The 72,089-nt window shown below is 47.4% G+C and overlaps 1 long non-coding RNA gene across 4 annotated transcripts; it reads left to right on the top strand.

Annotated features, from left to right (window-relative positions):
• Nucleotides 1-425: 425 nt before the first annotated feature.
• Nucleotides 426-37,614, top strand: LOC139049556 (uncharacterized). 4 transcript variants are annotated; one of them, XR_011508393.1, is made up of 10 exons: nucleotides 426-828; nucleotides 5,509-5,717; nucleotides 5,797-5,892; nucleotides 9,721-9,931; nucleotides 19,484-19,694; nucleotides 22,566-23,615; nucleotides 24,448-24,490; nucleotides 25,322-25,427; nucleotides 27,141-27,209; nucleotides 34,392-37,614. It is a non-coding gene; the product is annotated as an uncharacterized lncRNA (long non-coding RNA). The 4 variants fall into 4 exon arrangements; XR_011508394.1 differs by lacking the exons at nucleotides 5,509-5,717; nucleotides 5,797-5,892; XR_011508396.1 differs by lacking the exons at nucleotides 5,509-5,717; nucleotides 5,797-5,892 and having other exon boundaries at nucleotides 9,761-9,931.
• The last annotated feature ends 34,475 nt before the right edge of the window (nucleotides 37,615-72,089 follow it).

Raw genomic sequence — 72,089 nt, forward strand, 5'->3', positions numbered from 1 at the left:
ATTTCGGTGGCGGTGAAAAGAAATTTGTAAGGTCTTTGTAGTATTTAGGGACATTAGCCACCTTGTGCACCACTGCTGTATGTTATCCAGGTCATTTTGGAGGATGTAAGCATCCTCGGCGTTAGTTATGGGGCGGTAGAGTACGCAATCACCCGCGAAAAGGCGGATACTAGATGTTACTGTGGAAGGCAAGTCGTTAATGTATATTAGAAACAGCAACGGTCCAAGAACAGTGCCTTGAGGTACTCCTGAAAGAACGTGTGAGTAGGATGATGAGAAGCCATTAGCGGAAAAAAATTGCATGCGGTCAGTTAAAAAGCTTCGAATCCAGTTCAAGACATGTTTGACAAAGAAGCAGGGGGAGGGGAGTTATCTTGTGCGAGGTATACCGATGAGGTAGGCGGTGTCCGTGGTGCTGTGTGGTGCTTGTCCGAAACGACGTGACTACAACGAAGACGACGAAGAGGCAATGATGCTTGCGTGATTCTGGCAGCAGCGGCGACGGCGTACGGACTGGACCTAACTAGCTTCCGGCAATTTTTCAGGTTTGAGGCTTGTGCTTCTGAAGTGAGCGGCAAGTACCAAGACCGTGTTGCTGCCTGCTCGAGGATCGGGCGTTTATCATCAACGCATCGCAGACTTGCTTTCTGCAAGATGACCTCAACGTGACCGAATCGACGCGCCTGCAATCTACGCAAGTTTAAAGCAATCAGCGAACTGTTATCGCTTCCTCTGGGGGCGGTGTATTCGCCGGAGCATTTTGGTCATTCTGGCAGCAGCGGCGACGGCGTACGGACTGGACCTAACTAGCTTCCTGCAATTTTTCAGGTTGGTCGAAATCTTTCTTATAAAGCTTCCTGGATACAACTCTGACAGTCTCGTCGCTGCTGCTCCCACAGCTGTCCACTTTGATGTCGTAGAATTTTCTTCAGTGTGCTCTTTTAGCTGTTGGTTTTCGCCATTTGGCAATGTCGGAAACTGAGCAGGGTGCCCTGGGGGATGTTGCAAAGGCTCTGGAAAAGCAACCTAGCACTATCAAAGAAGTTGTCAATGTACTCACCGAGCTCGTAGTCAGGCTATATGCATTCGCCACAGAAATAAAAAAAAAGATGTAGCGAAGGTTGATGCTTCAAGTACTGAAATCCACAATGAACTTGGTGGCATTCGTAGTTCCGTTGGGTTCATGAATGATGGTTTTGAAGAATTTAAGAGGGATATTGAACGTTGCAGGGAGGAACTTGCTGAAATGAAGGCTGAAGCTGCGGAATGCCGCGCGGCGAACGAAGAGCTGAGGGAGGAGCTTAAACAGGCAAGGAAGGAGATAAGAGGGTTGAAACAATATAGTAGAAGCATGAATCTTGAAATTCAAGGACTTCCGGTTGCAGCTAATGAGGACCTAGGCAAGGCTGTTGCGGACATTGCAAAATGTCTGGGCACAAGTGTTACTGACGGTGACATTGATGTAGTTCATCGTGTGCCTTGGAAAGATAAGAAGAAACCTAATGTTATGTTAAAGTTCGTCTCAAGCATTGCTCGTGAAAAGTTGCTGTCAGCTGCACGGAAGAAAACTCTCAAAGCAGATAGACTGGGATTTGACACAAGTGACCTCGTGTACATAAATGAGCATTTGTGTGTCGAGAACAAGATGCTGCTGGGTAAAGCTCGAAAGCTCAAAAAGGAGAAAAATTGGAAATACGTGTGGGTATCGCAAGGAAATATTTTAATGCGCAAAAGTGAGAACTCTTCAATCCTGCATGTTACCTGTGAGGATGGCCTGGCGAAGGTCGCTTAAGCGTTTTTCTTATCAGCACATGGACCACCAATATAGAATGTTACTTGACCAGTATAACAACTGGAAACATATGAATATGACTTCTCTTGTTTGTGTACTTCGGTATAAATACTTTGACATTTTGCCATTTAAAACAGCTATTTACTGCTTCGTCATCTTAACCCTTGTTTCTGCCAGCGATGCTAGACTAACCAATAATGAGGTTTGTAAATACCTGTGTGATGGCTGTACTAAAATAGTCTGTAGTGCCTTCTTCCTCGATGTAGATTTAAAATTTACTAACTCTTATGCCGTGCCCTATAAAGTGTACAACTTGTGCACAGACGTGGTGAAAAAATTGTCTCTGTTACATGCTATAAGTATGCCCATTGCAGTTTACATTGGCATTTCTTTTTCAAAGCGTCATTCTTTAAACTCTTTTGGCTTCTTCGTGTGGCCATCGTTAATAGACTGCAACATACCGCTTCTCCGAGATCATGGCTTCAGTGAACGCTTCAAGTTATGATCTCTTGACACGTTACGAGTTGAGCACACGTTATCACACAAAAAGCGGTAACATTTCGTTTCTGCATCTGAATGCTCGATCAGCGCGAAACAAAAGCGATGATATATGTGCCCTTCTTTCCAGCTTTAGCTTTACGTTTGACGTTGTCATGATCTCTGAGACAGGGTACGAAAGCCACTCTGCTGTCCTTAATCTGCCTGAATACTCCACATTTTTCCTTAACCGGAGCTCTAAGAGAGGTGGGGGGGTTGCGATGCTGTCGAAAAAGTTCTTAAAATGCGAATTACTTGACAATTTCTGTGTTGTAACCGACGACTACGAGGTACTTACCCGAAAATCTAATTCCTTGCTTTTTACTGTCATCTACCGCCCACCCAGGGGAAGCAGTAACAAATTTCTTCATTTTTCGGACGAGTACTTCAGCTGGGTAAATGATGATAAATACACACTCATGTTAGGTGGCGACTTGAACATAAACTTGCTTGGAAAGTCAACACTTCAACAAGAGTTTTATACTATACTAGAGACCAACGCATTTTTCAATATCATAAATCAACGAACACGCATTACGCCCGAAATATCAACGTTACTAGACACCTTCATTACTAATTCATGTGATGAATTGTCAATATCCGGTGCACTGCCAGCTGATCTTAGTGATCACTTACCAATTTATTCAATTACAAATCACACAGTTCCCCCTAACAAACCTACAAGGTTTGCTATGCGTATTCAAGACATAAACCAGACTACTTTACAAACGTTCTATGATAAACTGTCGCAAGTAAACTGGAGCAACGTCTATGAGGAAACCAATGTTGATGTAGCTTATGGTACTTTTATTTCCACCTATAAGCAGCTGTATTGTGAGACGTTTCCATACAAAACAAGAGTGCGAGCTTTGAAGGCGCGTAAGCCGTGGATAACCAAGGAATGCCTAAAGGCAGTACGAATTAAAAACATACTTTTTAAGCGCTTTCTAAAAACAAAAGATATTGACGATTTGAAGAAGTTTAAGGCTGCGAGAAATAAAGCTAACAGTATTAATCGGTAAGCCAAAAGGAACTATATGAGTAACCAATTTAACGACGAAGTAATAAGGCACTCCGATATTGTTTGGGGGAGGCTCAACAATTTGCTCAACTTAAAAAAGAAGACTGTAGTAGATGAAATAGTCACACATGGCACTCACTTATCCGGTTCTCAACTAGTAGATGCTTTCAATGATTTCTTCGTGTCCATCGCAGACGGCACGCAGCCCAACCAATACCTAAGCAGCATGAGTCAAAAGGTTAGCGAAACCGCGTTTTTAACGCCTGTTACAACTAACGAAGTTCTGTCGGTCCTACAATCGCTGAAAAACAGTAAAAGTAAAGATATTGACGACCTCCAAATATTGCCAGCGAAGTTCACATCGCACATACTTGCACCGATATTATAATACATAATAAACTTGGCATTTTCCTCAGGAACATTCCCGAAAAAGCTTCAGGTTGCCAAGATTACCATAATTTTTAAAGGAGGAGACGAAAATAATTTCTCCAACTACCGACCTATACGATCCTACCAGTTTTTTCGAAATGTTTTGAAAAGCTTTTACTAGTGCGCATTACAAGCTTTATTAACAAACACAGTCATATCAGCTTCCCAGTTTGGTTTTGTCGCAGGAAAATCAACAGAAACAGCATTATTAACCATGAAGGAAATTATATTAGAGTCATTTGAAGGAAAAGAATTAACTCTCGGGGTTTTCGTGGATTTTTCCAAAGCATTCGACTCCATAAATCACAACGTATAATTCCTGAAACTTGAACACTATGGATTTCGCGGCACATTCCTTCAGCTTTTAATAACATATTTAGAGCACCGCCAGCAACGGGTTGTAATTAACAATTCTTCATCGCACTTTAGATCCATTCATTCTGGGGTGCCGCAAGGCAGTATTCTCGGACCTACACTCTTTAACATCTATATTAACGACATTGTGAATATTGACAACAGCGCTAAATGTATAATGTATGCAGATGATGTCAGCATACTTTTTAGGGCTAAAACACTTCATGACTTGACATTAAACGCTAATGAAACTCTGCGCAAATTGGTCAAATGGAGTACTAAATCTTTATTGAAAGTTAACGCTACCAAAACTAAAGCTGTAATTTTAAACCTAAGAACAAACCACTAGAACACTTACCTACACTAACGCTTGGTTTTCAAAGCTTTGAAATAGCGGAGTCAGTAAAGTGTCTAGGTGTGACACTGCAGTGCAATCTTTCATGGGACATACACATCGACAATCTGGTTAAAAAACTTGCAAAATGCACAGGCATGTTATACAGAGTCCGCTCTCTACTACCTCTGAGTGTTGGACTTTTAGTTTATAATGCACTATTTTTATTTAACCTTTCATATTGTCATCTGGTGTGGGGTACAACAACATGGTCAAATACATAGAAGTTACAGAAAATACAAAAAAGGTCATTCGTATCATTGCGAATGCCCCGTTTACTGCTCACACTCAACCTCTTTTCGCATCATTAAAAGTAACACCAATTAATTACCTATATAATTTATTGCTAAGTAAACGATATGAAAGAAAACGGAAAAATAATGACACATTCTTTGATGACACAGCTAACTTACGGCCCAAAGCTAATTACTACACAACACGTAACAACGACGTCTGGCATGTGCCACCCTTTCGTACTAATTACGGTCGTCAAATGCTCCGACCTATGATTCCAACTCTTCTTAATCGGCGCAATGAGCACTGAAAACCTAACGATACGGGTGTTTTTTACTGCAAGTTTGCACCTCCTCCCTCTTTTTTTCTTCTCTTATGGTTATTCTTCGTTTTGCATTCTTTAGTGTTCCTGAGCGTTTCGTGTTAATTCTGCCGCCTTCATTTATTTGTTATTGCAAGAAGATGTTCACTAATATTTATTGAATATGATATTTATATATGCACTGTAGTCTTTTTTATTACTATTGTTCTGTCCGTGTTCTGTTGCTGCCGGTTTTCATGTACGGGGGTGCGCCCCTCTGTCATGCCAGTCATAGGCTTTTTGGGTGCACCCCTAACATCCCTGATGTCGAAATAAAGGTATTTGTATTGTATTTGTATTGTATTTGTATGGTATTTGTGTGGCGAATGGAAGGTAAAGAAAAAGAAGAAGATCGAAAATGACGAACGAACAAATTTGACCAATAGCAATTCAACACGCGAGGAATGAGAAAAAGAAAAAAGAAGTGCCGAGGAGAGCTCAAGGGACAGCACAGAATTAAAGCTTCATCATCAGAAGCGAGCAGTGCCAGGCAGCAAGAGGTCGTCGGGCTCCCGTCCCGGAGCCCAGCTGCTACCTGGTTACTCCATTTACCTGGCGGTTCCTCAGCACGCCACGCTACCCTGCACTTGGACCGGTACGATTTCCAGCCCTGGGCCTTCCGTTGGTTATGTGGAACCAGACTGTGACAGGCCTTCTATGCTGTTCGTTCCTAGGCCTTCCATGACCCGTCCGACCACATCGTGCTCATCCTTGGCGCCATCGTGAAGCGGAATATACCGACCCGCCGACAATACATTGACGTCCACAAGGTGAACATTCACAAACATTATTTATCGCGGCGTGGGACATAATTCTTTGAGACCTTACTAGTTGATCCTATGGGACTTTCGCTCTATTATTCAGGTGTGTAGTGGTTACATGTTTTACTAGTTTTTCTCTTCGCTTCACCTCGCTCATTCTTTTATTAAAAGTCACTCAAAATGCAAATTACCTTGTTTCTCTCGGTAACGAAAGTTTCACATCCTTCAGTCATTTTTCGAACCATCTCTCACAGGGAGGGCGTATACCTCATTCGTGATTTTGTTCAGGCTATGCTAACCAACGCAGAAATGCAGAATTCTATCCTTCTTCTTCGCCAAGAATACAAGAGACGCCCACAAGCTTTTCGACAGCTGGATAATGTCGTCGTGGAGCTTTTCGTCAATTTGTTGTTTTATATATATTCATGTTTGTGCACAAAACAGGGTAAAGGCACTGGCGGAGGGGTGGAGCGCATTTTTCGGTTATTATGCGATGCTTAGCAACTGATTTTTCTCGGATCCTTTATGACGACGAAAAGCAGTCATTGTAAAGCAGGAAGATACCATTGAGCTGTTCTTGCTTATTACAGGGAAAAGATGGATCAATATCAAAGCGGTTCAAGACCAGGCGCCGTCGTTATATCTTCGGCAAAATTCAAAAGGGAACAAACGCATCGCTGACTGCTGCAACTTCTTCCACGTATGCCATATTCGCGCCATTGTTCAGGTGTTTATGTTCGTGGCTGAAGTTCGTCATCAATAGTTGTGCTTTTCCTCGGCCGAACTGTGCGACACCGTTTGCAACACCGATTTGACAATCGACCAGCAGCTGTTGGTTGTTCTCGACGATGGCTTTGATGCCTGCGGCTGCTTCTGTGGCGACGAAAATAATGATGCAGGCGCGACGTGGTTTACTGACTCGGTCTTCGGGTACACTTAGGGCGCGATTACTGTGAGAACCCTCCGGTGGTATCGCATGATTTCTCGACAGAGTTATCAAATTTAAGCCGATAAATGCGCTGTGTTGACTCAGGATGTACATGCCGAGGATTACGGCCCGTGAGCATTGTTGGAGAACAACAGTGGTCGCAGGGTAAGTCCGGTCATAAACTGTAATCCTTGCCATGCAGATTCCGGTCAGCGTTATTAGGTGTCCTCCAGCTGCCGGGGTTTGAGGGCCTTCTTAGGCACTCATGACTTTCCTCAACTTGGCCAAGGAAGGGGCCAACGCCGACAGAGCAGTCGGATCTATACAGACTAAAGTAGTGACGTTGTGGCCATCAACCAATACATCAAGGTTAAAAAACGAATTATGGCGTTTTACGTGCCAAAACCACTTTCTCATTATGAGGCACATCGTAGTGGGGGACTCCGGAAATTTGGACGACCTGGAGTTCTTTAACGTGCGCCTAAATCTAAGTACACGGGTGTTTTCGCATTTCGCCCCCATCGAAATGCGGCCGCCGTGGCCAGGATTCGATCCCGCGACATCGGGCTCAGCAGCCCAACACCATAGCTACTGAGCAACCATGGCGGGTAACATCAAGGTTGGTAGTTCTTAGGCTTACATTGCAATGAATGTCTGGTACTTCGCGTCATCAGGTCTTTTTGCGTATTCTTAGCTTCGAGCAGCCACGTACCCAGCATTTTTTTTTCATAGACAGGAGCAGGGGGGGTGTACTTTTACTTGCATAAACGTTAATAATTTCCACCGTTCGCTATAAAGGCGCGTACACTCGTTAAAGGGAAATAAAATGAGGTGTGTTTCACAAGTAAGCCTGGGATGTACACCTATCCTTTACATGACAAACCAGGAACTACATCAAGTTGGCTCGCGCGGGAAAGAAACGCCGCGAGGAAACAACCAAGAACAAGCAAACAAGCGAAAGTGCAAAATGAAGATTTCTGGTACTGTTTTCATAATTAGCTCTGGAATAATCATCGACAACGATATATTTATGCAGCAATCACAGTTCTTTCGTACACCTCGTTTACTTCTCTACCAAGTTGAGTGCCAAAACCGACTCGTATCCTTTTTCTTGAAGTCGTGTAATGAGGCGTGGCCACAAGTCCCGTACAACCGTTTAGAGCGCTGGACGCTGTGGTTCTAGACGCACTACGCCCTCGCGGAAGCTTAGAAAAACATCTACATAGGCACAGCAGAGAAGTGGCCACGTCAGTGGGCTTGAGAGATAACTGTACAATTGTAATTCAAAACACAGGGCAGCATTTTAGCATCCAGCGGCATTTTCTCTATTTCCTTTTTTAAATACAATGACTTTCGTGCAGAACTATTTTCACGAACAACGGCTAAATTTGTTAATTTTTGCTTTTCCTTCCTGTTTGGCTGTTATCTCGGCTCACTCTCTCCATATAGAGCTTATTTTTCAATTTTTAGCGACTCTTTTCTTCCGTTGCCAATTTTGCACGAAAAGTGCTCTACCATTAAGGATAAAAACCGACGAGGTAAAGGGTCACATTATTATTTCTTACGGATTGAACTGTTATTGCACGGCTTGATTGAAATTTCGATTCTTGGGGGGATGGCTGTGAAACGTGGATCGTTGAAAAGATACCAGTACGACCTTTCCAGCGGCAGCACGTTGAGATTTCGAAACAAGCATCGAAATAACGAGAAAGGCAAAAATATTCCGCCATCTCTTAGCGGGGAGAATATCACGCTCTTTCATGCCATCAGTTCAGCGGCCTTTTCCTAGACCCGGTGAGCGATCGCTTTGACGCCTCGGCCATGATATTGCAACAGCAGTCTAGTTTTTCACCGCCGAATAGCTGTCAAGTCTCAGGACTGGTTTGGCGTCGCTTTAGGAACATGATTGAGGAGTGGCGGCGTGGGCGGGGGAGAAGGAGAAGGGGGGGTTATGCGGCTTACTTTCGGAGAACTATACATGACGCAACTTGTCGTCATAGTTCGAGTTCTTGAACGCGCTGACCTTTTCGTAAGTTTCCACCCACCTTTCCGCGTATCGAATGAAGATCCGCGGGAGGTCGGTAGTTCACTGGGCTGCTGCAACACGTTCGGTGTAAGTGTCACTGAAGCTGCCATTGTGGCTTCTGTCGTGGCACTTATCTCTCATCTGACGAACAAGTTCTTGCTCGGGGGACAGATATTGTAGCCTGCAGCTGGCTCGATGATGTGGGGCGGCGCTGGCGTTCTCATAAAGATTCTCGCCGGTCCCAAAGCTTTGCGGGGGCGTCCGGTACATGAACGCAAAGCGCCTCTACCAGATGCGACGTTCTAGTGACGATGAACTCAGGAGCTAAAACTGTGAATCTCTGTGAAACTCTTTATTGGACGGATCTGACCCCACAACAGAAAGTGACATTGAAAGTAAAACCGTAGCGGTGAGCACAGTCGGTGATGGTCGAAATCTGATCAGCGTGCTAAGCGTACCAGCATAATCGCAGGGGCCTGTGTAACTTGTACAACGCACTGCACAATTCTGGTCGCGCGTACAATCTGGTCACAGAACGTGCCATGACAACAGACAACGAATAGAACCGCTGATACCATTCGAGAAACTTACGACATATGGAGGCGCGTCCTGCGCCGAGCGATAAGGTTCAACGTTTGGTAGCGGCTGAAAAGCGGTCACCGGAAAAAGATGAACAAGTGCATGTGTCGATATGCCGTCAATATGTAAGTGCCATTTCGTTCGGAACGCCACATGTACAGTTTCAACCATGGCTAAATCGCGTATTCTTATTTTCTCGTGTGGAAAACATTTGAAAGTAAGTGAATCAGATCATGCAGTGGTTGAACGTTTACGTTTTTTTTTCATCTATGTTCAAAAGCAATGACTTTTTCACGTCGCGCAGACGCTGCTACAGTCTTCGTCGCAAACTCTTCACCCAGCAGCAGACGGCAGACTCCACTTCAAGCCGGTAGCCATCGACTTCCCCAAGACGTGTCCAGAGAGGATCACAGCCCGACCCCTACAGCCGAACTATTTCGCCGATAGCGACGTTCTGCATCGACAACCCTGCATCGGTTGTAAGATGTCGACCTACTGAACCTATCAAAACGCAGGTACGCCAATTTTTTTTTTCTAGAACAGGTGCCTCAATTTTTGAAATTTGCAGTTTCAGCTAAAATACTACGCAGTTAGACATAACTATACCATTCATATGACACGCAACGCACACGCAGCCGGTGTTCCCAAAACTACTACCGCCCGGCTTTTTCAGTAATGCAGCCGTGAAATAATTTCCTCGTAAGCCCAGCATAACGAAAGCCCGCACAGCGCTTCCACCCGAGTTGTCGAGGCGTATCAGATCGGAAACTGATTCTCGATACTTGCACTGGCCTTGGATATCAGCGCACAAAGCGATCTGTCATGCCGAGGGCTTGCGTTTAATAGATGGCGGCGAAATGCGAAAACACTCATCTACGCAGACTTGGGTGCACGTTAAAAAAGCCCAGGTGGTCCGAATTTCCGGAGTCCTTGCACTACTTAATTCGTGCCACATAACTAGATCGTGGTTTTGGCACCTAGAACACCCTAACATTTTTGCGTGAAATAGACCAGTAGGCCTCTTGGTCTGTGGACTTGTATAAGGGGCAAACACATGTAACACAAAACTGGCTTGTGAAGACCGATGCGTAAGTTATGCGTATACCAAAGGGTTTACAAAAATAAGAGCGAGTTTGCGCAGGCACTTACCGAGGAAACACAAAACTCAAATAGGTTTCGGGCTTAACATCTCCCAAAGCTCTACTTTCTGTCACAGCGGACTCCGTCGTAGAGAACTCCGGCTTGTGCATTATCGCCTGTGGTTCGTTACTACGCGCTAGAAGCATGGTGTGCAAGCTTCACTGCCCTAATTCAATGCAGCACATGGTTTCGGAACTCACTCTTCTTGAGGCTGGTAGTCGACATGGCGGTCATAAATCCACACCTTTATGGTAATACACAGGCGGCTCTCCACGTCGCTGGCGTGGACTGTGGTCGCTTCAGAAAGCGTGTTCCTAGAATTCTGGTATATCCTAAAGCGGGACAAATTCTACACCTGCATACGCACACGGTGTGCATATTTAGCCTCAAAAAGCATTAGAACTTTCAACAAGGCACAAAAAACCAGCGCAGTAGCCGGCGCTATAACAGCGACAACAGTGGTCCACACTGCACTGCTCGTGTGTCCACATACGTCAATCCTGGAGCACTGTTTCTTTTTCTCTCACTGTGTGCATTTTGTGCGCTGCTGCGGTTGTACGCAACGAATTGGCTTTTCCAAAAGGCTTTAAAGCTACTGGACATGCTTTTGCGACAAATGCGTTGCTGGTATGTAACAAATGAGCTACCGTACCTCGTAGCCAGAAAAAATGCTTTCTAGCAACTGTGGTAAGCCAGTTGCGCTGGGCTCCCGTATATATACATAGCGCAAGGCATGCAAAAGAAGGAGGCAAGAGACAAGCTTCCAACGGAAGCGGCCTGCATCCTAAACTTTTTTTTTTACTTCAGAACATCATTCTTAACGAGATAAGCGTCTGTGCAAGCGCTGGTGAGAAAATTACTCAGACAAACACTTATCCGGTTCCGACGCACTGTGGGTAATCGTAAGCTAAGCGTTCTGTGCTGTTTACATTGACTGACAATAAATAGCGGTGAAATTCACGGCGAAAATGTTTCATTTATTCAGTGTTTAGCAAAATATAAGTGTGGTGAGTTGCTGGTACCTGTTACCTTGCGTCTGCAACTGCTGTTTCTCGTCATAGTACGCAGAACACACAGTGAGACGTGTTTGCTTGAGGCGTTGTTATGCACCATTCTTCAAGATTTCCAAGTACGTTATTGTCATTGCCTGACACGGCACATTGCGCTTCACCGGCAGATCAAATTTTCGACGATAACCAGCTGCGTTTGCAGCTATCGTTGTGCTTTGAGTGTAACTTGCTTTTATTAGCACAGGTTCGCTCAATTAAAATTTAGACAGACTATTGAGGGTTTTCCAGCCGTGTTTCACCATCTGGTGGAAGTGCCCGTGCATTCATGTAACGAACGCCACCTTGAAGCCGCGATCCAACCCGACACCCGAGGAAAACTGCAACGTTACAAAGTGCCAGAGAAATGGCCGAAGGCAGCAAGTTTCGCTACCATTCTACGGACTTCTACTTCAAATGACGAGGAAGTGCACGGCCACGGAAGCAGCTACAATGGAAGCCCCAGTTTCGCCAGCATCAATCGTGCTGCAGCAGCCCAGGGAACCACCAACGTTCCACGGATAAATATATGAGGACTCGGAGAGCTGGCTACACTGGAATGAAATTTACCAATTAAAAGAGCAACAACAAGCTGCGCCATGTCTTTTTTGCAGTGTACGAAACCGACAGAACGTGGCTCCAGAATCGAGAAACCATCTTAACAAAGTGGCACCTGTTCTTTAGCGGCTTCCTGCAGACATTCACAAGCGTCGTGGGCCAAGAGCGAGCCCAAACTGCACTATAAAACCGAGTCCAGTTGCTCAAGAAGACCATCGCGATCTTCACGGAAGAGATGACCAGTCTTTTCCGGCAGGCGGACCCAGAAATGTCGCGGGAGAAAAACAGTGCGCTTCTTAATGCGGGGCGTCAAGCAAAAGAAGTCGCCGAACTCATCCGCAACCCGCCGAAAGCCATAGCTGAGTTCTTGCGAAAGGCAACGACGACTGAGAAAACTTTGTAAATGCATACAACATAATATAACCGCCATAGCAACCACAGGTGCCCTCGGTCATTGAAGGGGTCCAGAGGATGCTACAGCGACCACTTAAGCTCCTCAGTTGCAGTCGCAATCGGCGAAACTCCAGCCAGCCGCGATGACATAATCCCCCATCGGCCCCCGCCATGGTGCCCCTTCGCCTCCACGCCGCTGCCACAAAGCCGTACTGTGGCACAGCGTAGCCTTCCAAGGAAGGCCGGCTCTTGGCGCGCAAGCCGACCACCATCCGCTCTGCTATCACTGCGCAGAAGCGGATCACGTTTATCGCTGGTGCCTATACCGTGAAATGGGACTACGACGGTCGCTGGTACCCATGCAGTGAAATTCGACTTCGAGGGTTCGCCGTGAACACTCCAAGCCCTCAGCAAAACGAATGCCCTCACAATAATCCCCCACTACCTTGCCGCCACTCAGTGAAGCCCTCGACGACCATCCAGTTCGCCGTCACCCGGCCGCTACCTGTCGCCGTCGCCTGTCGACTACCGTCAGCACTTACCCCGAAAAGTAAGAGCAACAAGCGATGGAGGTGCGGTTGCCGATTTAGTTTTGAAATACGACGCCTTTTTGGAGCTGTAACGACGGCTGTAGTCACCACCAGTGCTTTCACACTTCGACAAAGACGCCGAGATGGAAATCAACACCGACGCAAGTAGCGTAGGCCTCGGTGACGTGTTAGTTCATAGAAATGACGGAGTTGAAAGCATAATAACTTACACTAGCCGGCCACAGTGAAAAGCGGAAGCGAATTATTCTACGACGGAAAGAGTGTCTTGCGATCATTTGGGCTCCGGCGAAATTTCGGCCTTCCATATCAGGCAGGCGCTTCAACATGGTAAGCGACCAACACGCTTGCGTTGGCTGGCAAAATTAAATGATCCATGAGGTCAACTAGCGCGATGGAGTCTCAGACTCCAGAAATTTGACATCACCCTGGTGGGTAAGTCTGGGAGAAAGCGTACTGACGCCGACTGCCTGTCACGCACCCCTATTGGCCCGCAACCGCAAGGCGAACTCGACAACAACGCCTTCCTAGAAACAGTAACTGCAGTTCACACCACTGAACAGCAACGAGCAGATGCGGCGATATGAAGCCGTGTGGACCACTTAGAAGGCAATACCGACGTTGTCTTAAGGGTATCTCGCCGTGGGTTGTTTTCGTTTTGCTTGCGCAACGACGGTCCTCGTAAAAAGAACCTCCCCCCAATCCGCGTAAACTACCTTCTCATTGGGCCCCCAACACGCCAGCCAGAAGTGGGCACCTTCGTTTTTCCTGTACGCTCACAAGAATACAAGAGAAGTACTATTGCGCACTCGTGACCACTGACGTCGACCGCAACGTCACGACAGCCAATGATTGCCAGCAGCGCAAGACACTACCGTCAAAGCCATCACGTTTTAACGTTTACTGCAGCCGATCAAGCGCCCTGGCGCACAGGTTTAGCAGATTATGGTGAATTTGTTGGGACCCTTTGCCACATCAATATATGTAAACAAGTCGATCTTCGTGGCCGCCAACTACATTACGAGCTACGCCAAAACGAAAGCCCTGCCCAAAAGTAGTGCAGCGGAAGTAGCGGAAATTTTCTTCGAGAACATCCTGCAACGACATGGCGCCCCAGAAGTCCTCATCACCGACAGAGGAACGGCCTTTACAACGGAGCTCATCCAAGCCATTCTGCAGTACAGTCAGACAAGGCACAGGAGGACAACTGCTTACCACACACAGACGAATGGCCTAAAGAACGTCTGAACAAGACGCTCACCGACATGTTAGCGATGAATGTCGACGTCGAACACAATACGTGGGGTGCCATCCTCCCGTACGTAACCTTCGCTCACAACATGGCGGTGCAAGAAACAACGCCGATCGCGCCGTACGTACAAGCTGGTTTACGGCAGGAACTCGACCACGACTTTCGACGCCATGCTGCCGCACGTCACCGACGAAGTGTATCTGGAAGGCGCCGCCTGTCTTCACCGTGTCGAAGAATCTCGACAGCTAGCCCGCCTGCGGATCAAGAGCCAGTGGAGGGTCGAAAGCCTACACAACCACCTTCGACGACGTTACGTCGAGTACCAGTCCTGCTCAAAAAAATAACGTACAGCGCAAAGGACAAGGACAGCGATAGACGACATACACAGCGCTGACTTCCAACGATTTTATTGCGTTGCCCATCGTGTGTATATATACAGGAAGAGGCATGCGCAGAAAATGTACGACAGTCACAGGGGGTGTCCTAACAGCAAGTCATTGAACTAAGCACATGGTCACCTGAAAAAATAAAAGTTAAGCATAACGATTACTATCTGTTTAGAAACGCGACTTCACCAGGGGTCAGCGCGATTGAGGACGCACTAACGCACATACTGCCAAGTTTTCTGATGAAATCAGCTTCCACAATTTCCCTGGTGAGCTGTGAGCAGTGTCTCGCTAAAACTTGCGTATCTTCAAAGAAAGGCACGCAGCCGCAGTCCCGGCAATGAATGCCCAAGTGGCCTTGTACAGTGCTGCGGACGTTGTTACAGTGCTCTCTTAGTCGATCGTTTAAGCACCTGCCCGTTTGTCCTACATATTTACTGCCGCAAGATAGGGGAATTTGGTAGACTACATTAGTTGTGCATGTCACAAACCGTTTTCTGTGCCCGACAGAACAACAACTCTGATGCGATTTAGGCGCGTTTACACGCTTACAGAGCTTTGCCAATTTTTCCGGGGCTGAGAAAACGACTGTGATCCCTGCACGCTGCCCAATTTTCTTCAGTCTATGGGATACATCATGCACATATGGCAGCACTGCAAACCTGCGTCTTTCAGCCTGCTGGTTCCCTGATTGAGCGGGATCGTCATGTTTTGTGCGCCTCAGAAGCTGTTCCGCTAAGGCTGAAATTAAGGTCGAAGGGTAACCAGCCCAAGAAAGACGATCAACCTGAGCAGCAAGACTATGTTGCATCTAGTGTATCCCTCCTCAAGCCCGTTTAGGACACGTCTTTTTAACTTTCACAAAGAGGAGAGAGGGGAAGGGCTTTTCATATCGTTCACGGTATTCAAATGTGGTAAGCGGTGTCCGTGGTGCTGTGCGGGGCTTCGAACGACGACAGCACGAAGAAGACGAAGAGGCAATAATGCTGGCATGTGGCGAACGGAGGATGCAGAAAAAAGACCAGAAATGACAAACGAACAAATTTGACCAATAGCGATTTAACATGCGAAGAACGGGAAAAAGAATAAAGAAGTGCCGGGAGAAGCTCATGGAACAGCACAGAATTGAGGCTCCATCATCATCGTCATCATCAGAAGCGAGCAGTGCCAGGCAGCAAGAGCTGGTTGGCTTCTCGCCCCGACGCCAGCTGGCTAGTCCAGTTACCTGGCGATTCTTCAGCCGTCCATGGTCCGCTGCGCTTGTACCGGTACAAATTCCAGCCAGGGGTCGTTGATTGTCCGGGACCAGACTGTGCCAAACCTACCCTGCTGCTAGTTCCTACGCCTCCTATGCGCTGTCCGACCATACAACGCTCATCCCTGGCGTCATCGTGAAGCGGAACCTACCGACCCGCCGACAGCACATCGACGTCCACAGGGTGAACATTTACAAACATTATTTATCACGACGTGCGACTGTATAGTTCTGTGATACTTTAGTGCTTGATTCCCCGGGATTATAGTTCTATTCGTCAAGTGTGTAGTAATTAAATGTTCTCGTGTTTCTCTGACGCGGTCACTTTAACCTCGCTCAGTCTTTTTTAAAAGTCACTGAAAATACCAATGCCTTCGTTCCTCTCGGTAACGAAAGTTCCGCATCCGTTAGTAATTTTTTCGAGCCATCCCCCAAAGGGAGGGTGTATACGCCCTTCGTGATTTTGTTCAGGGTGCGCCAATCGATGCAGAATTCTATCCTCCTTCGCGATGACTACACGATACGCCCATAGACTTTTCGACAGCTGGATGATGTCGTCGTGCAGAATTTCGCCGATTTGATACTTATATAGCTTCATATTTGCGCGTGGAAACTGGGTAAGGGCAGTGGCGGAGTGGTGGACGACATTTTCCGGTCATTATGCGATGCTTAGCAACTGATGTTTGTCGGATCCTTGATGACCACGAGAAGCAGTCCTTTCATAGCTGGAAGATTCAGTTGAGCTGTTCTTGCTTATAGCAGGGAAGAGATTTATCAATATTAAAGAGTGGTTCAGGACCACGCGCTCTCGTTATATCTTCAGCGAAATTCAAAGGAGAACAAGCGCATCACTGACTGTTGTAACTTCTTCCAGGTATGCGATCTTCGTGCCATTGTTCAGGTGCTTATGTTCGTGGCTGAAATTCGTCACAATACCTGCACTTTTCCTCGGCGTAACTGTGCTTTACCATTTGCAATTACCAATCGTCCAGCAGCTGTTCGTCGTTCTCGACGATGGCTTTCATGCCTCCGGCTGCTTCTTCGGCGACGGAAATCATGCTGGCGCGGCGCGATACTGATTCGGTCTCCAACTACAGAGTCCCCTTCAGAAGTATCGCTTGGTTTGTCGACAGAGTTATCAATTTTAGGTCGATGACTGCACCCTGTTGACTCGGGACGTATACATGCCGAGAATTACGTCCCGTCACCATTGTTGCCACACAACGACGGTCGCAGGGTAGGTCCGGTCATGAACTGTAACTGTTTCCCTGCAGATTCCGGTCATCCTTATTACGGGTCCTCCAGAAGCCTGCAGGCACTCATGACTTTCATAATCTTGTCGGCCAAGAAAGGGTGCACTGACGACAGAGCAGTCGGCTGCTGTACAGCCTAATATAGTGACGCCGTGATCCTCTACCAGAACATCAAGGTCGGTAGCTCTTGGCATTACATTGCAGTGAATGTCTGGTACGTCACGTCATCGGGTATTCCTTTGTTCGCGTATTCTAGGCTTCGAAGCTTCGTCGGGATGGCGGCACGTCGATGCTACGTTGTCGACGTTGGCGTATTGTCTTCGGCATTTCAACGTACAGCAACTCCACCTCCTTAGGTTGATGCTTTTCATTTTCCGGGAAGGGGCTACGGGCCCGCCCACGGGTTGCGCAAGTGTACTTTTGGCCGCGGCGGCAACAAGTAGCGGCTTGGTGACGGCGAACGGAACGGTCGCCGAGGGCACCACTAAGATGCGGCGAGGTAGTCGGCAATATCACGAGGCCGCTGACATTGCTGTGGGCGCGGCACATACACGACGAACCCTCGTAAAGCCACGTCGCTGTACGCGCATCGATGGTATACATGGCCGGCTTCTCCGCAGTGATAACAAACAGCACGGCGTTCTAGAGCACAATACATCGATCTTTCTTGGGTAGCTGCAGTGGGTGGGGGACAGGAAGGCCACCTCGTGGGTGCGGCGGCAGACTACGAAACTGCGCCGTTATTGGGCCCTGGCGTGTGTGCGGAAGAAGTGGGTGACGCTTGGCTATGACGGTCTACTGCGGCTTAGGTCATTGTTTCCTGCTGAGTCTACGTTGAAGGGAGCATACTGTGCAGTTCTTCATGTACAACGGATCTGATTATCTCTTGGAGTTCGTAGCAGACTAGTGGTTGTATTTCGCTCTTCAGCGAAAGCACTTGACGGTTATACTGCCCAGTGCGCATTTCTAGCGTCTTCACCATGGCCGTGGCTTCCCTTAAACATTCTGTGATGGTCTTGGGAGAATGCGAATTATTCCGGGAAAAGCTCTTGCTTCACGCCACGCATGAGGAAGCGCGCTTTCTTGTCCTCTGGCCATGTCCAGGTCCGCGTGGCGGCACAGGAAGACCATCCCTTTCGTATATATAGCAATGTTCTTGTTTGGGAGCGACATGCAAGATCCCAGTTAACGCTTCAACCCTCTCATTGTGTGCTACGTTCGTCAAGGTGTTCAAGAGGGTCCTGCGCAAGAGGTCCCACGGTCCAGGGTTGACTTTCGGTTCTCGAACCACGTCATGGCGCCGTCTTCCAAGAAGAACTCTACATGACGCAGCCTGTCGCCATGGTTGGAGTTCTTGAAGGCGGTGACCCTTTCGTATGTCTCCAGCCAGCTTTCCAGGATTTGAATGAAGATCCGAGGAATGTCGGTGGCCCACTGAGCTGCTGCAACACGTTCGGTGTAAGTGCCACCGAAGCCGCCATCGTGGCTACTGTCATGGCACTTATCGGTTATCCAAGGAACAAGTTCTTGCTCCGGGGACCAATATGGTCTCGGGCAAAGCTGGTATTCTCTTCGGTGTTCGGGCCTGTTCCAGGACCTTGCGGGGGTGTCCGGTACGTACATTAACGCAAAGCGCCTGTACCACATGCGACGTTCCGGTAACGGTGGAGAACATCGGAGCGAAAAATGTGAATCATGAAACTAACTCTTTATTGGACGGGTCTGACCCCACAACAGAAAGTGACATTCAAAGCACAACGATTGTGGTGAGCACAGTCGGCGATCGTCGAAATCTGATCAGCGTGCTAAGCGTGCCAGCATACTCGCTGATGCCTGGGTACCTTGTCTAACGCACTGCAGAATTCGGGTCGCACGTACAATCTGGTCGCACAACGTGCCATGACAACAGACAACGAATGGAACCACAGATGCCATTCAAGAAACGTCCGATATATGAAGGCGCGTCCTCCGCCGAACGATAACGTTTAACGTTTCGCAGCGACTGAAAAGCGGTCACCTGAAAAAGACGAACAAGTACACGTATCAATATGCCGTCAATGTGTAAGTGCCATTTCATTCGGAACGCCACATGTACAGTTTCAACCATGGCTAAATCGCATATTATTTTATTGTGTGGAAAACATTTGAAAGTAAGTGAATCAGATCATGCGGTGGTTGAATGTTTACATTTTTTTTCATCTATATTCAAAAGGAATGATTTTTTCACGTTGCGCAGGCGCTGCTACAGTCTTCGTCGCAAATTCTTCACCCAGCAGCAGACGGCAGACCCTACTTCAAGCCGGTAGCCATCGACTTCCCTAAGACGTGGCCAGAGAGGATCACAGCCCGACCCCTACAGCCGAACTATTTCGCCAATAGCGACGTTCCGCATCAACAACCCTGCATCAGTCGTAAGACGTCGACTTGCTGAACCTATCAAAACGCAGGTACGCTAATTTCTTTTTCTTTCTACAACAAGTGCCCCAAATTTTGAAATTTGCTGTTTCAGCTAAAATACTACGCAGTCAGACATAGCTACAACATTCGAGCCGCAACACACACGCAGCCGGTGTTCCCAAAACTACTACCGCCCGGGTTTTTCTGTGACGCAGCCATGAAATAATTACCTCGTAATCACAGCACAACGAAAACCCTAACAGCGCTTTTTCCCGAGTTGTCGAAGCGTATCAGATCGGAAACTGATTCTCGATACTTGCACGGGCCTTGGATATCAGCGCACAAAGCCATCTGTCATGGCGAGGGCTTGCGTTTATTAGATGGGGGCGAAATACGAAAACATTCGTCTACGCAGACTTGGGTGCACGTTAAAAAATCCCAGGAGGTCCAAATTTCCGGAGTCCCCCACTACTGTGCGCCTCATAATAAGATCGTGGTTTTGGCACGTAAAACACCATAATAATTTTGCGTGAAATACACCAGTAGGCATCTTGGGCTGTGGACTTGTACAAGGGGCAAGCACATGTAGCACGAAACTGGCTTGTGAAGAACCGACGCGTAAGTTATGTGTATACGAACAAGTTTACAGAATTAGGAGCGCGTTTGCGCAGGCACTTACCGAGGGACAAACAAACTCAAATAGGTTTCGGGCTTAAGAGGAAGCTTTAGCTCGGGTGCTCCTATCTAAATACATGTAAAAAAAATTCGTTTTTCTCAGGAACCACTGCACCAAATTTGACGAGGTTTGTTGCATTTAAAGAAGAACTTAAAATCTAGTGACTGTTGGCTTCGAATGTTTTATTTTATTCGTCAATTGTTTATTAAAAACTGGCAAAATTAAAAAAAAATTCAATAAACGAAACTACCAAGTTTACAGCTATGTAACTCAACAACCAAAATTATAATACAATTCTGTGAGTTGCATCTAATAGCACATCTAAAGCGGACAAAATTGATATGTTACGCATGAATCCCGAAAAATTTAGTAATATCGAAATACAGCTTTTGCAGTACCCCTGTAAACAACGTAACGAATTCACGGTAGATATAATTGATATAATTATTGATATAATATATAAATATAATATTGATATAATGGATGACGTTTAGAGAACTGCGATATCTGTTCTTGATGCAGAGATATCAGTTTGTAAACACCGTGCTTCTATATTTTTCTAACTGTCGCATATTTGAAAATCTTTTTAACAAAATTCATGCCCTAAATCGAAATTCTGCTTCCAACAGTCACTACAATTTAACTTTCTCTTTCAAATGCTACAAATTTCATTAAAATCTGTGCAGGCGTTATCTCAGAAAAACGTTTTTGCGTTTGAATAGGCAGCATCGAAGTTGGGCCAGAGCTAAAGCTTCCTCTTAACATCTCCCAAAGCTCTACTTTCTGTCACAGCGGACTCTGTCGTAGGGATCTCAGGCTTGTGCATGATCGCCTGTGGTTCGTTACAACGCGCTAGAAGCATGGTGTACAAGATAAAATGCCCTAATTCAATGCAGCATATGGTTTCGGAACTCACTCTTCTTGAGGCTGGTTTTCGATATCCCTGTCATAAAACCTCACCTTTATGGTAATACACATGCAGCTCTCCACGTCGCTGGCGTCGACTATCGTCGCTTCATATAGCTTGTTCCTATAATTCTCGTATATCCTACAGAGGGACACCTTGTACGCCTGCCTACGCACACAGTGTACATATTGCGCCTGAAGAAGCATTAAAACGTACAACCAGGCATGAGGTACGAGCGTAGCAACCAGCGCTATAACGGCGACAAGAGTGATCCACACTGCCCTGCTCTTGTGTCGTCATACGACAATCCTGAAGCGCTGTTTCTCTCTCTCTCTCTCTCTCTCTCTCTCTCATTGTGAGCATTTTGTGCGCAGTTTCCGTTATACGCAACGAATAGGCTTGCACAAAAAATAGACGCTGTGCTTAGTCTTCAAAGCTATGCAACATGTATGTGCGGCAAGTGTGTTACTGGAATAGTGGTGCACGCGAAAACATCTTGAAGGTTTATACGGAACAATAGCTGACGTTCTTTCTCCAAGTAAAGTCTGTCTTTGTTAAGGCAAGGCGTCATTAGCCATTCACACAGTTGAGTCTCCCGAGTCATCGCTTTTCAATGGCTGTATAGTAGGCGCTATGCATCAAAGCTTCCATGCCAGTTCCCCTGTCCTGCATATGTGGTGTAAGTAATAACGGAAGCTACCGTACCTCGTAGACCGAAAAAATACTCCAGCAGCAGTGCTAAGCCAGTTGCACTATGCTCCTATAGATATGCCCATAGCTCAAGGCATTCAAAACAAGGACGCAAAGGACTTGGCGAAACTTCCATTAGAATCGGCATGCAGCCTAAATTTTGTTCGAGTTCAGAACATCACTCTTAACCTGATACGCGTCTGTGCAAGCGCTGGTGTGAAAAACTGAGATAAAAAATTGTGTGGATCCGACGCACTGTGGAACTCGACGTAAGCCAAGCGTTCTGTGCTATTTGCTTTGACTGACGATAACTAGCGCTGATATTCACGGCGAATGTTTCATTCGCTCAGCGTTTAGTACAACGCAAAAGTGGTGAATTCATGATCACTGTTACCTTGCGTGTGCCACTGCTGTTTGTCGTTGTAGTACACAGAACACACAGCGAGATATGTTTGCTTGAGGCGTTGTTATGCGCCCTTCGAAACCTCCGAGTAGGTTAGTATTCTGTTACCCTTCACCGGCAGATCAGTTTTTCGTCGATAACCGGCTGTGTTTGCAGCCATCGTTGTGCTTTAAGTGTAACTTGCTTTTGTGGGTACAGGTTCGCCCAATAACAATTTAGTCAAACTGATGACAGTTTTGCTGCAGTGTTTCGCCATCTCGTGGAGGTGCCCATTCATTCACGTAACGAATGCCACCGCGAAGCCGCGATCGAAGCGCGACACCGGAGAACAACACCAACGTTACCAAGTAGCAGAGAGATGGCCGAAGGCAGCAAGGACTGCTACCGCAGTGCGGATTTCTACTTGAAAAGACGAGGAAGTGCACGGCCATGACAGACGCTACAAGGGCAGCCCAGTGTCGCCAGCACCAATCGTGCTGCAGCAGCCCAGGGAAACGCCGACGTTCCACAGATAAACATACACTGTAAACACAAATGAGCCCATATGGGCGTTTTAACAGTTGATATGCCATTTTTCCCCTCTAGCCTAAAATGAGTACTCCCACGAGAAGAAGTAAAATAAGCTAGAACCATTATTATACCCCCGGCTCCATTTGAAGGGCCATTGCGGTTGTAAAATGGGGGTTTTCAAGGAATAACGGTGGCGTACGGGAAAGTGGGAGTGTTGAAATACACCCATATCTGAGACAAGCCAAATATAGAAAAGAATAACTCAGCCGTGACCAACAAGGCAGGCAGCCGCAGCGACAATTTCAGTAGGATTATTTCTGCAGTCACATTCGAAATATCCCGCGCAATGTGTGTCGGCGCTGTTTTTCTGTTCGGAGTAGCCGCGCCTTGGCGCTGTGTGTCGGAACGGTCGGAACTACGCGCGGAGGAGCACAAGCCTTCGGAGCGCGCGCGCGTACGTTGAAAGCCGCAAAGGGGCAGCCTATGGTGTTGGGCTGCTGAGCACGAGGTCGCGGGATCGAATCCCGGCCTCGGCGGCCGCATTTCGATGGGGGCGAAATGCGAAAACACCCGTGTGCTTAGATTTAGGTGCACGTTAAAGAACCCCAGGTGGTCGAAATTTCCGGAGTCCTCCACTACGGCGTGCCTCATAATCAGAAAGTGGTTTTGGCACGTAAAACCCCAAATAATAATAATAAAAATAAAGGGGCAGCCATTGTCAGCGGCGGCGCATTCTTCTACCGTGGTTGTTGTTTCTCACAGCATTGAACCCCCAAGACTCCACGGTAAGTGACTTCGAACGATTATTACACGTTCTATGAGTGTGCATATGTTCTAAGTGAAGAGACGCGCTGATATGACTTATTGAAGGTCTCAGTACAACATGGCGCGACAGTTGGCCGTCTAGAACCATCTTGCACGATCTCTGTGTTTCTTCGAGCTTTGTCGTAATCGAGGTGACTTGAGTGTTTAGGGTCAAGCGAGTGTACTTAAACATTAGAATTTTACATGATGAGGGACTGTGCCGCGTCTTTAATAGGGTGGATGTGAACATTCGACATGCTCCCCGAAGCGCAAGCCACTACCATAATAGTTATGTGCAGTGCAAGGTGAGCTAAGCTTCGCTGCCTAACCGCCGCCTGAAAATGCGGCGGCTCGTTAAGGGTTTACTGCGGTGCGCGTGTGTGAGTGTTTGTACAGCGATCATTTGAGCGAGAACCGGCGGCGCTTCTTTGTGCGCGGTATCTGCTAGCTGGCGCGTACGCGGCGCCAGTCCCCTAGCTCGTACGATTGTGTGTAGTAGGTCGCTCAATAAGCGCGCATTGTGCAGATTTGCCAGTACGCTCCGTGCTATCGTCTGTGTCTCTTCGCGCCCACGCCGCTGATTGTGCAGGGAGTGTGCGACTGCGGCGTGTAGCATGTAGAGCCTGCGCCCGTCGACTTTGATCTACGGGCGTGAAATGTCGGCGGCGCGTTTGTGGTATTAAAAGCGTGTGGTGAGCTTCCAACGGCACTACGGGTCAACGCCGCATGAACTGCCGGTCAGAGTATAAGAAACGCTTTATAGTTTATAGTTAGCGTACTGCTTGGCGGTAACAGTGTCCTTCTTTGATTCAGATTACTGGATACGCCGTCACTTGAACCTCGGCGGCCGGAGCAGGTGAGTACCAGTGGCGCCGGCGCCTCGGCGGCCAGAAAACGACGCCTGTGCCGTGACGAGATATATAAATTTACGCGATAGAATTGCCGGCGATGGCTCATACGGGCGCGTCGCTCCATGGCTGTGTTCTTTGCTGGAGGCCGCCACTACGCCTGCCGTGCACATACTACGCTACATCTATACAGTCGATGCTAGTGCAGTGTTGTTATTCAACAGCTGGCGCTGTGCACTGGATACCTGGACTTGTTTAATGTTTAATTACTTTGCTGCTGTGCCGTTGGGTATTGGGCACAGATATTGAGTTTTGAATTCTAGGTGCCAAATTCACACAAAAAAGTGGCGCTTTTCAACTCAGGATCATATCACACATCATAGCATCATCCTATATTGCACTAATATTAACAACAAAATTTCTACTGCTGGTGAAAAAAGAAAGGGAGACCGAGCAACCTGTATCTGTGAGAAAAATGTGCTTGAAGTCTGCCATCGTCTATTATAAAAAGGTAATGCCTTGGTATTCAATGTCAGTAACACTCATAAGTTATGCATCCTTTTGTGTGAAATAATTTGTCTTAGAAGCCATTCATTGTAAGGGATCAGTAAACATCTCATAGCTTAAGTAGTGCATAAGTGTATGAGTTAGGCAAAGGTTTTAGTTTGTAAAGAGCAAAGCCATTAAGGTATAAAATTTTGGCAAGCTTAGTTTAGCAATAAGCTGACCAATATACAAAACCTAATGTAGCAGCAGATGCTCTCCAAGATAAACTGGCGACCAGCTTTTTCGTGTTCTATGTGATCATTGTAATGTCAACTTTTTCTCTTTTATTTCAGGACTGTGGTTGCGGCCGTTTCGTTGCCAGCTGTGAGGATGAAGCAGCTTCATAACCGGAGATCAGTCGCCTCCCATCAGTTTCGCTTTTCAGCAATAGAGGTCTTGGTATGCTCTTACCTAGAGTTTACTTTTATTACCCTATATGTTTTAAGTGCAATGGCTAGTTTAGCGGCATCACTTAGAGTGATTAGTGTGACACCTGTTCCATGGGACGTATGCAGATTATCCCACGTAACTTTAGAAAACTTAAAAAAATATGCATATGCCACCTAGCTGCACAGAACCTAGGTAATGTTGTTTCCTGTCTCTTGGAAATACTTAGATTTTCTGCATTTTGCCTAATTACCTAATTATTCTTAATCAAATAATCAACTCAGATATTATAATTAGATAAAAAGTCTCAATTATAAAATTGTAGTGCAACGTGAACATTTTCCAGTACAGCTTTCTGTGGCTCAATATGTGCTACATAACGTGTTTGTAGGAGCATGAAAAAAGCCTGAGAATCCCGCAGAGTGCCTTGAGTGTGTGTGTGACAGCACCTGTGTTGTGTTCTTCCTTCAGTCCTCGTCTTTTGCGCTGTACAAACATGTCGACCTCAAATGGCCAGTCCCGTGGCAGCTTTGCATGTATTTGAGTGTGTGCCCTGTATAGGCATGTGTGTTCCAGTAAGAAAAAAAAAAATACTGAAGGAGCCTAACGTGATGTATTTCAGGACAAGTGTATGATGTAAATTACTATGTGAAAATAAAATAGGAAACCGAAACAAGACTTCACAGTAGAGATGTGCAGGTGTGTGCATCAGCATAATGACGAAACCCTCGTGCAAGTTTAGAAAAATATTCATTAAGTTAGTTTCTGTCATTCTTCTCTGTCACATTATTATTGCAAAAATGTGCTCTCTAGTATTGCACCATTAAAAACACAGTTCAAATACATCATTTGCTGGCACCTTCACATTCATAGCAACATAGAGAGGAATGGTTAAAAATTTGCTTTGCTTCTCTGACCTTCATTTTAGGCCCTTCTCATGTTTGCTGAGCTTCTTAATGTATCATAGACACCCTCCAGTGTTTACAGGCAGCTTGAGCACATTATGCCAGATTGTGGACAAACTGCAGAGGTCGCAGTGTCTATAGCGGTGCCCGGTATATGCAAGTTTCTTGCATGATGCATTATGCTCGGTACCAATATTGTCAAGACAAAATGGCTAAAGTACATCCTTAAGAGTCTTAAGCGCATTTGGATGACTTTACAGCATGTAGCAAAACAAGAATGGGAACTGAGGTGCTTAATTTTTGTTCATTATTACCATATGGCACCAGCATGCAATGAAGACAAAAGAGGAAGAGAAATGAAGTGCACCAAAGGACAACTCTATCCTGATGGGAGCTGCATTCACATCTGCATGATGCATGCAATCTTTGAGTTATAGCAGCAGCTATCCACCTGTTCACTTTGTTGCACATTTGTATTGTTTATGCACTAAGTCTGGCCCTGGAAGTGTTAGGCAGTGCCACTTGTGGCGTTGGTGTGGCATGCAACACATCCTTCTAACCACAGGTGTCATGTATTATGTGAACCTAAGTTCAATTCATGTAATGCACAAAAGTTCCATTTAAAAGGATGTGCCATATTTGTCACCATTGCCATGAGTAGCACTGGCTGACAGTCACAGGGCGAGACGTTAACCTTGCTCAGCTATTATGCAAAACTATTTGACATACAAATGTAGTAATTAGTATACATGCCAAAAGCATCACAGAATAAAATTTTTAATCCGCATCTTACAACGATTGTTATTTTGCTTTACCACAGGATGCCTTTCTGCCGGTGTTGCATCCTGTGACTGACCACTCCAACGATCTCGGCAGAATCGTTACGCAGGTGTGTTCTTTTGCGATTCTCAGTACTGATATTTTGTAGTTTACGTTCCATGTAAATGCACAGATCCAATGAAAAACAGGTTAAAAGATGAACTCACAGGCACTGTGTCCAAACGTTTGTGAGGAAGGAAAATCTTTGTTACAAGTTGTAATTATAGCAACACAAGAGAGTGTGCACATCAAACCACTAGTACCTAGCAAGCCTTATACACAGCATTATACCGTAGAAGCCAAAACATCAGGCGAAAACCTGTACTAAACTAGGGACTGTATTAAAACGTTTTGGAGGCATGAAGTATTTCTTGGGTTACTCGGTCTAATTGCTTGAACTGAACTGACGTGTCCTGCAAAGCAGTTTGCATTCGCATATGATACAATCTGCAGCAAGATCTGAACAAAGGGCTGCAATACTGTAAGGGCTTCCTATTGAAGTAGCAACCAGTCTTCCCAGTGTACTGCAGCCTCAGGAAAATGAAATGTGGTACACTGCACCACATGCACACACAACAAATTTTAATCCATAAGCATCGTTACACTGTGCTTGTGCAGGACTGGGCAACTGGCTGTTTGTTCGTGACCGAAACAACTACGTACATCAAGACTGTACTGGGAAGCCACTATCTTTTTCAGTTGGTGTAACAGTTGATAAACATATGGATTTACATGAACATTTTGTCTGCCACACTTTTCATTGTCGTTTTTTTGCGCTCTTGCTTTGATGGCTGGGAGACATTTCAGGCTCGCTGAAGAGACAGGTAGCCCAGTAGCTGCCCTCACAAAGTTGTTATTTGATTTTTAAGAGCCAACTTGCTTTGGACAATGCTGAATAACACATCAAAAGGCCCGGGATTATTGACGAGGTTAGAATGACTTTGAAAGAAGTTTATGAGTGTTTTTTAACTCTGATCTGTCTGCTGAGACCAAATCATGTCAGCTTTTAATGAAGCAACGTTCAGGTTGGAAAACTGCAAGGCTGTGTGGGTACTCAAACAACATCAATGCTTCAGCTAGCTGAAGTTGCTCCATGACATCAAGGCAGAAGCAAATGACATGGCAAAGGAAAGGTTGGTGGACAAAGGACTCTTGGTGGCAATTATGTAGGTTCAAGGGCTGTTGCACTGAGTAAGAAAATGTGTTCCCGATACAGCGTGAACATAGTGTTAATGCTGAAGAACAAACTGGCACCATCTGCCTAGTCCTACACAAGCACGTGCACAGAAAGGGATGCCTGTTGGCCTTGAGGGCCACCACTAGAGAGATCAGCTGCTATCGCTATGACATAGAATGTGACATCAGATGACTATAGTTCACACATTTGCTGCAGCTTGCTGGCTGGGCAATTGAAGCCTTGATTGTAAGGTTGAAAAGTTTCAATCTCAAGGTGGCAATTTAGTTGCCAACTCTTACAGCATGGTTCACTACTCAGTGATGCAGTGCTGGACATATTCGACCAAGCCTGGTGCGAGTTCTCATGAGTGCCTATGTTCAAGCTGCCGCTAGATACTTAGTTGATAAAGTCACTGAAAACGAAATAGGGTCATCGAAAGAGTCATGAAAACGATGCACGCAAGGTTTGTAGTGTGCTCACTTGGTATGACATTAGTCAAAACACCCTGTGTAGATGTTCCAAAAGGACTTCTTGGGCAAGTTGGTGCTTAGATTTCCTAGGTATACTTTGTGGCGCAAAATACATTTCTTGAAAAGGGATAGAAGAAAGGAAGACAGTGAAGTGCCAAACTACCAACTGTTTAATGACAGCCTGAACAAACGTATAGAAGAAAATACAACTTCCGCTCAAGCGCAGGGAGCCTAGGTGCGACAGAACAGCATGGTCGCGATAACATACTTTGGATGAAGCACATTTGAAGCACAGGGAAAATCAGACATCCACCCGTTCGTAGCAATTGCTACAAAGGAAACCCATACGGATTCCTCGAAAGAAAGGCCTCATAGTTGAAGAAAAATTCATCCTGGTCCCGGACTCGAACTCGGGACCACCGCCTTTCCGGGGCAGCCGGTCTACCATTTGAGCTAACCAGGATTTTCCCTTTATTCATTACGTCTCTCCACCTTGTGGGTTTCCGCAGAACTACTACGTCAAACTCTTGCCTTTGCTTTGTGTTGTTGACAAATTCGACTTCGCCCTGCCATCTGCTAGCCGCCTGGTTAGCTCAGATGGTAGAGCGGCTGCCCCGGAAAAACGGTGGTCCCGGGTTCGAGTCCCGGGCCAGGGCAGATTTTTCTTCAACTATGAGGCCTTTCTTTCGAGGAATCCGTATGGGTTTCCTTTGTAGCAATTGCTACGAACGGGTGGATGTCTGATTTTCCCTTTATTCATTACTTCTCTCCACCTTGCGGGTTTCCGCAGAACTACTACATGAAACTCTTGCCTTTGCTTTGTGTTGTCGACAAATTCGACTTCGCCCTGCCATCTGCTAGCCGCCTGGTTAGCTCAGATGGTAGAGCGGCTGCCCCGGAAAGGCGGTGGTCCCGGGTTCGAGTCCCGGACCAGGACGAATTTTTCTTCAACTATGAGGCTTTTCTTTCGAGGAATCTGTATGAGTTTCCTTTGTAGCAATTGCTACGAATGGGTGGATGTCTGATTTTCCCGTTATTCAGGAATGAAGCAAATTCACTCTTTGCACTAGCCTATTGCAGAAACAAAATATGACAAACTGAGCTTTTAAGGGGGCCCTCAGAGGGGCCCAGTCCATGTGTGTCTTCATTTCTAGCGCAGCTGAGCACATCTGCAGCCTGCACACCCTGTTCTAGAGGTGATCTGCTGCGTGTGGAAAGACTAGATGTGCTGATATGGCGTGGTATTGTGTGCACAGTCTTCCCACGTGTTTAGTACTGGGGGTTGCATAATCTGTAGTTTCAGAGATGCATTGAAATGAGAGACAGACATAGCATTCACCTCCACTGCCAGCACTTTTCATGATAGTGTCGTCCCACTGCGTGTGACAGTATCAAAGAGGACAGAGTGGACAAAAAAGCAAGGCTGGGTTTGCTTCATACTACCTATGTGACACACCGTAAAACCATATCTTTATTCGCTGACTCTCAAATTCAAAATTTGAAGTCGTACTAAATGGCTTTGTATTACTGAGAGTAAGGGTAAGCTGCAATGGCAGGATTGAAAAGACTAGGAAATCTCTTCAGTTAAAGTTATTTCTTAGCATGTACTGTTCCAAACATGTAGAGATAGGGAAATTCATATCAGGCTATCATCATACCTCACAAGGAAGAGATTACACTAAACAGGTTTATTAATTTCCTTAGTGGTGATGCCTCACATTGTTTTTTCCTTGGACCAAAGGGACTGCAATGTTTTTCCGCCTGCAAATGATTGCATAGTTTTCAAAGATAATTCCCTCCCTGCTTTGTTTGCTTGATTTGACTGTAAGTTACATTACACATAATGTATATCCCCCTGCGGCGCCAGTACAGGCGAAGCAGGTACTAAATGAATAACCACAAAAGGATTTGGGGGCAAGCAAAAATGGCATTTGCAATAAAGATATGCACAGATGTCCCGTCAGTGTTGCTGTCAAACAAGAAATTGTGATATTGAGCGACTGAGCAAAATAACTAAATGTGTGCTTGCCGAACTATAGCTGGCATTTGCACCTTGATTGTGACTTAGCTACCAGAAGAAATTTGTTTTGGCTTGTTCTTTTTCTGTTAAAATGTAGTTTTTTCTTTGTTTACTTTCCTTTGGGTTTTTGTAGCTATATCATGTGCACATGTGACGAATAATGCCATCTGGAAGTTAGTGGTTGTCGGTATTTCTCACTGCCTGTCGTTGGTTCAGTGTGTACTAAAGTCAAAAGAGCACCGACCAGTATAAACCAGTGTGTTGAATTTGTTTTCTTGTGTTAGTGCGAATGATCTGACTGGTTATGTGTCCAAATAAGCAATTAGATTATGAAAACAAAGTTCATCAGAACATGTCATTCGTTTTACTTATAATTACCTTATTTCAACTGCAGAACCCACATGTTCAGGCATGTAGATTTAAGTAGAACAAGTCTTTTTGCGATTGTTAGTTCTGAACAGGCGAGAGCAGTGCTAAGGACTCAAAGTGAGTCCACATAGATAAATGGCATGGTGCACTGTGCACGGACCTGATAATTGATGTGTTTTTGCAACAGACAAGCAAATAAATATCTAGTAACACCTTGTCAAAGGCACGAAAGCACATAAAGAGGCAGGGGTTGGCCACATACAAATGTGCCTTGGTTGTAGGTTTGTTAACAAGCATGCCACTTTCCTGTAACTTCAGAATACAGGTGCTGCACTGACACATACATCTCTTTTTTATTATGCGAAGCATACTAGCCGCACAACCATGCTCTTCCTTGCTGCGCCGCGCGTGGCCGCGTAGCTACCATATGACGTCATAACAGCTGCAAAAGCGGAGGCTCAACTCGTGCGCTCGCTTGCGGCCGCGTAGCTACATAGCCGGGTCTCAGCTCGTGCGCTCGCCGGCATGAGTTGTTTCTTCGTCTAGCCAAACCAAATATAGCCAAGCAACAGCAGTTCACCAGGCTAAACAGTGGTTCAACAACTAAAATAAAGGCTAGTATGCTTCGCATCCTGGGTTTAACCTTAGCTAAGCCACAGCCATTTTTTTGTGGGATTTGGTTAGTTTCGGGGTTAATGGTTGCTGCTTTCGCTAACATGTTGCACTTGTGATATTCGGGACATCATCTGTACTATTTACAGTGTATGTACCCTAATGGTCACATAGTGGTGCTTAATCGTGAAGGCTCTCATTCAAATATTGCCTGGTCTACATATGCTTTTCTTCATGCCAAAAAAATAAGATATACTACGTTTGTGTCAGAAGGAAAGAAACTGAGTGGTGTCTATTATTGCACATAAATCTATGCTTAGTTGCGTTAACATTTTTGCATAATTTCAACAACTTATTTGGTGCATTTCTGTAACATTCACACTCTGGCTGATCCACTTAGGTGTAACGAATAATAAAGGCAGAAAAGTAAAGCATTGCAGTGGATTTAACCTACTGCTGTTGATTCTGTTACCTTTTCGCAGCTTTTCTTTTTGGAAAAGCATATGTACAAAAGCATGTTTTGAGCAAATAGGCTGCTCTTTGCGAGGCTTTGCAAGCATCACTATAACGTGACAAAAGCAGTGTGGCCATTTGGTTATACAAATTCTGGTGTATTGGCACCACAAAAAGTAAACGAAGAAAGATATGTACGCATGACACAAGCGCCGGATCTCACTTCAAGCTTTAAAATAAGGCAACGCAATATTTAATAACAGGTGGAGACATTATGTGATGGTATCTGTTAAAAGAAATTCTTTATGCAGTGCAACTAATGGATCACTGATACATTTATCATTCTTTTTAAATGTTGCAAACCACAATTACGTTGCATGTTGTCAGGTCATAATATCTCGCTACAACGCAAGTTTTGTGGAACACAGGACCGCGGTCACATTCTTTGCAGCATTTACCATTGTGTGAGGGAGGGTTGTTTCACACAGATGACTCATACTGCCTCAATCTCCCTGATTTCACATTAATAGAGCATCCCATCTGTCCAATGTAGGCACGGCCTTGTGATGGCAGCAGACTACGCAACGCTTGCGGCCTAGCTCACTAGATGCATATTGTGCTTCAAGCCACAACCAACCTCTTCCTTTTTTTGGCTTCTGCCTTTTGTTGCAGCACAAAACTCTCCTAACAAGGGCCTGAGAAAAAGGATTTGCGCAACTAAATCAGGCATGACTAGGGAATATAATGAATGAGATGATGAAGTAAAGAAGTGGTTGCAGTTGTTTGGTATGCATTTGGGATTTTCGTGAGTAATTGTGTAGCTGGTCCCTACGGGCAAACATTTTTTTTTTTGTATGAAACATGTGAAGAGAGATTTGCTGTGATGAGAAAAAAAGACTGAAGCCAGGAAAACAAACTAATTTGTTTGTTGCGTGCAGCACAATTTGCAAGCGTTGCACTGCGCAACGGAGGTTATGTACAGTCTGCCATTCCTATCCAGTCATGCTTGCATTGCATAGACACGCATTGTAATAATTTGAGATTGAGGCTAATGACGTTTGTGTGCAACAACTCTCATCCGCACATTGTGATACACTGCAAAATAGAGTGGTTCGTTCCAGTGTTCTTCGAAACTCGTTGCCAGAAATTATGAGCAAATGTACATAAGATAATTAAGCTTTGGCAGATTAGCGTGAAAAGGACAAATGCATCAGTCATTCTCAATTAAATTGCACGAAGAATTTGTTTTTGAATTAATAACGTCACTTCGTGTCACTACGTGTTGTATATGTCTGTTTTCTTATTAAAGCCAGAGTTGAGGTTAAGCACTTGTGTCCTGCATGTCTTTGTCTTCGTTTGCTTCTGTGGTGCCATTACACCAGAGTAAATCCATGACAGGAGCTGCCAGTCCATGCAGTTATACTACATTGGGCTTAGTACGGCTGGCAGCCTGAATGTGACGAGTGCGAAGTAGCAGTAGGAACTTCAGAAGGGTAGAATTTTGTGTCAGTTGGTGGCGCATATTATAGTATGGTGAAGCGCTATAGATGAAACAGTGTGAGGCGAGACAGATGGGAAAGTACTACAGAGAACTGTGAAAGTTTACTGGAAAGTTTTGCTGCAGTAGGACAATGCGTGCATTATCCTGGTGCAGCAAAATTTGCCAATGTTCGTAGTTGTCAGTAGCACTTCCCCATTTACATTACACTTCACCATACACTAATAGCAGTAACAACAGCAACCAACTGACCCAAGCAATAATCAGTGCCCACAGAATTGCCAAATTGTAGGAGAAATGTTTCAGTGTAACACATATTGTTAACTGACAAGTAAATGGCACACATATCTGCAAACCCATGATCAAGTGCATTTTTCATGCACATACATTATTTCGTACAACTGCTTCCTGCTTTGGTTTTTTATGGCTTTTAGGAAGCATTCCAAAGTACTTAACTGTTTGTCTGTTCTAATATTAAATCTGTAGTCAACCAGCACTATGTGTCATTACTGTATACGCCCTTACTTCGTCAGTGTTCTTCGCGCTGTTCCTAACTAAATATGAATAACCAAATAACCATTTTTTTAAATTTTTAGGTTATGAAGAGATTACTCTTAATATGTAATTAATTAGAAAAATTTTCTCACTTTTAGGAAGAAGTCCGGCTGGCCCCAAGCCTGGTGTGAAATGAAGAAATGGCACTCCACATCAATTCATGTTTACTTGTCGTCATAACCAGTCTGTTAGCTTAATTTTGGTTCTTCTTATTGAATGCTCAAGAAAGGTGCCAACTCTGTCATTCATTGAAAACGAATTTTTGCACTTGGGGACGCATCCATGCACAAAGCCTTTGAGCTCATTAATATTTTTATTCTTAAAGAAACTGCAGCTCCTGCGTGGAGCAATGGGTTGAATAAGACGAGGGTAAATGAAAAGATGGCGACATTAATTGTCAACAGTTGTCCAACAAAAAAAGTCTCAAGCTGGAGCCAACATCATTGCAAGGGAACCAAATGGCTCCAGCCTGAGACACTCGTTGTTCAACCTGGCAAGTCTCCTTGTCGAAATATTTCCTCTAGCCTGAGCTCAGGCTAGAGGCTCTAGCCTGTAGCCTGAGCCTGAGACCCTAGACCAACAATACACCCATACATTTGGCAACCCATGGGAAGGTAACAAATTCACATTCAAAGAAAGAGAATGTAGTGTGCACCCTGGAAGGTAGCATGAACAGTATTTTATTTACTTAATGAAATGCAGGTTTGCTATCCAACTACTTTATTTCGATCCCCATTTTATAACTGGACAGCATGGTTCCTCAGAGAGAATATTTATTCAAAGCTCACACAATTTTGCTCCTGTATGTCCGTTAAATCTGTCCTGGTTGCTACACTACCAGCCCTGTCTGCAATTGCATAGCAGTGTTTTGAGTATGCATCCCAATTCAAAAGAATAGTTAGGCATCTACCTCAGAATGTCTGCTACTGCGTTGCAGCTCAAATTCTATATCTAGGTGGTGACTGTGATGCCATGTGCTTTTTAAATAAGACCAATATGCTATCTGAAGTGCAATTAAATGCAATCTCAAATGACCTCAGCGCGGGGAATGACACAATTGGAAACCAATGTGATCAGGAGGATTTGATTTCTGAAAACAAGGCACTTAAACATGAGAAAGCAGTACTAATCTCGTCTAAAGATGCTGTTATTGGGTATGATAGGGGAGTTACTTGTTTGTGGCTGCATTTGCAGCATGTTACAATGCTGGCTTTATATATTGCACTGGGTACAGTGAAATGTCGCTGCTTGCACAATATTCAACTAAACATGGTAGCCATGCTAAAGTGTCCATGCAGAACACAACTCATCCACTATTAAGGACTGCAGTGGAACCTTCATAAACGAAAATCGCTTAAGCGAAACTGCCGCTTAAACAGGACACCATCCTGATGGTCGGTTGGCTCTCTGCAATGTCTCGCATTAAATAGAATGCCTGGTAAATGGAACCAATTTCCCCGGCCCCTTGAGGCTCCATTTAAAGAGTGCCCACTGTAAAAATATAGGGGGAATCCTGTTCAGAACTTTCGCAAATCTAGTCGTAAACAAAACTGCATTTCAGTGGGAGTGAAATGCAAAAGCACCTGTGTACTTAGGTTTAGGTGCATGTTAAAGAACCCCAGGTTGTCCAAATTAATCCGGGGTTACTCGCTACGGCACGTCTCATAATCAGCAGGTGGGTTCTGGTTTGTAAATACGGTTTATATTTAATAGCCTGCTCGGAAATACAGCCCAATAACTACACTAAATTATGTAGCTTGTTTGTGTGTCGAGTCCCAATTTCTTAATTTAGTACTTTGACATTTATCATATTTGTGTGCTAGTCCATGCAAAATACCACTGATCAGCCTCATTATACAAGCCACTGTTAATTTAGAATGGCTTAGTCAAGCAACTTAAACTTACAGCACAAACACCTAAGACGGACCACAAAAGGAACATACGACACATCGAGGCTAACAACTTTATTTCTCCGTCGTCGATGCAATATAAACCCTAGACCACACAACCGTGCAGGCACTCAGATTACATTACAGAGATCCGCCAAATTATCACATAAGCAAACGTAGGAAGTCAAATTCAGATGGGTGCAGGGACAAAGATATCTCACTGATGCAATTATCGCCTTGCCTTTTTATGTGGGAGGCCTCTATGGTAAGCCGCGCATGCTCATTCTTGCTTTTGCCTAGAATCGACGTTCCGTCAAGTTGTGCCTCACAATTGTTGCAAGAGTTTATATACGCACCAAGGTGCGCTGCTCTATCTACATTTTTGTTTACTTTTTGCGCATGTTCCCTGAGTAGCTCATTGACACAATGCCCTATCTAGCCAAGCTATATCTTACCACATGAGAGTGGAATGGTGTAAACCACGCCGACAGCGCGCGACATGTATGAAGCACTATGCCGAATTTGGCCTCCTCCTCTGCTCTCTCCGCAGGTGCGTGAGCATAGCTTTAAAAGCTTGTTCGGCGAAGAAAAAGCCAAGGGAACACTATGCCTGCAAGCAACTCCCTTGAGTTGATAGATGACCTTATGTATTTAAGGGACCATGCAGGAAACATGCGCAAAAAAGTAAACAAGAATGTAGGTAGAGGAGTGCACCTTGTTGCGCATGCAAACCCTTACAACAATTGTGAGACACGACTTGATAGGATGTCGATTCTTGGCAAAAGCAAGGATGAGCATGCGCAGCTTGCCTTAGAGGCCTACCACATAAAAAGGCAAGGCGATAATTGCATCAGTGACATATCTTTGTCCCTGCACCCATCTGAATTTGACTTCCTACGTTTGCTTATGCGGTAATTTGGTAGATCTCTGTAATGTAGTCTGTGCGGTTGTGTGGCCTAGGGTTTATATATGCATCGATGACAAAGAAATAAAGAAGTTGTCAGTTAGCGCCAGTGTGTGCCGTATCTGCCTTTTGTGGTCCGTCTTAGGTGTTTGTGCTGTAAGTTTAAGTTCAGAATTATGTACCAACTAGGCCCAAATGGAGTTTTACTGTTAGTCAAGCAAGCTCAATATATAGTCTGTGCAAAAGTGTGGAGTGTCAGTGCAAAGTAACAGTTCAAACACATGGCTATGTAGTTACAGTTCAGTATGAAACGAGATAAGATTTCTTAGCATTTCTTTCATTTGCTAATTTCATTGTGTTAGGACATGCAGAATACTAGTAACTGGCATGCATGCTTACTATGTACAGTATTCTTTTTTAAAATCAAGACAATTATTTTACTGGGGCAGAAATTTGCTTTCTTTTGGGCCCGAAAGTGAACATATATTTCTTACATTTGGTGTTTAATAAATTTTCTTTTGCTGTCAATGTGTGTCTCGTGCATTTTTCCTTTCAGCAAGTAGCAACTGCTCTCGAAGGCGTTTGCTGGCCTCGGAGGCACTTCCGGTAACTAGCATTTTCGATAGGACGATTGTATAAAAGCTTTGCAACGAGGGGCTCTGTGATCAGCGAAAGGAAAAAATGAAGACGGGCGGTGACGGGTTCATTCACCATTGGACCACGTGTGCGCGTGACTTGGTCGATTCAGCGGTGGCCGTGTGCCGTCGATTGGACCACGTGCGGCGAGCCCGCGGCGAAATGCTTCGTGGCGGTACGCCGCGCCTATGCAGCAGCAGACGGAATACCGGAGGCCACCGTGTCGGACGCCGGCGTTCGCTCCGAGCAGGTGCGACGCCTGCTTGGGTGGCAGCTCACGGACGGACGAGTTCCCTTGAGCCTTGATCGCCGGCGTTCGACATTTCGGCCTGCGGCGTTCCGCTGGTGCTGCGTAAGCGCGGGACCCGTGCCACCAAGCATTTCGCTACGTGCTTGCCGCACCTAAACTAAAATGCCTTTAATTCCTTCACAAAACTCCCATTGTACCTCCCCGTCAAATGGGGGTGAAGGGGGTGAAGTGGGCGTATTACGGTACCCCCGTTGTGTGCCCAATCAATGCCCATGTCAATGGGAGTTTTATCGTACGCCCATTCAATGGGAGGAAAAAGATGTACAAAAGGGAATGCGCTAGAGGACAAGCAAAAAACGCCCATCTGGGTGTTTTTCTGTTTACAGTGTATGTGGACCCGGAAAGATGGCTGGAGAGGTATGAAATTTACTAATTAAAAGAGCAACGACAAGCTGCACCATGTCTTTTTCGCATTCTAAGACGCCGCCAGGACGCGCCTCCAGAATCGAGAAACCATCTTAACAAAGTGGCACCTGTTGTGCAGCGGCTTCCTGCAGACATTCACAAGCGTCATAGGCAAACAGCGAACGCAAACTCAACTAGAAAGCCGAGTGCAGCTGCTCAATGAGACCATCGTGATCTTCACGGAAGAGATGACCCGTCCTTTCTCGCAGAATGTTCCGGAAAGAAAAAAAAAGTCCCCGTCTTGGTGCGGAGCGACTTAAAAAACTTGGCAAATGAGCGCTAGATAATGTGAACGCCAAGTGCTCACGACGCCGCAGGGCGCCATCCAGCAATGGGCTCCGGTGGCCTCCAAGAGACCATCAGGACCATTGTGCGTGAAGAACTGCCCAAGATCTTGCCTTCGTTGCAACTACACATGGCCTCGGTCACTGAGGGGGTCCAGGAGGAACTACAACGATCACTTGGAGTTTGTCAGTTGCAGCCGCAATTGCCGCAACTCCAGCCAAATGCTATGACATAAGCCACCGTCACCCTACGCCATGGTACCCCTTTGCGCCCGCGCCAGGGTCCTGCAGCACCGCAGTTCCGTCTGCCACCGCCGCCGCTGCCAGAAAGCTCGGCAGTGGCTCGGCGCAGCATCCCAATAAGGAAGACCGACGTTGGGGCACCCGCGACAACCATCCGTTCTGCTATCACTGCGAAGAAGCGGGTCATGTTTATGGCTTGTGCCCATACCGTAAAATGGGGACTACGAGGGTCCGCCGTCTACGCTTCACTGCCTCAGCAAGGTGAACGCCCTCACGATATGACCCACTACCTCACCGCAACTCAGTGGAGCCCTCGACGACGATTCCGTTCACCGTCCCCGGGCCGCTACCTGTCGTCGTAGCATCGACCATATAGAGGCCAAGCCGGGGGCCGGTCCGTCAGCCCTTATCCGGAAAACTAAAAGGAGCAGCCGATGGAGATGCGCTTGCTGTTTTCAGTTTTGCAATACGACGCCTTTTAGGAGCTGCAACGACGGCTGCAGTCACCACTGGTGCTTTAACACTTCGACGAAGACGCCGAGACGGTAATGAAGACCGACGCAAGCAGCGTAGGCCTCGGTGTCGTGCTAGTTTATAGAACGGACAGAGTTAAAAGCATAATTAGCTTGCGCTAGCCGGTCGCTGTCAAAAGCGCATGCGAATTACTCTACGACAAGAGAAGAGTGTCTTCCGGTCATTTGGGTTACGGTGAAATTTCGACATTCCATATACGGCAGGCGCTTAAAAGTGGTAAGTGACCAGCTCGCCTGCGTTGACTAGCAAGCTTACAGGATCCATCAGTTCAAATAGCGCATTAGAATTTCAGACTCTAGAAATTTGGCATCATCGTGATCCGTAAGTCCGGGAGGAAGCATTCTGACGGCGACCGCCTGTCGCGCACCCCTATTGACCCGCCACTGCTAGGCGAACTCGACAACGACGCCTTTCTAGGAACAATAACTGCAGACAACACCACCCAACAGCAACGAGCAAGTGCAGAGTTATGAAGCCTTGTCGAGCACCTACAAGGATGTACCGACGTTGGCCTTCGAGTATTCCGCCGTGTATTAACGCGATAGCGTTAAGGAGCTCGTGTCCCAGAAAAGCCGGTGCCGTCGGCTTTGGCTGTGAGCAAAAAATGGCGAAAGGTAATTAATAAATAAAAACAACTTAGAAGACGGGCTGGGTGGGAATCGAACCAGGGTATCCGTAGGGTGAGACAGAGACGCTACCACTCAGCCATGAGTTCGATGGTTCGAAATGCGACAAAAGCGCCTCTATAGTGAATGCGGTGTTGCCTTATAAAGGCGCCGTAGAAAGTTACGCTGCGGTGTATATCCGTAATTATAAGCGTATAAATTACAGAAGTCGCCGTTAAACGAGTAGCGAAGAATGTTTCCGCTACATTTCTTCTGCTCTTGGCGCACACGCAGAGCCATCTTGCGACAACGCAGAAGACCCCCTTCTCGCAACGTACCGCGCTGCCCCGACAGGTGGCGCGCCACTCGCCAACTTCTGAAGCTTTGCTGAAGATGTGCAGGGTGATATGGGCTGGACTAGCTTTGAAGTTGGGGAAGCGCGCAGTAAAATTGAGTGTGACGGACGGCTGAAGAATATGGAAGAAAGTAAAGGGGCTGGAAGAGTATTCAGGTATCTACACAGGAAAAACATTGATTCACAGTGGAGAAAAATAACTAGGAAGCTTTCCAGCAAGCATGCGGCCTGTAGGGTGGGCAACGCAGCAACAAAGAAGCTCAAGCGGAAAGTAAAAGAGGCATTAATAATCTCATGGGTGGCGGCAATGGAAAAGAAACCTGCCATGAGTAACTACTTAGGAGGAAAAAATGAAATCAGGAAAGAAACAATTTATGATAACTCAAAGGGAAGCTGACTACTTTTCAAAGCGAGATCGGGATGCCTTAGAACAAGCACCTATAAAGCAAGATATAAGACGTAAGAAGAAGCATGTGCTTGCTGCGGTGAAGCTAGGTAGACTATGGAGCATTTTTTATTACAATATGAAGACGTCTACCCAGCGGTCGATTTAGGCGCCACTGGCCTCCTTGAAGCACTTGGGTTCAGCGAGATCATTGGAAAAGTAAACATGTCCGCAATAGGCATTAGTAAGGTGCGATTAGAGGATTGGTGGAAGAAAAGTAGGAAAACGACAAAAAACTGAGACGTACAAAAGCACAGTTCGAAATAGGGGATCAAAATTAGGGTGTGGTAGTACATAGTGTTTTTTTTTATTGTTTAACCTAGGTAGGACATTAGGCAGTATAATAGCAAGAGCTTGATGGCGCAACCTACCATACCGTTCCAAAGGAGACGCTCATAACATCCATCCATCCATCCATCTCGCCTTCGTGTCGTTTGAGCGCATTGGGGCCGTGCGGGGACCAGTGCGAGAATGCCCCAATATCGTTGCGTTTAATAAATTTTCTCGCTCTCTCCCCTTCTAACTTCCAGCGTGCGTCACTCGAACCCTCGTGTTTAGGCGACGCGGCTCCTCTTTCCGCTCACAGCGCGATTCTTAGGTTCAGCGTCCAATGCGGGACCCCTCTGATGTTTGATCGCTGCGCCGTAGCGCGTCTGGTGGGAAAGGTCCCCTGCGATGTGTGCCGTGCTGCTGGCGAGGAGTCATGCGTCTGCGTGGTGCTCTCAAGAGAGATAGTGTACGATCCCATCGAGGCGTCAGCCCCATGATCGCGTCCACCTTCATGGCGCGTCGCGGTCCGGCTGTCCGTGCCGATCACGGCGTTTGGCTCGCGTAGATCGTTTCTCCCTCCGAGACACCGAGTTATTTGTTTCGTTTAGTCTTCGTTTTCCTTGCGCAACGACGTCCTCGTAAAAAGAGCTTCTCCCCCCTCCGTGCAAACTACCTTGTCGTCGTGCCAGCAGCACTGAGGCCAGAAGTCTTGAACGACAATCAGACAGCCGGGCACCTTGGGTTTTCCCGCACGCTCGCAAGAATACAAGTACTACCAGCCACTCGTGACCACTGACGTCACCCGCTACCTCAAGACAGGCCGTGATAGCCAGTGACGAAAAACACCACCGACAAGGCCATCACGTTTACTACAGCCGATCGAGCGTCCTTGCAGACAGTTTTAGCAGATTGTGGTGAATTCGCTGGGACCATTTCCGACATTAATATCTCTAAACAAGTGGATCTTCGTGGCCACAGACTACCTTACGCGCTACGCCAAAACAAAAGCACTGCCCAAAAGTAGAGCAGCGGAAGAAGCGAAATTTTTCATCGAGAACATCCTGCTGTGACATGGCGCCTCAGAAGCCCTCATCACCGACCGAAGAACGGCCTTTACAGCGGAGCTCACCCAAGCCATTCTGCAATACAGCCAGACAAGCCACAGGAGGACCACTGCCTACAAAGCGCAGACGAACGGCCTAGAGAACGTGTGAACAAGGAACAAAACGCTCACCGACATGTTAGCGATGTATGTCGACATCGAACACAATACGAGGAATGCCGTCCTCCCGTTCATAACCTTCGCTCACAACATGGCTGTGCAAGAAACAGCGCAGATCGCACCGTAAGCTGGCTTGCGGCAGGAACTCGGCCACGACTCTCGACACCATGCTGCCGCACGTCACCGTCGAAGTGTATCTGAAAGTCACCGCCTCCCTTCACCGCGTCGATGAAGCCCGACAGCTCACCCGCCGGCCGGTCAAGAACCAGCGGAGGGCCGAAAGCCAAAACTACAATCTTCGACAACGTTACGTCGAGTGCCAGTCCTGCGACCGTGTTTGGGTTTGGACTCCAATGTGCCGACTAATGCTAAGCGAGAAGCTTTCGCGACACTCCTTCGGACCCTACAAGATTACGTGACGTATTCCCGCACAGGACATGAAGTCGTGCTAGACGCTATTCTGAAATCACAGCGCCGCCGCTCACTGCCTGAACTAGTCAATGTTATGCACTTGACGCCCTTCTGTCAACGCTAACTCAGAATTTGGGGGGGGGGGGGGGAAGACCAGGCAAAATCACAGTTGGTTGTAACCACAGGCGCTAAGCTTGTGACAGAAAATATAAGACTGTTCTTGTTTAATGACTGCTGTGGACTGATTTTTTGCCCGTGCGAAATAATTTGTGCCTCAGTGTACATTCAGGGAATTAGTTCATGGATTGTGTTGTGCGGAAATATTTGTGTTTCCGGTCTCACGCCCGTTTAGGATAGTTTTTTATCTTTCACAAAGAAGCGGGGGGAAGGGGTTATTTTGCGCGAGGTATTCAGATGTGGTAGGCCGTGTCCGTGGTGCTGTGCGGTGCTTGTCCGAAACGAATCGAGCACGACAAAGACGACGAAGAGGCAATGATCCTTCCGTGTGGCGAATGGAAGGTAAAGAAAAGGAAGACCGGAAGTGACGAACGAACAAATTTGACCAATAGTGATTTAACACGCGAAGAATGAGAAAAACGAAAAAGAAGTGCTGAGAGAAGCTCGAAGAACAGCACAGAATTGAGGCTTCATCATCATCATCATCATCAGAAGCGATCAGTGCCAATCAGGAAGAGCTCGTCGGGTTCCCGTCCCGAAGCCCAGCTGCTACCATGTTACTCCATTTACCTGGCGATTCCTCAGCCGGCCACGGTACCCTGCACTTGGACCGGTATGAATTCCAGCCCTGGGAATTCCGTTGGTTCTCTGGGACAAGAATGTGGCAAGCCTACCCTGCTGTTCGTTCCTAGGCCTTCCATGAGCCATCCGACCACATCGCGCTCATCCCTGGCGTCATCGTGAAGCGGAAGATACCGACCCGCCGACAATATATCCACGTCCACAAGGTGAACATTCACAAACATTATTTATGGCGGCGTGGGGCTTTCTAATTCTTTGAGACCTTACTAGTCTATTCTCTGGTACTTTAGCTCTATTATTCAAGTGTGTAGGGGTTACATGTTTTACTAGTGCTTCTCTTCGCTTCACCTCGCTCGTTCATTAATTTAAAGTCACTCAAAATGGAAATTACCTCGTTCCTCTCGGTAACAAAAGTTTCGCATCCATTAGTCATTTTTCCAAACATCTCTCACAGGGAGGGCGTATACCTCCATCGTGATTTTGTTCAGGCTACGCTAATCGACGCAGAAATGCAGAATTCTATCCTTCTTCTTCGCCGAGAATACAAGAGACACCCATGAGTTTTTCGACAGCTGGATGATGTCGTCGTGCAGCATTTCGTCGATTTGTTGTTTTATATAGATTCATGTTTGTGCACAAAACAGGGTAAAGACCCGCAATGGTTGCTCAGTGGCTATGGTGTTAGGCTGCTGAGCACGAGGTCGCGGGATCGAATCCCGGCCACGGCGGCCGCATTTCGATGGGGGCGAAATGCGAAAACACCCGTGTACTTAGATTTAGGTGCACGTTAAAGAACCCCAGGTGGGCGAAATTTCCGGAGTACTCCACTACGGCGTGCCTCATAATCAGAAAGTGGTTTTGGCACGTAAAACCCCATATATATTATATATAAAACGGGGTAAAGGCACTGGCGGAGGGGTGGAGCACATTTTTCATTTATTATGCGATGCTTAGCAACTGCTGTTTCTCGGATCCTTTATGACGACGAAAAGCAGTCCTCGTATAGCAGGAAGATACCATTGAGCTGTTCTTGCTTATGACAGGGAAAAGATGGATCAATATCAAAGAGTGGTTCAAGACCACGCGCCGTCATTATATCTTCGGCAAAATCCAAACGGGAACAAGTGCATCGCTGACTGCTGCAACTTCTTCCGAGTATGCCATATTCGTGCATTCTTCAGGTGTTTATGTTCGTGGCTGAACTTCGTCACGAATAGTTCTGCTTTTCCTCGTCTTAACTGTGCGATACCGTTTGCAGCGCCAATTTCACAATCGACCAGCAGCTGTTTGTCGCTCTCGACGATGGGTTTGATGCCTGCGGCTGCTTCTGTGGCGACGAAAATCATGATGCAGGCGCGACGCGGGTTACTGACTCAGGTCTTCAAGTACACTTAGGGCGCGATTATTGTGAGAACGCTGCGGCGGTATCGCTAGGCTTCATCAATATTAAGTCGATGACTTCACCACGTTGACTCAAGAAGTATATGCCGAGGATTACGACGCATGAGTATTGTTGCAAAACAACGACGGTCGCTGGGCTAGTCCGGTCATCATCTGTAACCCTTGCCATGCAGATTCCGGTCAGCGTTATTAGGTGTCCTCCAGCTGCCAAGATTTGATGGCCCTCCTAGGCACTCATGAGTTTCCTCAACCTGTCGGACAAGGAAGGGGCCAGCGCCGACACAGCAGTCGGCTCCTGTACAGACTAAGATAGTGACGCTGTGATCATCAACCAGAACATCGAGGTCGGTAGTTCTTAGCCTTACATCGCAGAGAGTGTCTTATACGTCGGGTCGTCAGGTCTCCTTCTTGCGTATTCTTCGCTTCGAGGAGGCACGTACCCAGGATTTTTTTTCAGGAGGGAGGGGAGCGCATCCCCAAAGTAACTTTTTTATGCAAATGAGGGGCGGTGTACTTATACTAGCAGAAACCTTAATTCCCACCATTCGCTATAAAAGCACGTACACCCACTAAAGAGAAGCGAAACAAGGTGTATTTCGCAAGCACGCCTGTGACATACAGCTATCCTTTACATGACAAACCAGGAACCACATCACATTGGCTCACGCAGGTAAGAAACGCAGCAAGGAAACAACCAAGAACAAGTCAACAAGCGAAAGCGTAAAATGAAGATTTCTACCACTGTTTTTCTAATTAGCTCTGAAAGAATTATCGAGAACGATATATTTGTGGAACAATCACAGTTATTTTGTACCCCTCGTTTACTTCTATACCAAATTAGGTGCCCAAACCGACTCGTATCGTTATTTGGGAAGTTGCCTAATGAAGCCTGGCCACCAGTCCCATACAACCGCGTAGAGCGCTGGACGCTGGGGTTCTAGGCGCACTACGACACCGCAAAAGGTTATAAAAACATCCACAAAAGCACAGCAAATAAGTAGCTTCATCAGGCGGTTCGAATGATAACTTTAGCAGTTTCATTGAAAACACATAGAACCAGTCTTCACGTCCGGCGCCATTTCCTCTACTTCCTTTTTAATAAAAAGATTTTCGTGGAAAAATATTTTCACAAACAGCGCCTAAATTTGTTATTTTTTGCTTTTATTTCCAGTTTGGCTGTTTCCTCGGCTCTCTTTCTCCATAGATTGCTTAATTTTGAATTTCATGTGACTCTTTTCTCCCGTTGCCAATTGCGCCCGAATAGTGTTCTACAAATAAGGATAAAAACCACACGAGGGAACGGGTGACATTAATATTTCTTATAGATTGAACGGTTATTGCACGGTTTGATTGAAATTTCGATATTTGGGGGAACGGCTGTGAAACATAGATCATAGAAAAGTGACCAGTACGGCCTTTCTAGCGCCAGCACGTTGAGATTTCGGAACAAGCATCGAAATAACGAGAAAGGCGAAAATATTCCGCCATCTCTTAGCTGGGAGAATGTCGAGCTGCTTCATGCCATCAGTTCAGCGGCCTTTTCCTAGACCTGGTGAGTGATCGTTTCGACACCTGGGCCATAATATTGCAACAGCATTCCAGTGCTGACCGCCGAATAGCTGCCAAGTCTCAAGACTGGTCTGGTGGCGCTTTAGGGACATGATTGAGGAGTGCCGGCGTGGGCGGGGGAAGAGGGACGGGGAGGGGGGTTATGCGGCTTAGTTTCGGAGAACTATGCATGACGCAACTTGTCGTCATAGTTGACTTCCTGAACGCGCTGACCTTTTCGTAAGTTTCCAGCCAGCTTTCCAGGTAACGAATGAAGACCCGCGGGAGGTTGGTGGTTCACCGGGCTGCTGCAACACGTTCGGTGTAAGTGCCACTGACGCTGCCATTGTGGCTTCTGTCATGGCACTTATCGCTCATCTGAGGAACAAGTGCTTGCTCGGGGGACAGATATTGTAGCCTGCAGCTGGCTCGATGATGTGGGGCGGCGCTGGCGTTCTCTTAAAGATGCTCGCCGGTCCCATGGCTTTGCGGGGGCGTCCGGTAGATGAACGCAAAGCGCCTCTACCAGATGCCATGTTCTAGTGACGATGAACTAAGGAGCTAAAACTGTGAATCATGAAACAAACTCTTTATTGCACGGATCTGACCCCACAACAGAAAGTGACATTGAAAGTAAAACCGTAGCGGTCAGCACAGTCGGTGATCGTCGAAATCTGATCAGCGTGCTAAGCGTGCCAGCATAATCGCTGGGGCCTGTGTAACTTGCGTAACGCACTGCATAATTCTGGTCTCGCGTACAATCTGGTCACAGAATGTGCCATGACAACAGACAACGAATAGAACCGCTGATACCATTAAAAAAACCTTCGATAAATGGAGGCGCGTCCTCCGCCGAGCGATAACGTTCAACGTTTGGTAGCGGCTCAATAGCTGTCACCGGATAAAGACGAACAAGTGCATGAGTCGATATGCTGTCAATATGTAAGTGCCATTTCTTTCGGAACGCCACATGTACAGTTTCAACCATGGCTAAATCGCATATTCTTATTTTCCTGTGTGGAAAACATTTGAAAGTAAGTGAATCAGATCATGCGGTGGTTGAACCTTTACATTTTTTTTTCATCTATGTTCAAAAGCAATGACTTTTTCACGTCGCGCAGACGCTGCTACAGTCTTCGTCGCAAGCTCTTCACCCAGCAGCAGACGGCAGACTCCACTTCAAGCCAGTAGCCATCGACTTCCCCAAGACGTGTCCAGAGAGGATCACAGCCCGACCCCTACAGCCGAACTATTTCGCCGATAGCGACGTTCTGCATCGACAACCCTGCATCGGTCGTAAGATGTCGACTTACTGAACCTATCAAAACGCAGGTACGCCAATTTTTTTTTTTTCTAGAACAGGTGCCTCAAATTTTGAAATTTGCAGTTTCAGCTAAAATACTACGCATTTAGACATAACTATACCATTCATATGACACGCAACGCACACGCAGACGGTGTTCCCAAAACTACTACCGCCCGGGTTTTTCAGTGAGGCAGCCGTGAAATAATTTCCTCGTAAGCCCAGCATAACGAAAGCCCGAACAGCGCTTCCACCTGAGTTATCGAAGCCTATCAGATCGTAAAGTGATTCTCAATACTTGCACTGGCCTTGGATATCAGCGCACAAAGCGATCTATCAAGGTGAGGGCTTGCGCTTAATAGATGGCGGCGAAATACGAAAACACTCGTCTACGCAGACTTGAGTGCACGTTAAAAAAGCCCAGGTGGTCCAAATTTCCGGAGTCCTTGTACTACTTCGTGCCACATAACTAGATCGTGGTTTTGGCACCTACAACACCATAACATTTTTGCGTGAAATAGACCAGTAGGCCTCTTGGACTGTGGATTTGTATAAGGGGCAAACACATGTAACACAAAACTGGCTTGTGAAGAACCGATGCGTAAGTTATGCGTATACGAACAAGTTTACAAAAATAAGAGCGAGTTTGCGCAGGCACTTACCGAGGAAACACAAAACTCAAATAGGTTTCGGGCTTAACATCTCCCAAAGCTCTACTTTCTGTCACAGCGGACTCCGTCGTGGAGAACTCCGGCTTGTGTATTATCGCCTGTGGTTCGTTACCACGCGCTAGAAGCATGGTGTGCAATCTTCACTGCCCTAATTCTATGCAGCACATGGTTTTGGAACTCACTCTTCTTGAGGCTGGTTGTCGATATGGCGGTCATAAATCCACACCTTTATGGTATAACACAGGCGGCTCTTCACGTCGCTGGCGTGGACTGTGGTCGCTTCAGAAAGCGTGTTCCTAGAATTCTGGTATATCCTAAAGGGGGACAAATTCTATGCCTGCATAGGGACACGGTGTGCATATTTAGCCTGAAAAAGCTATAACGGCGACAACAGTGGTCCACACTGCACTGCTCGTGTGTCCACATAGGTCAATCCTGGAGCACTGTTTCTTTTTCTCTCGCTGTGTGCATTTTGTGCGCTGCTTCGGTTGTACACAACGAATTGGCTTTTCCAAAAAGCTTTAAAGCTACTGGACATGCTTTTTGCGACAAGTGCGTTGCTGGTATGTAACAAATGAGCTACCGTACCTCGTAGCCAGAAAAAAATGCTCTTAGCGCAAGGCATTCAAAACAAGGAGGCAAGAGACAAGCATCCAACGGAACCGGCCTGCATCCTAAACTTTTTTTTTTACTTTAGAACATCATTCCTAACGAGATAAGCGTCTGTGCAAGCGCTGTTGAGAAAATTACTCAGACAAAAACTTATGCGGATCCGACGCACTGTGGACATCGTAAGCTAAGCGTTCTGTGCTGTTTACATTGACTTACAATAACTAGCGGTGATATTCATGGCGAAAATGTTTCATTTATTCAGTGTTTAGCAAAATATATGTGTGGTGAGTTGGTGGTGCCTGCAGATCAAATTTTCGATGATAACCGGCTGCGTTTGCAGCTATCGTTGTGCTTTGAGTGTAACTTGCTTTTATTAGCACAGGTTCGCTCAATTAAAATTTAGACAGACTATTGAGGGTTTTGCAGCCGTGTTTCACCATCTGGTGGAGGTTCCCGTGCATAACGAACGAATACCATGAAGCCTCGATCGAACCCAACACCCGAGGACAACTCCAACGTTACCAAGTAGCAGAGAGATGGCCGAAGGCATCAAGGATTGCTACCATACTACGGACTTTTACTTGAAAATACGAGGAAGTGCACGGCCACGGAAGCAGTTACAATGGAAGCCCCAGTTTCGCCAGCATCAATCGTGCTGCAGCAGCCCAGGGAACCACCGACGTTCCACGGATAAACATATGAGGACTCGGAAAGCTGGCTACACTGGTATGAAATTTACCAATTAAAAGTGCAACAACAAGCTGCGCCATGTCTTTTTTGCAGTTTAAGACGCCGACAGAACGCGGCTCCAGAATCTAGAAACCATCTTAACAAAGTGGCACTTGTTCTTTAGCGGCTTCCTGCAGACGGCCAAGAGCGAGCCCAAACTGCACTAGAAAACCGAGTCCAGCTGCTCAACAAAACCATCGCGATCTTCACGGAATAGATGACCCGTCTTTTCCCTGCAGGCGGACCCAGAAATGTCGCGGGAGAAAAACAGTGCGCTTCTTAATGCGGCGCGTCAAGGAAAAAAAGTCGCCGAACTGATCCGCAACCCGCCGAAAGCCATAGCTGAGTTCTTGCTAAAGGCAACGACGACTGAGAAAACTTTGTAAAGGCGTACAACATAATATAACCGCCAAGTGCTCACGACGCCGCAGCGCGCCATGCAAGCACTGGGCTCCGATGACCTCCAAGAGACCATCAAGACCATAGTGCGCGAAGAACTGCGCAACATCTTGCCTTCGTAGCAACCACAGGTGCCCTCGGTCACTGAAGGGGTCCTGGGCGAGCTACAGCGACCACTTAAGCTCCTCAGTTGCAGTCGCAATCGGCGCAACTCCAGCCAGCCGCGATGAAATAATGCCCCATCGGCCTCCGCCATGGTGCCCCTTCGCGTTCACGCCGCTGCCACAAAGCCGTACTGTGGCACAGCGTAGCCTTCCAAGGAAGGCCGACACTAGGCGCGCAAGCCGACCACCATCCGCTCTGCTATCACTGCGCAGAAGCGGGTCACGTTTATCGCTGGTGCCTATACCGTGAAATGGGACTACGAGGGTCGCTGGTACCCATGCGGTGAAATTCGACTTCGAGGGTTCGCCGTGAACACTCCAAACCCTCAGCAAAACGAATGCCCTCACGATATCCCCCACTACCTTGCCGCCACTCAGTGAAGCCCTCGACGACTATCCACTAGCCCTTACCCCGAAAAGTAAGAGCAGCAAGCGATGGAGGTGCGGTTGCCGATTTATTTCTGAAAGACGACGCCATTTAGGAGCTCGAACGACGGCTGTAGTCACCACCAGTGCTTTCACTGGTGGTGACTACACAAGTAGCGTAGGCCTCGGTGACGTGTTAGTTCATAGAAATGACGACGGAGTTGAAAGCATAATAACTTACACTAGCCGGCCACAGTGAAAAGCGGAAACGAATTATTCTACGACGGAAAGAGTGTCTTGCGATCATTTGGGCTCCGGCGAAATTTCGGCCTTCCATATCAGGCAGGCGCTTCAACATGGTAAGCGACCAACACGCTTGCGTTGGCTGGCAAAATTAAAGGATCCATCAGGTCCATCATAGCGCGATGGAGTCTCAGACTCTAGAAATTTGACATCACGCTGCTGCGTAAGTCCGGGAGGAAGCATACTGACGCTGACTGCCTTTCACGCACCCCTATTGGCCCGCAACCGCAAGGCGAACTCGACAACAACGCCTTCCTAGAAACAGTAACGGCAGGTAACACCGCTGAACAGCAAAGAGCAGATGCGGCGTTATGAAGCCTTGTGGACCACTTAGAAGGCAATACCGACGTTGTCTTAAGGGTATCTCGCCGTGGGTTGTTTTCGTTATGCTTGCGCAACGACGTCCTCGTAAAAAGAACCTCCCTTCAATCCGCGCAAACTACCTTCTCATTGTGCCACCAACACTCCAGCTAAAAGTGGGCACCTTCGTTTTTCCTGTACGCTCACAAGAATACAAGAGAAGTACTATTGCGCACTCGTGACCACTGACGTCGACCGCAACGTCACGACAGTCAATGATTGCCAGCGGCGCAAGACACTACCGTCAAGGCCATCACGTTTTAACGTTTACTGCAGCCGATCAAGCGTCCTGGCGCACAGCTTTAGCAGATTGTGGTGAATTTGTTGGGACCCTTTGCGACATCAATATATGTAAACAAGTCTATCTTCGTGGCCGACAACTACCTTACGAGCTACGCCAAAACGAAAGCCCTGCCCAAAAGTAGTGCAGCGGAAGGAGCGAAATTTTTCTTCGAGGACATCCTGCAACGACATGGCGCCCCAGAAGTCCTCATCACCGACACAGGAACGGCCTTTACAACGGAGCTCATCCAAGCCATTCTGCAGAACAGTCAGACAAGGCACAGGAGGACAACTGCTTACCACACACAGACGAATGGCCTAACGAACGTCTGAACAAAACGCTCACCGACATGTTAGCGATGTATGTCTACGTCGAACACAATACGTGGGGTGCCATCCTCCCGTACGTAACCTTCGCTCACAACATGGCGGTGCAAGAAACACCGCGATCGCGCCGCACAAGCTGGTTTACGGCAGGAACTCGACCACGGCTTTCGACGCCATGCTGCTGCACGTCACCGACGAAGTGTATCTGGAAGTCACCGCCTGTCTTCACCGTGTCGACGAAGCTCGACAGCTAGCCCACCTGCGGATCAAGAACCAGTGGAGGATCGAAAGCCTACACAACCACCTTCGATGACGTTACGTCGAGTACCAGTTCTGCCTCCGTGTTTGGGTTTGGACTCAGAAACGAGTAGTGCCAAGCAGCAAGAGCTGGTCAGGTTCTGGTCCCGAAGCCAGCTAGCTACGCCAGTTACCTGGCGATTCTTCAGCCATCCATGGTCCGCTGCACTTGTACCGGTACAAATTCCATCCATGTGTCGTACGTTGGTTCTCCGGGACCAGACTGAGCCAGACCTGCCCTGCTGCCGGTTCCTACGCCTCCTATGAGCTGTCCGACCATACAACGCTCATTCCTGGCGCCATCGTGAAGCGGAACCTACCGACCCACCGACAGCACATTGACATCGACAGGGTGAACATTTACAAACATTATTTATCGCGACGTTCGACTATATAGTTCTGTGAGACTTTAGTGCTTGATTCCCCGGGATTTTAGTTCTATTCGTCAAGTGTGTAGTAAATAAATGTTTTTCTAGTGTTTCTCTGATGCGCTCACTTTGACCTCGCTCAGTCTTTTTTAAAAGTCACTGAAAATGCCAATGCCTTCGTTCCTCTCGGTAACGAAAGTTTCGCATCCGTTAGTAATTTTTTCGAGCCATCCACCACTCGGAGGGTTTATATGCCCTTCGTGATTTTGTTCAGGCTGCGCTAATCGATGCAGAAATGCAGAATTCTATCCTCCTCCGCGATGACTGCAGCATACGCCCACAGACTTTTCGACAGCTGGATGATGTCGTCGTGGAGAATTTCGTCGATTTGTTACTTATATACCTTCATATTTGCGCGTGGAAACTGGGTAAGGGCTGTGGCGGAGTTGTGGGTATTTTCAGGTCATTATGCAATCCTTAGCAACTGATGTTTGTCGGATCCTTGATGACGACGAAAAGCAGTCATTTTATAGCTGGAGGACACCGTTGAGCTGTTCTTTGCTTATAACAGGGAAGATACTTATCAATATTAAAGAGTCGTTCAAGACCACGCTCCCTCGATATATCTTCGGCAAAATTCAAAACAGAACAAGCGCATCACTGACTGCTGTAACTTCTTCCAGGCATGCGATCTTTGTGCCATTGTTCAAGTGCTAATGTTCGTGGCTGAAGTTCGTCACCAATACTTGTACTTTTCCTCGGCGTAACTGTGCGTTACCATTTGCAATTACCAATCACCCAGCAGCTGTTCGTCATTCTCGACGATGGTATTCATGTCACCGGCTGCTTCTGCGGCGACGGAAATCATGCTGGCGCGGCGCGATACTGATTCGGTCTCCAACTACAGAGTCCCCTTCAGTAGTATCGCTTGGTTTGTCGACAGAGTTATCAATTTTAGGCTGATGACTGCACCCTGTTGACTCAAGACGTATACATGCCGAGAATTACGTCCCGTCTGCATTGTAGCCGGACAACGACGGTTGCAGGGTAGGTCCGGTCATGAACTGTAGTTCTTTCTATGCAGATTCCGGTCAGCGTTATTACGGGTCCTCCAGAAGCCTACAGGCACTCGTGACTTTCATCATCTTGTCGGCCAAGAAAGGGTGCACTCACGACAGAAAGTCGGCTGCTGCAATGCCTAAAGCAGTGACGTCGTGATCCTCTACCAGAACATCAAGGTCGGTACTTCTTCGCATTACATTGCAGTGAATGTCTGGTACGTCACGTCGTCTGGTCTTCTGTTCGCGTATTCTTGGCTTCGAAGCTTCGTCGGCATGGCGATGCTACGTTGTCGATGTCGGCGGATTGTCTTCGGCATTTCGACGTACAGCAACTCCACCTCCTTAGGTTGATGCCTTTAGTTTTCTGGAAATAGGCTATGGGCCCGCCCACGGGTTGGGCCAGTGTACTTTTGGCGTGGCGGCGACAAGTAGCTGCTTGGTGACGGCGAACGGGACGGTCGTCGAAGGCACCACTGAGTTGCGGCGAGATAGTCGGCAATATCACGAGGCCGCTGACATTGCTGTGGGCGCGTCACATACACGACGAACCCTCGTAAAGCCACGTCGCTGTAGGGGCATCGATGGTAGACATGGCCGGCTTCTCCGTAGTGATAACAAACAGGACGGCGTTCTAGAGCACAATACATCGTTCTTTCTTGGATAGCTGCGCTGGGCGGGGGCCAGGAGGGCCACCTCGTGGCTGCTGCGGCAGACTACGGAACTGCGCCGTTACTGGGCCCTGGCGAGTGTGCGGAAGAGGAGGGTGACGACTGGCTATGAAGGTCTAGTGCGGCTTAGGTCAACGCTTCCTGCTGAGTCTGCGTAGAAGGGAGCGTACTGCGCAGTTCTTCATGTACAGCGGATCTGATGATCTCTTGGAGCTCGTAGCATACTAGTGGTTGCATTTCGCTCTCCAACGGAAGCACGTGGCGGTTATATTGCCCAGTATGCATTTCTAGCGTTTTCACCTTTGCCGTGGCTTCCGTTAAAAATTCTGTGATGGTCTTGGGAGAATGCGAATTAATCCGGGGAAAAGCTCTTGCTTCACGCCAAGCATAAGAAAGAGCGCTTTCTTGTCCTCTGATATGTCCAGGTCGGCGTGGCGGAACAGGCGGACCATCTCTTTCGTATAGATGCCAATGTTCTCGTTTGGGAGCGGCACGCAGGATTCCAGTTATCGCTTCAACCCTTTCATTGCGTGCGACGTTCGCCAAGGTGTTCAAGAGACCGCTGCGCAAGAGGTCCCACGTTGCAAGGGTTGACTTTCGATTCTCGAACCACGTCCTGGCGGCGTCTTCGAAGAAGAACTCTACATGACGCATCCTGCCGTCGTAGTTGGAGTTCTTGAAGGCGGTGGCCCTGTCGTAAGTCTCCAGACACCTTTGCAGGTTTTGAATGAAGATGCGCGGAAGGTCGGTACCTCACTGAGCTGGCACCAAAGCCACCGAAGCCACCGAAATGCCTCCGAAGCCGACATCGTGGCTACTGTCGTGGCACCTATCGTTCATCTAAGGCACAAGTTCTTGCTCCGGGGGCCAATTATTGTCTGGGGCGAAGCTGGTATTCTATAAGGTGTCCGGGCCTGTTTCACGGCTTTGTGGCGGCTTCCGTTCATGAACGCAAAGAGCCTCTACCAGATGCCACGTCCTATAGTGACGATGAAGCAAGGAGCGAAAACTGTGAATCATGAAACTAACCCTTTATTGGACGAACCTGAGCCCACAACAGCAAGTGACATTCAAAGTACAACGATGGTGGCGAGCACAGTCGGCGATCGGCGAAATCTGATGGGTGTGCTAAGCATGCCAGCAGAATCGCTGGTGCCTGCGTACATTGTATAACGCACTGCAGAATTCGGTTCGCGCGTACAGTATGGTCACACAACGTGCCATGACAACAGACAACGAATAGAACCACCGATACCATTCGAGAAACTTTCGACATATCTTCCGTACTCCGCCGAACGCCTGCCGCTACGTTTGGTAGCGGCAGAAAAGCGGTCACCGGAAAAAGATGAACAAATGCATGTGCCGATATGCCGTCAGTCTGTAAGTGCCATTTCATACGGAACGCCACATGTACAGTTTCATCCATGGCTAAATTGCACATTCTTATTTTTTCGTGCGGAAAAGATTTGACAGTAAGTGAATCAGATCACGCGATGGCTGAACGTTTACTTTTTTTAATTTATATTCAAACGGAATGGCTTTTTCACGTCGCGCAGGCGCTGCTACAGCCTTCATCGCAAATCCTTCACCCAGCGGCAGACGGCACACAATACTTCAAGCCGGTAGCCATCGACTTCCCCAAGACATGGCCAGAGAGGATCAGAGCCCGAACCCTACAGCCGAACTATTTCGCCAATAGTGACGTTCCGCATCGGAAACCCTACATCAGTCGTTAGAAGTGAACTTGCTGAACTTGTCAAAACGCAGGTATGCCACTTTCTTTTTCTTTCTAGAACAGGTGCCTCAAATTAGAAATTTGCAGTTTCATCTAAAATACTACGCGGTCAGACATAACTACAGCATTCATATGAGACGCAACGCACACGCAGCCGCACTTCCCAAAACTACTACCGCCCGGGTTTTTCAGTGACACAGCCGTGAAATAATTTCCTCGTAAGCCCAGCATAACGAAAGCCCGAACAGTGATTCCACGCGAGTTCTGGAAGCGCATCAGATCGGAAACTGATTCTCGATACTTGCACGGGCCTTGGATATCAGCGAACAAAGCGATCTGTCATCCTGAGGGCTTGCGTTTAATAGATGGCGGCGAAATGCGAAAACACTCGTCTACGCAGACTTGGGTACACGTTAAAAAATCCCAGGTGGTCCAAATTTCCGGAGTCCCCCACTACTTCGTGCCTCATAATCCGATCGTGGTTTTGGCACGTAAAACACCATAATATTTTTGCGTGAAATACACCAGTAGGCCTATTGGGCTGTGGACATCTACAAGGCGCAAGCTCATGCAGCACGAAAGTGGCTTGTCAACAACCGATGCGTAAGTTATGTGTATACGAACAAGTTTACAGAATTAAGAGCACGTTTGTGCAGCCACTTACCGAGGAACAACAAAACTAAAACAGGTTTCGGGCTTAACATCTCCCAAAGCTCTACTTTCTGTCACAGCGGACTCCGTCGGAGGGATCTCCGGCTTGTGCATGATCGCCTGTGGTTGGTTACCACGCGCTAGGAGCATGGTGTACAAGATAAACTGCCCTAATTCACCGCAACACATAGTTTCGGAACTCACTCTTCTTCAGGCTGGTTTTCGATATCGCTGTCATAAAACCTCACCTTTATGGTAATAAACAGGCGGCTCTCCGTGTCGCTGGCGTGGACTGTCGTCGCTTCAGACAGCGTGCTCCTAAAATTCTCGTATATCCTATAGAGGAACTCTATTTACGTACGCCTGCATACGCACATGGTGTACATATTGCGCCTGAAGAAGCATTAAAACATCCAACCAGGCATAAGGTAAGAGCGTAGTAACCAGCGCTAGAACAGCGACAACAGTGGTCCACGCTTCTCTGCTCGTGTGTCCAGATACGACAATCCTGAGGCACTGTTTCTTTTTTCCTCTCTCTCTCTCTCTCTCTCTCACGGTGTGCATTTTGTGCGCTGCTTCCGTTGTACGCAGCGAATAGGCTTGCCCAAAAAGTGGACTCTATGCTTAGTCTTTAAAGCTACTGGAAATGCTTTTTGCGGCAGGTGCGTAACTGAAATAATGGTGCAGGCGAAAACATCGTGAAGGTTTATGCGGAACCATAGCTGACGTTCTTTCTCCAAGTAAAGTCTGTCTTTGTGAAGACAAGGCGTCATTAGCCATTAGCGCAGTTGAGTCTCCAGAGTCCTCGCTGTTCAATGGCTGTATAGTTGGCGCTATGCATCAAAGCTTCCATGCCAGTTCCCCTGGGCCGCGCGTGTCGTTTTAATTAATAACGGAAGCTACCATACCTCATAGGCAGAGAAAATACTTTCCAGCAACTGTGCTAAGCGAGTTGCACTATGCTCCTGGTGATATATCCATAGCGTAAGGCATTCAAAACAAGGGCGCAAAGGACTTGGCAAAACTTCCAATGGAAGTGGTATGCAGCCTAAATTTTTTCGAGTTCAGAACATCATTCTTAACCTGATGCGCATCTGTGAAAGTGCTGGTGAGAAAAACTGAGACAAAAAATTATGTCGATCCGACGCACTGTGGAACTGAACGTAAGCCAAGCGTTCTGTGCCATTTGCTTTGACTGACGATAACTGGCGGTGATAATCATGTAGAATGTTTCATTTATTCGGCGTTTTATACAATGCAAAAGGGGTAAGTTCACGATCACTGTTACCTTGCGTGTGCCACTGCTGTTTGTCGTCGTAATACACAGAACACACAGTGAGACGTGTTTGCTTGAGGCGTTGTTATGCGCCATTGTTCAAAACCTCCGAGTAGGTTACTATTCTCATTGCGTCACATGGCACATAGTCCTTCACCGGCATATCAATTTTTCGACGACAACCGGCTGTGTTTGCAGCCATCGTTGTGCTCTGAGTGTAACTTGCTTTTGTGGGTACAGGTTCGCCCAATAACAATTTAGTGAAACTGACACTTTTGCTGCTGTGTTTCGCAATCTGGTTAAGATGTCCGTGCGTTCATGTAACGAACGCCACCGCGAAGCCGCGATCCAAGCCAGAGAGATTAGCAGAGAGATGGCCGAAGGCAGCAAGGACTGCTACCGCAGTTCGGATTTCTACTTGAAAAGACGAGGAAGTGCACGGCCATGACAGCAGCTACAATGGCAGCCCCACTGTCGCCAGCACCAATCGTGCTGCAGCAGCCCAGGGAAACGCCGACGTTCCACGGATAAACATATGTGGACCCGGAAAATTGCTGGAGAAGTATGAAATTTACTAATTAAAAGAGGAACGACAAGCTGCACCATGTCTTTTTCGCATTGTAAGACGCCGCCAGGACGTGCCTCCAGAATCGAGAAACCATCTTAACAAAGTGGCACCTGTTGTGCAGCGGCTTTCTGCAGACATTCACAAGCGTCATAGGCAAACAGCGAACGGAAACTCAACTAGGAAGCCGAGCCCAGCTGCTCAATGACACCATCGCGATCTTCACGGAAGAGATGACCCGGCCTTTCTGGCAGGATGTTCCGGAAAGAAAAAAAAGTCTGCGTCTTGGTGCGGGGCGTCAAGCAAGAAATTTTTCCCGAAATGATCCGCAGCCCACCGAAGGCCATAGCTAAGTTCCTCAGAGAGGCAAGGACGACTGAGAAAACTTGGTCCATGCGCGCTAGATAACATGAACGCCAAGTGCTCACGACGCTGCAGGGCGCCATCCAAGCAATGGGCTCTGATGACCTCCAAGAGACCGTCAGGACCATTATGCGTGGAGACCTGTCCAAGATCTTGGGGTCCAGGAGGAACTACAATGATCACTTGGCGTTTGTCAGTTGCAGCCGCAATTGCCGCAACTCCAGCCAAATGCTATGACATAAGCCACCGTCACCCGCCGCCATGGTACCCCTTCGCGCCCGCGCCAGGGCCCTCCGCGCCCACGCCAGGGTCCTGCAGCACCGCAGTTCCGTCTGCCACCGCCGCCGCTGCCAGAAAGCTCGGCAGTGGCTCGGCGCAGCATCCCAAGGAAGACCGACGCTTGGGGCACCCACGACAACCATCCGTTCTGCTATCACTGCGGTGAAGCGGGTCACGCTTATCGCTTGTGCCCATACCGTAAAATGCGACTACCAGGGTCCGCCGTCTACGCTCCACTCCCTCAGCAAGGTGAACGCCCTCACGATATCACCCACTACTTCGCCGCAACTCAGTGGAGCCCTCGATGACGATTCCGTTCGCCGTCCCCAGGCCGCTACCTGTCGTCGTAGCATCGACCATATAGAGGCCAAGCCGGGGGCCGGTCCGTCAGCTCTAATTATTATCTAATAATTCTCTAATAGCTCTGTAATTCTCTAATAATTCTCTAATAATTCTCTAACAGCTCTAATAATAATTATTATTATTATTATCTAATTATTCTCGCTATGCAAGTATTTCTTCAATGAAACGAACTCTTAACTTACCTGATCTTTCGTCACGCCGCAAATATTCCCGTCTCTCCCTTTTTCACAAAGTTTTTCACTTGAACCCCCTTTTAAAAGAGACCCTTCTTACCCCTCCGTCATATATTTCTGCCCGCACTGACCACAGCCTTAAAATCGGGGTGCCATTGTGCCGTACTAACCGGTACAGTGACTCATTCATCCCCAGGACAAGCACGGACTGGAATCGCCTTCCCGCCTCAATCGCACTCATCACCGACCCTACTAACTTCAAAACCGCCGTTCAGAATGCCTTTTGTTAATATCTTTTGTAAATTTTTGTTAATACTTGTTTGCATTTTTATTTTTTACTGCATTACTTCTTGTTTTGACTCCACTCCTTTCTGTAACGCCTTCGGGCCTTGAAAGTACGTGAAATAAATAAATAAATAAATAAATAAATAAATAATCCGGAAACCTAAAAGGAGCAGCTGATGGAGATGCGCATGCTGTTTTCAGTTTTGCAAGGCGGCGCCTTTTAGGAGCTGCAACGACGGCTGCAGTCACCACCGGTGCTTTAACACTTCGACGAAGACTCCGAGACGGAAATGAACACCGACGCAAGCAGCGTAGGCCTCGGTGCCGTGCTAGTTTATAGAAAGGACAGAGTTGAAAGCATAATTAGCTTGCGCTAGTCGGTCACTATCAAAAGCGCATGCGAATTATTCTACGACGGAGAAAGGGTGCCTTGCGGTCATTTGGGTTACGGTGAAATTTCGACCTTCCATATACGGCAGGCGCTTAAAAGTGGTAAGCGACCAGCTCGCTTGCGTTGACTAGCAAGCTTAAAGGTTCCATGAGGTCAACTAGCGCGATGGAGTCTCAGACTCTACAAATTTGACATCACCGTGATGCGTAAGTCCGCGAGGAAGCATCCTGACGCCGACTGCCTGTCGCGCACCCTTATTGGCACGCCACTGCAAGGCGAACTTGACAACGGCGCCTTTCTAGGAAGAATAACTGCAGACAACACCACCCAACAGCAACGAGCAAATGCAGAGTGATGAAGCTTTGTGGAGCACCTACAAGGATATACCGACGTTGCCCTTCGAGTATTCCGCCGTGCATTAACGCGGCAGCGTTAAGGAGCTCGTGCCGCAGAAAAACCGGTGTCGTCAGCGTCGGCGGTTTTGGCTGTGAGCGAAAAATGGCGAAAGGTAATTAATAAATAAAAACAACTTACAAGATGGGCTGGGTGGGAATCAAACCAGGGTATCCGAAGTGTGAGACGGAGACGCTACCACTCAGCCATGAGTTCGATGGTTCGGAATGCAACAAAAGCGCCTCTAGTGAATGCGGTGTTCCCTTAAAAACGCGCGTTGAAAGTTACGCTGCGGTGTATATCCATAATTATAAGCCTATAAATTACAGACGTCGCAGTTAAACGAGTAGCGAAGTACGTCTCTGCTGCATTTCTTCTCCGCTTGGCGCACACGCAGAGCCATCTTGCGACAACGTAGAAGACCCCCTGCTCGCAATGCACCACGCTGCCCCGACAGCTGGCGCACCACTCGACCGCTTCTGAAGCTGTGCTGAAGCTGTGTTGAAGCTGAAGCTGTGCAGGGTGATTTGGGCTGGAGTAGCTTTGAAGTGAGGTAAGCGAGCAGTAAAATTGAGTGTGAAAACGGCTGAGGAACATGGAAGAAAGTTAAGGGCCTGGGAGAGTGTTCAGGTATCTGCACAGGAAAAACATTGATTCGCAGTCGAGGAAAAGAACTAGGAAGCGTACCAGCAAGTATGCGGCCTGTAGGGTGGGCAACACAGCAACAAAGGTCAAGCGGAAAGTAAGATAGGCTTAAGTAATGTCATGGGTGGCGGCAATGGAAAAGAAACCTGCCATGAGTAACTACTTAGGAGGAAAAAATGAAACCAGGAAAGAAACAATTTATGATAACTCAGAGGGAAGCTGATTACTTTTCGAAGCGAGATCTGGATGCCTTAGAAAAAGCACCATAAAGGAAGAAGCAGAAGAACGGAAGAAGACGCATGTGCTTGCTGCGGTGAAGCTAGGGAGACTATGGAGCATTTCTTATCAGAATGTGAAGACGTCTACCCAGCGGTTGATTTAGGCACCACTGGCCTCCTTGAAGCACTTAGGTTCAGCGAGAGCAGTGAAAAAGTAAACATGTCCGCTATAGGCATTAGTAAGGTGCGATTAGAGGATTGGTGGAAGAAAAGTAGGAAAACGATAAAAAATGGAGACGTACAAAAGCACAGTTCGATATAGGGGATCAGAAAATTAGGGTGGGGTAGTTCGTAGTGTTTTTTCTTATTATGCGAAGCATATTACGAGAGCTCAACCCAGCTCCTCAGGCGCGGCGGTGTCGCCATGAAACCACGTGACACCGTGACGTCACGACAGAGGAGAAGTGGCTTTGGCTCAACTCTTGCAAGACAGGCTGGGTGGGAATCGAACCAGGGTCTCCGGAGTGTGGGACGGAGACGCTACCACTGAGCCACGAGTACGATGCTTCAAAGCGGTACAAAAGCGCCTCTAGTGATTGCGGTGTTGCCTTAGAAACGAGCTGTTTCTAAGGCTCAGGCATGCGTTGCTTGCTCAGGCGCACATTTCGTTGCCGCGCCGAACGCTGCATTGCTCCACGCTCACCGCGTCCAATGCGGGGCGCGTAAAGCCCCTCAATTTTCCAAAAGTAGCGCCATTCTTAGATCTTTCCGCCACCCCGCTCACCCAGGCGCTTCCTCCTCCACTCCTCCTGTCGCCCCAGCCTCCTCCGTTCCCCCATTGGCCAATCTGTGTCACGTGAAAGCGGGCCCCGCGCTTTTGTATATTTTTTTCTTTCCGGCGCAGAGCAGGCGCCGCGCTTTTGTATATCTTTTCTTTCCAGCGCGCTGCGACCCCCAATCTTGGGCCTGCGACCCCCATTTTTGGGCCTCCGCGACGAAGTACGGCAGGCGGTTTGAAGGAGCGCGGTAGTTTTATACAATGTGTTAGGGCCGAGTGCTTAATTGCGATGCCGTGCTGCTGCGCCTACGGTTGCCACAACAGACCCAGTGACGGCAAAAAGCTTTTTGTTTTACCATCCGCCGGGCGCAACGCAAAACGAAGAAAAGTGTGGATTCACAAGATCGGGCGGGCTGACTTCGAGCAAGTGGCAAAGAACGCGCGGCTTTGTTAAGTGACACGGCTCCTCCAACCTCTTCTTTTGACGCCCGTGTCAAAACGGGCCCGTGTCCAGTGCATTGGGGGTGCGTTAAAGAACCCCAGCTGCAAAAAAAATTAATCCAGAGCCCCCATTATGGCGTGCCTTATGAGATCGTGGTGTTGGGATGTAAAACCCAAGAATCAACTTTTCTTCTGTCTTGTGTGCCTTGACTGTTCCAGTTAACGCAACACTGCTTCCTTGTGAAAACTTACAACGCAAAAGAATACAGACGCACGTAGTATACAGAGATAAAATTAGCACTTCAACAAAAGTGTTGCTGGTGCCAATGAGGGAGGGGGATAATTATTTTCTGAACCTCTTTCCAGTTGTCCCATCAAGTTCCTTCTTTCTTTTCTATCAAATTCTAACCATTTGCACTGTAATAAATAAATAACGATTTCATATGCTGGTAAGTTGTTAAAATTATCTATACCGCCTATGTGTGAAAACGTTGCTCATGGCCACCACAACCTGTGCATGAGCTACGTACATCTGTAAAAGGCGCGGAACAGAAACGGCCCTGCTGCCAGGCATTGCTGACCGCAGACAGTCGGAATCTCTCACGCGCCGGCCGAACAAAAGCATCCTGCAGGTACGTAAATTAACCTACGAAACCACGTGCACATACTTTCGCGCTGTCAAAACCTGAAACTCTGGTAATTACTCGCGTGTCTGAGCACACCGCGTGCTTGTGTCGTGTTTCAGCAACACGATCTTTCAACGTGCGCGCGCTTTACGCCTTAAATACGCCTTGAATAATGGTGCTTTTCTCTATTTCTTCCGCAAATCCAACACGACATTCTTAAGGCCAGTTACCGACTGACAAAGCACGATCTAGATTGAAAAAACTGCTCCGCAGGACTCGAACGAACTTTTCCGCGGATTTCCTCCCGTAGCGTGTTAGCCGTCGTCTGCTATGGCAGGCCCACTGCCGGCGGCGCCACCGTCGAGGCCGCGCCGAGCGGAGGAGGAGAGAAGTGAATGGCGCTACTTTGGGAGATTGAGGGGCTTTAGGGGCGCGTAGTCGCTGTGCCGTAGCCCATTGTCTTACACCCCTTGGCGGGTCGACGGGGACGCTGTCGCGTTCCACTCTTGAAGGCGAAGCAGTAATGCATGAGTTGTTTCTTCGTCTAGCCGAACCAAATATAGCCAAGCAACAGCAGTTCACCAGGCTAAACAGTGGTTCAACAACTAAAATAAAGGCTAGTATGCTTCGCATCCTGGGCTTAACCTTACCTAAGCCACAGCCATTTTTATTGTTCAACCTAGGTAGGACATTAGGCAGTATCATCGCAAGAGCTTGGTGGCGCAACCTACCATCCCGTTCCAAAGGATACGCTCATAACATCCATCCATCTCGCCTTCGTGTCGTTTGAGCGCATTGGGGCCGTGCGGGGACCGGTGCGCGAATGCCCCAATACCGTTGCGTTTAATAAATTTTCTCGCTCTCTCCCCTTCAAACTTCCAGCGTGCGTCACTCGAACCCTCGTGTTTAGGCGACGCGGCTCCTCTTTCCGCTCACAGCGCGATTCCTAGGTGCAGCGTCCAATTCGGGACCCCTCTGATGTGTGATCGCTGCGCCGTAGCGCGTCTGGTGGGAAAGGTCCCCTGCGATGTGTGCCGCGCTGCTGGCGAGGAGTCATGCGTCTGCATGGTGCTCTCAAGAGAGATAGTGTACGATCGCATCGAGGCGTCAGCCCCGTGATCGTGTCCACCTTCATGGCGCATCGCGGTCTGGCTGTCCGTGCCGATCACGACGTTTGGCTCGCGTAGATCGTTTCTCCCTCCGAGACACCAAGTTCTTTGGTTCGTTTTGTCTTCGTTTTCCTTGCGCAACGACGTCCTCGTAAAAAGAACTTCTCCCCGCTCCGTGAAAACTACCTTGTCGTTGTGCCAGTATCACTATGGCCAGAAGTCTTCAACGACGATCAGACAGCCGGGCACCCTGGGTTTTCCGGTACGCTCGCAAGAATACAAGTACTATTAGCAACTTGTGACCACTGACTTCGCCCGCTACCTCAAGACAGGCCGTGATAGCCAGTGACGAAAAACACCACCGACAAGGCCATCACGTTTACTACAGCCGATCGAGCGTCCTTGCCGACACTTTCAGCAGGTTGTGGTGAATTTGCTGGGACCATTTCCGACATTAATATCTGTAAACAAGTGGATCTTCGTGGCCACAGACTACCTTACGCGCTACGCCAAAACAAAAGCACTGCCCAAAAGTAGAGCAGCGGAAGAAGCGAAATTTTTCATCGAGAACATCCTGCTGTGACATGGCGCCTCAGAAGCCCTCATCACCGACAGAAGAACGGCCTTCACAGCGGAGCTCACCCAAGCCATTCTGCAATACAGCCAGACAAGCCACAGCAGGACCACAGTCTACAAAGCGCAGACGAACGGCCTAGAGAACGTGTGAACAAGGAACAAAACGCTCACCGACATGTTAGCGATGTATATCTTCATCGAACACAACACGAGGAATGCCGTCCTCCCGTTCATAACCTTCGCTCACAACATGGCTGTGCAAGAAACAGCGCAGATCGCACCGTAAGCTGGCTTGCGGCAGGAACTCGGCCACGACTCTCGACGCCATGCTGCCGCACGTCACCGACGAAGTGTATCTGAAAGTCAGCGCCTCCCTTCACCGCGTCGATGAAGCCCGACAGCTCACCCGCCGGCCGGTCAAGAACCAGCGGAGGACGGCCGAAAGACAACACTACAATCTTCGACGACGTTACGTCGAGTGCCAGTCCTGCGACCGTGTTTGGGTTTCGACTCCAATACGCCGACGAATACTTATCGAGAAGCTTATGCGACACTATTTCGGACCCTACAAGATCGCATGACGTATTCCCTCACAGGACATGAAATCGTGCTAGACGCTATTCTGAAATCACAGCGCCGCCGCTCACGGCCTGAACTAGTCAATGTTATGTACTTGACGCCCTTCTGTCAACGCTATCTCAGAATTTGGGGGGAGAGGGGGGGAAGACCAGGCAAAATCACAGTTGGTTGTAACCACAGGCGCTAAGCTTGTGACAGAAAATATAAGACTGTTCTTGTTCAATGACTGCTGTGGACTGATTTTTTGCCCGCGTGAAAAAATTTGTGCCTCCGTGTACATTAAGGGAATTCGTTCATGGATTGTGTTGTGCGGAAATATTTGTGTTTCCGGTCTCAAGCCCGTTTAGAATAGTTTTTTATCTTTCACAAAGAAGCGGGGAGAAGGGGTTATTTTGTGCGAGGTATTCAGATGGGGTAGGCCGTGTCCGTGGTGCTGTGCGGTGCTCGTCCGAAACGAATCGAGCACGACGAAGACGACGAAGAGTCAATGATCCTTCCGTGTGCGAATGGAAGGTAAAGAAAAAGAAGAAGCCGCAAATGACGAACGAACAAATTTGACCGATAGCGATTTAACACGCGAAGAATGAGAAAAAGGAAAAAGAAGTGCCGAGAGAAGCTCGAGGAACAGCACAGAATTGAGGCTTCATCATCATCATCAGAAGCGAGCAGTGCCAGGCAGCCAGAGCTCGTCGGGTTCCCGTCCCGAAGCCCAGCTGCTTCCTGGTTACTCCATTTACCTGGCGATTCCTCAGCCGGCCACGGTACCGTGCACTTGGACTGATACTAATTCCAGCCCTGGGCTTTCCGTTGGTTGTGTGGGACAAGACTGTACCAGGCCTACCCTGCTGTCCATTCCGAGGCCTCCCATGACCCGTACGGCCATATCACGCTAATCCCTGGCGTCATCGTGAAGCGGAATATATCGAGCCCCCGGCAATATATCGACGTCCACAAGGTGAACATTCACAAACATTATTTATCGCAGCGTGGTACTTTATAATTCTTTGAGACCTTACTAGTTTATTCTCTGGGAGTTTACCTCTATTATACAAGTGTGCAGTGGTTGCATGTTTTCCTAGTGTTTCTCTTCGCTTCGCCTCGCTCGTTCTTTTATTAAAAGTCACTCAAAATGCAAACTACCTCGTTCCTCTCAGTAACGAAAGTTTCGCATCCATTAGTCATTTTTCCAACCATCTCTCACAGGAAGGGCGTATACCTCATTCGTGATTTTGTTCAGGCTATGCTAATCGACGCAGAAATGCAGAATTCGATCCTTCTTCTTCGCCAAGAATACAAGAGATGCCCACGAGCTTTTCGACAGCTGGATGATGTCGTCGTGCAGCTTTTCGTGAATTTGTTGTTTTATATATATTCATGTTTGTGCGTCAAAACAGGGTAAAGGCACTGGCGGAGTGGTGGAGCGCATATTTCGGTTATTATGCGATGCTTAGCAACTGCTGTTTCTCGGATCCATCATGACGACGAAAAGCAGTCCTCATATAGCAAGAAGATACCATTGAGCTGTTCTTGCTTATGACAGGGAGACGATGGATCAATATCAAAGAGTGGTTCAAGGCCACGCGCCGTCGTTGTATTTTCGGCAAAATCCAAACGCGAACAAGTGCATCGCTGACTGCTGCGACTTCTTCCGGGTATGCCACATTCATGCATTGTTCAGGTGTTTATGTTCGTGGCTGAAGTTCGTCCCCAATACTTGTGCTTTTCCTTGGACTAACTGTGCGATACCTTTTGCAACGCCGATTTGAGAATCAACCAGCAGCTGTTCGTCGCTCTCGACAATGGCTTTGATGCCTCCGGCTGCTTTTGTGGCGACGAAAATCATGATGTAGGCGCGACGTGCGATACTGACTCCGGTCTTCAAGTACACTTAGGGCGCGATTACGGTGAGAACGCAACGGCGGTATCGCATGGCTTCATCGATTTTAAGTCGATGACTTCACCACGTTGACTCAGGAAATATATGCCGTGGATTACGACCCATGAGCATTGTTCCAAGACAACGACGGTCGCAGAGTAAGTCCGGTCATCAAAAGTAACTCTTGCCATGCAGATTCCGGTCAGCGTTATTAGGTGTCCTCCAGCTGCCGAGATTTGATGGCCTTCCTTGGCACTCATGAGTTTCCTCAACCTGTCGGACAAGGAAGGGGCCAGCGCCGACACAGCAGTCGGCTCCTGTACAGACTAAGATAGTGACGCTGTGATCATCAACCAGAACATCAAGGTCGGTAGTTCTTAGCCTTACATCGCGGAGAGTGTCTTATACGTCGCGACGTCAGGTCTCCTTTTTGCGTATTCTTCGCTTCGAGGAGGCACGTACCCAGGATTTTTTTCAAGGGGGAGGGGGGCGCATCCCCAAAGTAACCTTTCTATGCCAATGAGGAGCGGTGTACCTTTACTAGCAGAAAGGTTAATAATTCCCACCGTTCACTATAAAGGCGCGTACACCCGCTAAAGAGAAATGAAATAAGGTGTATTTCACAAGTACGCCGGTGATATACACCTATCCTTTACATGACAAACCAGGAACCACATCAAATTGGCTCGCGCAGGAAAGAAACGCAGCAACGAAACAGCCAAGAACAAGTAAACAAGAGAAAGCGCAAAATGACGATTTCTAGTACTGTTTTTCTAATTAGCTCTGGAAAAATTATCGAGAACGATATATTTGTGGAACAATCACAGTTCTTTTCTACCACTCGTTTACTTTTCTACCAAATTAGGTGCCAAAACCGACTCGTATCGTTATTTGGGAAGTTGCTTACTGAAGCCTGGCCACCAGTTCCGTACAAACGCGTAGAGCGCTGCACGCTGCGGGTCTAGGCGCACTGTGACACCGCAAAAGGTTATAAAAACATCCACAAAAGCACAGCTGAGAAGTGGCTGCGTCAGGCGGTTCGAATGATAACTTTAGAAGTTTCATTCAAAACACATAGAACCATTCTTCACATACGGCGCCATTTCCTCTACTTCCTTGTTAAATAAAGATTTTCGTGGATAAATATTTTCACAAACAACGGCTCGTTAGCTTTTCATTCCAGTTTGGCTGTTTCCTCAGCTCTCTCTCTGCATAGATAGCTTAATTTTTCAATTTCTTCCGACTCTTTTCTTCCGTTGCCTATTTTGCACGAAAAGTGCTCTACAATTAAGGATAAAACCTACCCGAGATAACGGGCGACATTATTATTTCGTATAGATTGAACGGTTATTGCACGGTTTGCTTACAATTTCTAATTTTGGGGGGATGGCTGTGAAACGTAGATCGTCGAAAAGATACCAGTACGGCCTTTCTAGCGGCAGCACGTTGAGATTTCGAAACAAGCTTCGAAATAAAGAGAAAGGCGAAAATATTCCGCCATCTCTTAGCTGGGAGAATATCGAGCTGTTTCACGCCATCAGTTCAGTGGCCTTTTCCTAGACCCAGTAAGCGATCGTTTCGACACCTCGGCCATAATATTGCAACAGCATTCCAGTGTTGACTTACCCGCCGTGGTTGCTCAGTGGCTATGGTGTTGGGCTGCTGAGCACGAGGTCGCGGGATCGAATCCCGGCCATGGTGGCCGCATTTCGATGGGGGCGAAATGCGAAAACACCCGTGTGCTTAGATTTAGGTGCACGTTAAAGAACCCCAGGTGGTCAAAATTTCCGGAGTCCTCCACTGCGGCGTGCCTCATAATCAGAAAGTGGTTTTGGCACGTAAAATCTCAAGTATTATTAATTATTCCAGTGTTGACCGCCGAATAGCTGTCAAGTCTCAAGACTGGTCTTGCGTCGCTTTAGGAACATGATTCATTAATGGCGGCGTGGGCGGGGGGAGAGGAAGGAGGGGGTCTACGCCGCTTAATTTCGGAGAACTATACATCACGCAGCTTGTCGTCATAGTTGGAGTTGTTGAACGCGCTTACCTTTTCGTAAGCTTCCAGCCAGCTTTCCGTGTAACGAATGAAGATCCGCGGGAGGTTGGTGGTTCACTGGACTACTGCAACACGTTTCGGTGTAAGTGCCACTGAAGTTGCCATTGTGGCTTTTGTCGTGGCACTTATCGCTCATCTAAGGAACAAGTTCTTGCTCAGGGGACAGATATTGTAGCCTGCAGCTGGCTCGATGATGTGGGGCGAAGATGCTGTTCTCTTAGATATTCTGGCCAGTGCCGCGGCTTTGCGAGGGCGTCCGGTACATGAACGCAAAGCGCCTCTACCAGATGCCACGTTCTAGTGACGATGAAATAAGGAGCGAAAACTGTGAATCATGAAACTCTCTTTATTGGGCGAACCTGACCCCACAACAGAAAGTGACATTCAAAGTACAAAGATAGCGGTGAGCACAGTAGGCGATCGTCGAAATCACATCAGCGTGCTAAGCGTGCCAGCATAATCGCTGGGGCCTGTGTAACTTGCATAACGCACTGCATAATTCTGGTCGCGCGTACAATCAGGTCACAGAATGTGCCATGACAACAGACAACGAATAGAGCCGCTGATACCATTCGAGAAACTTCGAGGCGCGTCCTCCGCCGTGCGATAACGTTCAACGTTTGGTAGCGGCTCAATAGCGGTCACCGGAAAAAGACGAACAAGTGCATGTGTCGACATGCCGTCAATCTGTAAGTGCCATTTCTTTCGAAACGCCACACGTACAGTTTCATCCATGGCTAAATTGCACATTCTTATTTTTTTTCGTGTGGAAAACATTTGACAGTAAGTGAATGAGATCATGCGATGGTTGAACGTTTACTTTTTTTTTCATTTATATTCGAACGGAAGGGCTTTTTTACGTCGCGCAGGCGCTGCTACAGTCTTCGTCGCAAACTCTTCACCCAGCAGCAGGCGGCCGAGCCTACTTCAAGCCGGTAGCCATCGACTTCCCCAAGAAGTGGCCAGAGAGGATCCCAGCCCGACCCCTACAGCCTAACTATTTCACCGATAGCGACGTTCTGCATTGACAACCCTGCATCAGTCGTAAGATGTGGACTTGCTGAAGTTGTCAAAATGCAGGTATGCCACTTTCTTTCTATTTCTAGAACAGGTGCCTCGAATTTTGAAATTTGCAGTTTCAGTTAAAATACTACGCGGTCAGACATAACTATAACATTCATATGAGACGCAATGCACACACAGCCGGAGTTACCAAAACTACTACCGCCCGGGTTTTTCAGTAATGCAGCCGTGAAATAATTTCCTGATAAGCCCAGCATAACGAAAGCCCGAACAGCGCTTCCGCCCGAGTCATCGAAGCGTATCAGATCGGAAACTGATCCTCGATACTTGCACGGGTCTTGGATATCAGCGAACAAAGCGATCTGTCATGCCGAGGGCTTGCGTTTAATATATGGCGGCGAAATGTGAAAACACTCGTCTATGCAGACTTGGGTGCACGTTAAAAAATCCCAAGTGGTCCGAATTTCCGGAGTCCCCCACTACTTCGTGCCTCATAATCAGATCGTGGTTTTGGCACGTAAAACACCATAATATCGTTGCGTGAAATGCACCAGTAGGTCTTTTGGGATGTGTACTTGTACACGCGGCAAGCACGTGTAGCACGAAACTGGCTTGTGAAGAACCGATGCGTAAGTTATGCGTGTACGAACAAGTTTACAGCATTAAGAGCGCGTTTCCGCAGGCACTTACCGAGGAACAACAGTCAAGTATGTTTCGGGCTTAACATCTCCCAATGCTCTACTTTCTATCACAGCGAACTCCGTCGTAGAGAACTCCGGCTTGTGTGTTATCGTCTGTGGTTCGTTACCACGCGCTAAAACCATGCTCTGCAAGCTTCACTGCCCAAAATCTCACAGTCCTGCACATGCCCTGCAATAGAAACACAGAGGAAAAAGTATTTCATTTCTGCATATCGCTAAAATATTCCTCTTCACCCGAAATTCTTTCTCAGCAATGTACCGCGTTTTAAACCGAAACTAGTCTTAGCGTTTTTCGCTGAAAGAGACACTCTCGAAATCATTTGGCCAGGACATTTTTAGCTCACGTATAACAGCCCTGTACTCAAAGGCTTTCTTGAAGCTAAAGTGTCAATGCTATGTTTTATTGAATCATGCTTTTAACGAAACCCCATTACCACAGCCCACAGCACTACTTAGAGTCATTATTTTAGCAACTATATATTTTACGCCATCCACAGCGACCGATTTTAGGCCTTTTTACAGCCACGTCACATATACCATGAGAAATTGATTGTCTAATTCAT

The sequence above is a fragment of the Dermacentor albipictus genome, chromosome 9 (assembly GCF_038994185.2).
Source record: "Dermacentor albipictus isolate Rhodes 1998 colony chromosome 9, USDA_Dalb.pri_finalv2, whole genome shotgun sequence".
NCBI lineage: Eukaryota > Metazoa > Arthropoda > Arachnida > Ixodida > Ixodidae > Dermacentor > Dermacentor albipictus.